Genomic DNA, 71480 nt, shown 5'->3' with positions numbered 1-71480 from the left:
AAATGACAGTTTTACGGCATTTTCCAACGAGATCATACTGAGAGCTGGGCAAGAAAGACAAACAGAAGATATTATCACAGTATGTAAGTCAAAACATTATGAGAATATTGGTATATGGTTCATTGGTAATTCATTTGGAATAGAATACAATGTCTTTAACTTACAACAACATACAGTGCAGTAGAGAAGAAAAATGAAAAAGAAATAAAGAAATAAAATCAACAATTTATAGAATAAGAAAGAAAGAAAAATTTGTTATTGTTACTGATTGCACCTGTTGTTGTACTGGCTCCTCCCACTCTGGAGCACCACCCAGTGGACTAACTGCTATCTCTTTTTGTACGTTAATTGATGCGTCTTTAACAAACAACTAAATGTAGTTGTCTTCTTGGGGTCCCTGGAGTGGCGATATGCGATCACCATTACTGACACTAGGTAACGTAGCTTTGAGGAGAATTCCAGACCACTTCTTTGCAGGCTACTTTGCTCCTATTGGTTGAGTGACACAGTGTTGGGTGGGGGTTTGATTGGAGCTACAGGAAGCCAAGAGGGCACTGTGACATCATGATGGAGCCTGTTTGCTGCAGAGTAAAGTTGTTTTTGTCCTGGATTTTAAGTTGTCAGTAGAATCAAGTAGATTTTAACTTGTATTTTACACATGGTCCTCTCTCTGTCTTCTAAATCTGTCGGACATCATGTGGTTTTTTTTTACGTTAAAAAAATAAAACTAAAAACTAAAAATCTCATCGTGGAGTAGGTCAGAAATAAAACTGTTAAAATAAATTGTTTCCGCTGAAGACTCACTGCTCAAGTTGACAACCTGACAGTTGTCTGATTCTGTTCCTCGAGAATTTATCCCACCTGCATCCAACCACAGAAAAACAATTGATGTGATGGATTGTTTTGAAACCCTGTCGAACTGATCAAATCAGGGAATCCCAAACAACAAGTCAGGAGCTTAAAGCGGGTTCCCACAGAATGCCACGCACATCCGAGGTTTCAATATTTGCATGTGCAGACAGCATCTAAGTGCATTCGGCTGGAGAAAGATTAATCCGAGCAGGTCAATATTATTTCCCGTGATTTACAGGGACTTTCTTTTTGACAAGAGTTGAAGAGACAGAAGGTCTAACAGGCAATTACTGCAGCCAGAGTCACCGCCTCATACTGGCCGGACAGCCGCTTCCGTTCTTCTCTGTCAAGACTCATAATTACAGCAGCAGGAAACCGTAGGGGCAGGGAGAGGCAACTGTGAACGTGTGACTCGTCCAATCCTTTGTCGTCGTGCAAATTGGAATTTTAAAAAAAAACGCACCTTGGCGGTTAGCTGTAAGCCCTCAGCAGGGTCAAGGGGCAAATCCGTCGAAGCTGAACAGGAAGCAGCAAGAGCCTGTCAAGAACTTTGTGTATCTGGGGTCCACAGAGTGACAGACAAGAGGGAGCTAAAATCAGAGTTAACGTGCAGGAGAGCCCTGGCAGCATCAGCGCTGCAGTCTCTCTGGAAACCACTCTGGCTCCCCTCTCCATCCTGCTTTATGGCACAGAAACATGGCCCTTAAACAAGACGCTGGCCACAGGAATAGATGACTTTGATAGCAGGGCTCTCAGGACCATTGAGAAGATCAGGCGGCCCCAGCGGGTTTCCAACAAAGTGCTTAGAGCCCGCACGCGGCAGCCCAGAGCATCTTGCTTGGCTGCGCAATGTCGAACCCGCTGGTTCGGTCACGTCCCCCCGCCTTCCTCCTGACCATCCAACGGGAACCATTCTCCAGTTTGACCCGAGGGCCGCAGGCTGAAGACGGCCACGAGCTCGGTGTCCAACAACACTGAGTTGCCATGGAGGATGCAGAGCAGCTGGCACAAGACCGCAAGCGCTGGAAAAAAACTGGTTCATCTGGTCGGCTCAACGCACGGGGAAGAGAAGAAGAAGATCTGTTGTTCTATAGAATCCAGTGGGAGCTAATGTTGCATTCACTGTCACTAACAATATATTTGCTAGAACCGCCGTAGCTAAGGTAACAGCACTGCACCTGGCTGCCACGTTGACCTGTCTGCCCTCAATATTCTCTCAAGAATCTGTAAAAAAAAACCCCAGATGAGTCGATCGCAGTAATTCACAGCGTCATTCTGAAACATCGCTGGGAGACAACACGCAGTGTCTTTGGTGATGTGTTTAGGTGGGAGAGTTTCAGAGTAAATTCTCGGAGCTTTGCCCGCTGCGGCTCGAGTGAGATTTCCGAGTCCGGAAGAAATGTGAGGTGCAATCTAAATCTGGTGGCTGACAGTGAGAGTGTGGAAGCAGGTGGGCGGTCTCTCTGCTGTGGAGCCGCGCTAGTTTCCTGACAGCTCCTGATAAAAATCAGCCTTGACATTTGGGTTTCTGTACCTGGAACGGCTCTCCATCCTCCTTCCTCCCCCCCCCTCCACTGTGACAGATGCTGCAATTAGCGATAGCGACGGCTGCCAAGTGCTGACACGGCTCTGAAGCCGGGCTTCGCCGTCGCTCCGAGCGTGTGCAGGCCAGAAAGGAAAAACATTAACCTGCTCGGACGCCTGGATGCTCCAGGCAGAGGACGGCCAATCAGAGAGGGAGAAAGGTCAGGCTGCACTCTGAGGGGCTCAAACACCAGAGACATCTGTTGTGGAATGGATGGCTTTTAAGAAAAAACAAAAAAAAACAAAAAAAAAATCAAGGTTCGTGCTCCTTGGTTTGGCTTCGAAAAAAAGAAAAGAAAAAAAGTCTCCGAGTGGAAGCGCTCGTCAGTCCGCAGCAGGATGGAAGAACAAGATGAATTAAAACACGTCAGTGAGGAGACAGGTGATCAATAGCTGCTTATTACCAGGCGTCCTGGACCAAACATACAGCAGCAGCAGCAGCAGCAGCCTGGGAGGAGGATCACATGACCACCAGCCAACCGCTGTGACGGCTTCTTGCTAGGCAACACTGATGCGCCTGCTGTTGGAGGTCGGCGAGAAAGACTTTCCGTGGATACGTCAGTACGTACACTGGTTACCGAGCTGCACGTAGCAGAGACGTGCACACGGCAACCGAGGTGGTTCCGATGGGACATAGAGTGGTCACCGATCCGCCGCCGACACAGAATTCCGCCGCAACACTTCAGTCGTTTCATTTGCTCTTCCTTTGACTGACTTTGGACAAATGCTCCGGCGCGTTGTGTCTCCAAGGGGGCAATTATTAGCGACGGACCCGCCTCCCCCACAAAATCCTGCTGCTCCGTGTGAGACACATTTAGTTTTTATATATCCCCCCAAAAAATCACCTAAAATACGAAATCCAGAGCCACACAGCGACTGCGTGGCAGAAAACCTAACTGCGTCGTATCCAAAGACCGCATGTAAAGACAAAAAGCAGCAGAAAAACGGTGCAGGGAGCGGCAGCGGCAGCTGCGCCAGGCTCATCTGAATATATTTCAATTGATCATTTTGGGCACAAAGTGTCTCTTCTATGCAAATACGCCTCATTATGCAAAGATCTACAAAGACTTTGCTCTTACTTTTCGCACAGAGTTTGACAGACTTAAACACCGGCGGCCGACTGACGAGGTGTGAATGATGCTAGATATAGAAGTATATGTGACGATGATGATGATGATGATGATGATGATGATGATGATGATGATGGTGATGATGACGAGTGTGGCGGTGACTGTTAAATATATAACAAAATATATATAGGACTGACGCGCCCTGACAGCCTTTTTCGTGGTCGCAGTGAGACGGAGGCATCATATCGCCTGGCAGCAGCACCAGAGAAATGGAAGTGAGAGGAAGGTCCACCACGTCGTCGGGATCCTTCTGGCCACACGACCAACTACACAGGTATTCATTTCCTTTTTTTCTTCTTCTTTCATACAGAGAAAGTGGTAATGATATTAGTTGAAATCAAAACAATAAAAATATGAAGGGGGGTGGGGGTGGGGGGGGGGGGGCAATAAGTAACGCATATTCATTTCTATCTTGGGTGCAAGTTGAGGCCAATTTGCACTCCTGACTCAACAGGTGCTGCGTTTCTGGCCGTTTTGGCTTCTTTGGCTTAAGGGGCAAAAAGTGCCATCATTTACCAGGCGTTCCTTCATTCTCTGCGGTTCTGGCTCTAAATCCTCAGAAATCTCTCCCGTTAAATCTGTTTTTCTCCCTCTTCTGATACACTGCGGCTAGAAAACAAACCACCATTTCACCCTGCAAAACAAAACAAAAAAAAAAAAAAGAGGAAAGAAAATAGCAGCGTTTCCAGCGACCGGTGCGGCACAAACACATTAAAGAGAACTTACACAGGCCATTTCACAACGGTGTAAATTGGCCTCCGACGTCACGGTGGCTGCGCAGGAAAAGTCAAGGAGACAGAGTCGCTATTGTTTCACCAGCAGGCTGCTGCCTCCAGCCTCAGCCGCCTTCCAGCAGAGAGAGAGAGAGAGAGAGAGAGAGGGAGAGAGAGAGAGAGAGAGAGAGAGAAATGACCTCACCGAAATGGCCTTGCTTGCGGTTGTCAATCCGCTAATGGTCAATTCAGCGGTTGCCAGCTCTGAAGCAAAAACCTGCAGCTGGATAACAGGCCGTGCGATCTGTCCTGACAACCCCCCCCCCCCCCCCCTGTACCCTCCCCACCCCCACCCCACACACATACCCACCCACGCGCACACCCCGCCCACTCTGCAGGTCAGCAGAGAGTTCGAGGGCTGGTGTGTCGCAGCGTCCATCATCGAGGGAACAAACACAAAGAAGCAGAAGAGGAGAGAGGGAAACGTCGAGTTTGTCCCCCACTCCTCTTTTTCATCACAGTGGAAGAGGATGACGGGATGAAGGGAGTTTAGATCTTTCACAAATGCAAATGCCGGCCTTTCGCTCGTCTTGTCAGGCCGGCAGTGACTCCAGTTGAAATCGATGCTTATCGCCTCATCTTGTCTTGTTCCAGAAGGGACAGAGAGAAGAAATACAGGCTCTGGTCAGGTGAAGCAGGGAAGAAAAGGAAGCAGTGTTTTCCAGTGTAACATCCATTTACCACAGAGAGACCCCCCCCCCCACTCCTCTCCCCAACCCCCACCACTCCACTCCTAACCCCGCCCCCAGCAGCAGCAGCAGCAGCAGCAGCAGCAGCACCAGCCTCTGTCAGCCTGCGTGTTGAAGATGGACAATGGGTCGCCGGGCCGCCGCTGCTTCTGTTTGGCTGCCAGAGCTGCTGAGAATCTCCCAGAGGCCGATCGTCTCCTTCACTTGTTCCCTCTTCTCTCCAACTAGCTCCTCCTCTTCCTCTTTCAAATAATCACCTTTCACAGCCATCATTCCTTTCCCGTCCTCCCCCGACCCATGCCGACACCTTGCAGTGATCAAAGCGGCCGATAAAAAATAATAACAACAATAACATTAGTGTTGCATCTGTGTGTCTCCGCCTGGTGGCTCTTGCGGCTCCCACTCGTGTCAATATTATGATGCCTGCCGTGACAACACTTTACGACAGGCTTTTAAAGTTATTGGGCACGCTTCAAGAGAAGCATGGTTTTGATCAACACACCTGGATCTGGATAACTGCTTCACATGAGTGAAGACGGAAATTCATCAGTTTGTATATTCAAAACAACTAGCTACCTAGCTAACATTAAATTCACTAGCATTGTGGTAGCTAACGTTACGTTCACTAGCACTGCGGTAGCTAACGTTATATTCACTAGCACTGCGGTAGCTAGCGTTATATTCACTAGCACTGCGGTAGCTAACGTTATATTCACTAGCACTGCGGTAGCTAGCGTTATAGTCACTAGCACTGCGGTAGATAACGTTACGTTCACTAGCACTGCGGTAACTAACGTGATGTTCACTAGCACTGCGGTAGCTAGCGTTATAGTCACTAGCACTGCGGTAGCTAACGTTATATTCACTAGCACTGCGGTAGCTAGCGTTATAGTCACTAGCACTGCGGTAGATAACGTTACGTTCACTAGCACTGCGGTAGCTAACGTTATAGTCACTAGCACTGCGGTAGATAACGTTACGTTCACTAGCACTGCGGTAGCTAACGTTATAGTCACTAGCACTGCGGTAGCTAACGTTATATTCACTAGCACTGCGGTAGCTAACGTTATAGTCACTAGCACTGCGGTAGCTAACGTTCTATTCACTAGCACTGCGGTAGCTAACGTTATATTCACTAGCACTGCGGTAGATAACGTTACGTTCACTAGCACCGCACTAACTAACATGATGTTCACTAGCACTGCGGTAGCTAGCGTTATATTCACTAGCTCTGCGGTAGCTATTGTTGCATAAAACTTGCACTGCGATAGTTTCACCAACACTGCACCTGGTTCTCATGTCTCACACATAACAAGGTTCAACAAGTTCATGCATCACAATTTATCAGCCCATGCCAAGTGCAGGTGTGACACTTACAACTGCCTCATTCTGGCCGCAACCACAGCACTTCATCAAGTCCTAGAAGAAAATCCAGTCATCCTGTGAATCAGGGCTGGTGTCACTGGTGTCACCGGACAACATGAAGTCCTCGCCAGCAGCCTTTGAAGGGAGAGGATACTTTGTTACTAAACAAAGCTGAGCTGGGGGAGAGATTGGGAGGGAGGGGGTGTGCAACTTTTCTGTCTTCATTCAGGAAACTCTGAAGAACATCAAGTCGGGCATTCAGCAAAGTGCCAAGTGTGAACGGCTCTGCAAGAAGTGAGTGAAAGACGTCCAAGAAGTGTGAAAAACAAGAGGACGAGCTGGAGAAGGGCATTTGTGTGTGTGCGCGTGTCTGTGAGCGTGTTGTCTCTCTCTCTCTCTCTCTCCCTCTCTCTCTCTCTCTCTCTCTCTCTCTCTAAAAGGAAAATGTGCCAGATTTAATTGAGTTTGTAATTGAATGCTGAAGCACATTTAATTTATTCAGCTGTACTTGGAGACTTGGGGATGTTTAATTACGTTCCACAAAACAATATAAGAAAAGGAAGAAAGAAGAAGACAAACGGTGCCGATCGTCAAGCGACGGATCACGAGTCGTCGAGCGTCATTTAGCGGCGCCGTGGGCGAGACAGAGGAGCAGAACGAGGCCTCGCAGACGAGGCCGTGCACGTCTGAGGCGGCTCGATGCTGCAGTTCTGCCTCTTTATTTATTTATTTATTTATTTATTTATTTTCTCCTTCTATTTTTACTCTGCCCTGCAGAAAGGTGGCTGAGCCGCTTCGGGATATGAACGTTGCATGTTAGGCCAAAACACCTCAAAACACATTGTTTATGAAGGTAATAGCCATCTTCATCATCATCATCATCATCATCATCATCATCATCGTCATCATCATGTGAGCCCGCTGACCTCTGATGACCTGCTGCTGTTTCAACACTGGGACTGACTTGCTGCAGGGCATCTGCCATTCGTTCAGGCAATCTGTGGAAAAAACTGTACAAATTGATCTAATTGCGTCCTTGTGTTAAATGATCTTTGCAAGATGTACATTTTCTCATTATCTCTCGCTGCGCTGTGATGCAGCACGAGGAGCCTCTCTGCACCCCCCCCCCCCCCCCCACTCCTAATATCCCAGAATACCTCTCCGTGTTTTGCGACGTGCGAGGCTGCCGGTGGAGATCAGCCGCTCTCACCTCCACAAGTTCAGCGACAAAGTTTCACTTTCCTCTAAATGACAAGCAAAACTAAATAGAGTGAAGAAAGAAACAAATGAAATACACAGAAGACCGCAATGAGCAAAACGCACAGCAAAGGCAAAGCAGATAAATAAAGAAACTAATTAGTCTGAAGGCTTTGACTTGAAACAACATGGACACATTTTGCATCAAACAGAAGAGAAACAACCGTCCTGCCAACGAGCCAAATTATGACGCATCAATAAACATTCCTGTGAAGAAAAAAAAAATAAAAAAAAAATCACCTTTTAACTTTTGCATCTTTTCATGTTTCATTCAGCCACAATGACAAACTACACTCGTGCTGTATTTTTGCTGTTTCCAATTTTCCCTATTACAGACGCGTCGGCAATAAACCGTGAATGGGATTCGTGACGGAGGAAACGGGGATTTTACGCAGCAATGTGACGACAGTTTGAACGCATCCCCGATGTAAAATCTGCTAAACTATGATTTGATGTGAGTCCAATGACGGGTTGCTTGTTCCACACCGGGTGATGAAAGCCCAGTTTGTTCTCACTCAGAAAGTGAAAAGTAAAACACACAGCGACATCCGGAAGCCTCCGCCGTCCTGCATACATGCCTCGGGATCACACGTGATGTGTTGGAGTTGTGGAGCCGCAGCGATGGAGGTAAAAAAAAAAAGAAAAGAAAGAAAAACAACCCAAAAAACGTCACGGTTACCAAATTCTTGTTGTACGGCCGTAAAGTAGGTCAGGGGAAATGAGAAGCGCTGCTGGGGAGGGAAGAGAGGGACGAGAGGGAGAGGGTGGGTGGCACCAAGTGATGAATGGAGGAAAGTGTGAGTCATCACGGGTGGCCAGGAAGAACTTCCTGTGTGTCAATAGCGGCGGGGGACGGGGTGGGGGGGGGGGGGGGGGGCAGCAGTGATGAGGCGGAGACCCCTCCCACCTGTAAAGGTATAGGAGGTAAAGGCAAGCTCCATTTCCACAGGATGACATCCTCACACACACACACACACACACACACACACACACACACACACACACACACACACACACACACACACACACAGACTGCAGGTTGTTAGGCTGCCGGGGGCCGAGCAGCTTCTTCCTAATGATGGCCGACGTTGTGATGCATTATTCTGTTCAAGTGAGAAACAACAACAAACAAGAGAGAGGTGAGGAATATGGGGAGGGGGCGGGGGGGGTGGGGGGGAAGCAACGCAACACAACGGCAGCGACAACAGTGCGGGAAAACACGCAACAATACAGCGCCTGAATAAAAGATGAGGGAGATTTTACACGTTGGGAAAAAAAAAAAATCTCCCTGGACTTTTTAACGTAAACACACGGAGGGAACATCAAGCAGGCGGAGGACGAGGAGGCACCATTGGAGGCGCGCCCGTCCCTTTTTGTGTATGTGTGTTTGTGTGTGACTTTCTTTGCTGCGCGTGCACAAAAGTTTTGAGGGGGCTAAATTTGGAGTGCGACTGTTTGCCGTCTCCTGTGGATGCTGTTGGCCCAGTAAATGAGCAAAAAAATAAATAAAAAGGGAGAAGAAGGAGAAGAAGAAGGCGGAGGAGGAGGAGGTGGAGGATAAGCTTCGCAAAACTCACAGCAGGCTGGTTATTTAACAGATATGTTATTTTTGTGTGTCTTAAATAATGTACCAAACTGTGAAATCTTAGATTATTTAAAGGTCACATGCTCGACTGATTCTGGGATTTTTATTTTTGCCTCCTAGCTTCCAGTGGAGAAGCTTCACACCAGAAGTTACTTCCCCCCCCCGCCCCAAAGATTTCCAGGAAGCAGAATTTTTAGCCCTCTGTTTGCAGCCTCCTGCTGTAAGAAAACGAAAACAACAAAAAACAACAACGCTTCACTCGAACCTCTCACATGTTTGGAAGGAAATTAAAAAAACTAGGCAGTCTCTGAGGGGCCCAGCCAGCATGAGTGCGTCAATGGTCGCGATGACATCACAAAGGGCTGATTTCCAGAGCAGCGTATTTGAACTTGTGAAAAAGACAAGTGAGACGTCAGTTCTTTTCCAAGGCAACGGGCCATGGCAGCAGCAGCAGCAGCAGCAGCAGCAGCAGCAGCAGCAGCAGCAGCAGCAGGTTTGTGACAGACGACCGGCAGCCAGCAGGCAACAGGCAAAAACAATAACACATTAAAATACGCATCACCACCATCGCAAACACAGATAAATCAGGCAGGATAAATCTGCAGCCAAGACGGTCCTTCCTTCCTTCCTTCCTTCCTTCCTTCCTTCCTCTTTTAAACACATCCAGCAGGAGCAGCTCGTTAAGTTTGACGACTTGGAAACATTTTTTTTGAAGTGCAGCAGAAAGCTTGGCTCTGAATTCTGTGAAGAACAGCATGAGAAAAGCCAAAGGGTGTCAAAGACTGTTTGACCTCTTCAGGATTTATTTCGCCTCTTCAATTCGATGCTTCTGGCAAAAACATTCAACACAAACCTCAAAACGGTGGCAACCACGATGAAATGTGAAAGTGGAGTTGCTCACAGGCCCCTCGTCCTCCTCCTCCTCACAGGCTCCTCCTCTTTCTCAAAGGCCCCTCCTCCTCCTCCCAGGCTCCTCCTCCATCTCATCGGCTCCTCCCCCTCCTTACAGGCTCTCCCCAGGTTTGCTTTTACGCTCTGTTCTCCCTCCTCACCTCGGTGACGGGCTGATCTGGAGTTTACCTCCACCGGTGGGGCAGTCTCCCCCCCCCCCACCCCCCGCAATATTACAGCATGTGAAATTCCTGCAGCCTCAGTGCACAGTGGCCGGACTGTTCGGAGCACCGTTCACCGGGCTCTAGAGGGGCCTATATTTAGCCGTATTTACGGCCAACGTTGGAAATTGCTTAAAATAGTCAGAGAGGAGACACTTGACGTACGATGTGGCCCCCCCCAGGGTTCCTTCATCCAGCAGGATGTTGAACACAGCCCTCACTGTAGCTGCCGGCAGGGCTCAAATACCAGCGGCGGCCCGGCTGTTTATCCAGAGTCTGTGGCAGATGCAAGAGAGTCAAGCGGTTTTCTTTTGCTGAACACCGTTTTTTGGACTCGTTAACCCTCAAAGTTTGCCGAAGCCTGAAAGCTGCAGGGCTCGAGTCCAGCTGAAGAATTCTCCAGGACCTCTGAAGTAGCAGCTCCTTCAGCAGGTCCACCAACAGGTCAGTACTCAGGGAGACCTTTGGCTCGTGAAAAAAAAAAAAAAGGACATCGAAAACTACAGGATTTCCATCCAGCAAACGATGAAGAAAGAGATGATGACAATGATGATGAAGATGATGAAGATGATGATGATGACAGTTTGGACAAAAGGAAGGAACGCTCCAGGAGATCCTTCCTACCAAGAGCCATAACTCTCTGTAATCAGGGTTATCATCATCATCATCATCATCATCATCATCATCATCATCAGCAGCAGCAGCAGCAGCAGCATCCGCAGACCCTGGGGCTGCAGAAACACCTGCGCCCTGCTGTAACCTTGAACTAGCTGCAAAACCCACAACCAGTAAACACCCAAACACAGTGGGAAAACAGCATTTTTCACCTCTGGTGGCCGCAGGGAGATTCAGACACGCACGGACACTGGGAGCAGACTATGTCTCATGGTGTTCCCTGTTTGGAAATTTGCCTCCCTGCCTTTCTCCCGGTGCCTCTCTGGAGCAGCAGCAAGGGAATAATTCTGAATAAAAATAGAACAACTATAATAACGTTCAAGCATGACCAATACAGAAAAAGGTCTTCAAATTCCAGTCCTCAAGTGTTTCTAATGTATTCTGGATTCAAAATAAAGGATTTTGTAAAAAAAGAAAAGAAAAAAAAAAGAGGCAAAGTAGCAAATAAAGAAAATAATATCAATGATAATAATAATAGTATTGCAGGCACTGACTTTATTATTTTCCGTTGTGCTGCACAACATTAAAAATCCCATGTTGCTTTGAATAATAACCTTTGTCTCTATCGTGAAAGTCCTTCCTTTACTTCTGCTGGCTCCACTTTTTCGAATGTTCCCGTCATTTTCCCTCTGTGATGTCACCAAGAGCCAAGAGGACACTTCTCCCCGGTACCTCTTCCGATTTCACGCCCTCATCCAGCTGTTGGCTCTGCCCCCTGAAACCTGTTTTAGGTCTGACTTGACATTGTTTATAGCAGGAGGCCACAAACAGCGGGCTAAATACTCCACTGCTCTCAGGAACTACCGAGGGTACTGAGTGAAGCTGCTCCACCAGAGACAGTGAGAGTTTCTGTTGTAAATAATCGTGCGAGACAGTTTCCACCGCAGTGCTGCTGCATGAAAAATACATTTTCTGGAAAAAAAAAAAAAAAAAAAAAAAAGACGAGTGGAACGCAGGACCTTTAAAGACTGAGGTCAGAATTTGAATTTCCACAAGAGTTTAGACAAGTTCGAGGCGGTCAACACTCTCCTGCCATGCAACCAACTCACCCAACCGTCGGACAAACCTGTTTGGAGAGTTTTTAAAGCCTCTGCCCGCCACAGCGTGACCCCGCAAGCTTAGCTTAGCACGTTAGCTCCCCCGGGGGCAGAGCAGTGGAAGACCAAACCAAACAACAACAACTGCACTGTTCGCAGTTGGCATCCGGCAATCCTGCCCCAACCAGCAGGATTATTTTTACACATGGAGCTGCTATCACGCATTCCGCTCGCCAGCCGCCGGCCAGTAGATGCTTTTGGTTTGCTGCGAGTGCAGACGGCGGTAAATAGATGAGCCGCCACGGCCTCCACCTCACCTCTTCTCGACCTCGGAGACCCTCCACACCATTAATAGCCTGACTGGCACTGAACTGATACTGCTTCTCTCTCTCTGTCTGTCTGTCACACACACACACACACACACACACTCACACCTATTCTTGTCTATAGCTCATGGTGGGAACATATCACCAGGACATGCAATCCGTGAGTCACCCTTACACACACACACACACACACACACACACACACACACACACACACACACACACACACACACACACACACACACACACCTATTCTTGTCTATAGCTCATGGTGGGAACATATCATCATGCAATCCGTGAGTCACCCTTACACACAGACACAGACATTCTCTCTCTCTCTCTCTCTCTCTAAGTGAGAGGAAGAAGAGCGAAAAAATGCAAAAGGAAGAAAACTTGGCTGCGTGCATTCAGAGGAAACTGTGCTGTCACTTCCTGCGGCTAAACCACAGGATTCAGTTTTTTGCTCCTCAAATCATTTTGTATCCGTTCCAGCAGCAGCAGCAGCAGCAGCAGCAGCAGCAACACTGTAATGCTTTTATGCAGCATCATGCATTGAACATATGTAATTACAAGGGCTGAATGTAAAAGAGTCGGTCCGACAGCATTTTCTTCCTGTTTTTCCCCCCCTCCGTCTCACATCACAAGTTAGCGCTGACTCACTCCATTTACGCTCCAATTTGTTAGAGAGCGACGAGCGGCGCCCGGCTACTCTTAGCACCAGATGGATTTTCCATTACAATGAATGGCTCCAAAAACTGGTCATTTCACGTATCTGATAACATCTCCGCTGGCAATTCATCTCAGAGATTGATTTGGAACGGCCGCCGCCGGCTCTTCGCTTCGAGTCGGATAGACGTGTTTGTGGGCCGGTGAATCGCGGCCGCTGCTCTGGCTTCAGGTTTTTTGGGTCAGGAAGATTGTGATTTGCTTCAGCGGTTGCTACGGGGGGGGAGGGGGGAGGGGTGGGTGCAGGGGGAAAAAAATAAATAAATAATATCCGACAAATCGAATGCCCTAGGCGGGCCGCCGTAAGGCTGAGTGGCTCTTCCCCAGAGAGACGCAGCTCATAATGCTGCTGTCTGACCTCCGATGGTGGCACCCGTCTGCCTCGTCGCCCGGAGTTCCTGCACAAGCCTGAGCAGAGCACGAGCCGGATTTCACAAAAAAACAAAAAACATTCTAATCATGCGCCAGAAAGTAGCATTGTTGTGTAGATGTCCGTCACATTTCTGAAACCCAGAACTTGGAAAAAAATAAAAATAAATGCTTATTTGAAAACGGACCCGCAAAGTTTTGCAGGAAAAATAACTTTATTTTTCCCTCTCATGTTGAGTCATCCGAAGAGTGTTTTTATGTGTAGGCAGGTTTATTTTAACTGCAGCGGCTGAACTCGCCGTCGTCTGACTGTTTACAGAGGTTTTCTGTTCTTTAGCTTCAGAGTTTTCCATCAAGTCCGGCCTGATATTTGCCTTTTTGCCTTCTGGAGGCTCGACTTCTGCTCAGTGTTGTTGGTGTGAAGCTGCATTTCGCTGCTACTTCCAAATTTAATCTGGCAATTATGATTTTAAAAATTCTTAAAAGAAAAATTCTGTCTGCGAATTCTTCGCCATGGTTTCTACAAGTGCAATACCGGCACATAAATCACTGCAAATGATGAGGTGGCAACCAAGTATACATTTGAAAATACTCCCTGCCCTTCTTATGTGCATTCTGTAAATTAAAAAAACATTTTTTTTTATTTTTTAGAATTGCTTTTAATTATTAATTTAACCATTTATGTTACTGTCATGTATTGATTAGACACATGTAGACATGAGGTTGTCTTTTTATTCTGCCATTCATCACATTGAACGATGCCCATGTACAATGTAGATGCTAATGGGCTTAGCTGAACACAGTTGGCATTCAACAGTACGTGTGTAATCAATACAACACAGTGACACAAGGCCTTCAGTCTTTCAATGTTACCTTGTGGACAGTTTAAGAGCTTTCTAACACACCCAATTTTGTTGGATCAATAAATGCTGTTCTGGTTCTGATGTCAGGTGACTCTTTCTGTGCCCCCCTCCACCCCCACACCCCCCCGCCCTTCACCTCCACTCAATTTGTTATGTATCTTTTGCAAGTTCTGGGAGTTCTGGGGTTAATCTGGAAGTGCCGGGCCGAAGTTTCACGGCTCCGTCTGCACCTTCTGTGGACTTTTGCTCCCCTGGTGAGCAGCAAAGTATCTTTTCAAAACTTTGCCTGCAGAGGAACAAAAAAAAAAAAAAAAAAGCACAGGCAAGAGACCGAAACACTGAGATGCACTTGAATCATCTTATCCATAAGCTGTATTGAATTTTTTTCTGCTTCAGAAGGTCAACTTTGCCACCTGCGGCTCCTTCCCCTCGAAGCTTCTCTTTACCGGCTTATTTTTTTTTCGATTGTTATTTTTTCTCCACAATTTCCATGTTATTGTGGCCAAATTGAATATTTGTATTGAATCTTGTGAAAGGAAATCAAACTTCCATCTTCTGCCTCAGACCTTTCGAAAGGAAAATATATCCAGGAAGATTTTTTTGTTTACCGATAGAATACCAAATGTGGAATAAAAACGAATCAGCTGAATTGTGACGCGAACGCAGCCAGAATTCAATGAGAAGTTCCACCTGCAGGTCACCGCCAGAGTGGAGGAGCTCCTCTCTTCCTCAGCGTTCCTTCAAGGCGTCGTTAATCAAGGAAATCGCTCTCGATTCGAAGGCTTCGCTGGCGAGCGCTGATGATCGATGGCGACTTTCAGGAAAAGACTCGGCGATCAGCCGTCCCGCGCGGGATATTTAGCAACAAACACAAGGAGCGAAGCACCAGGGGGGAGGAGCCTCAATTAGCACTGCGTCCTCATGAATATTCAGGACAACTTTATCGGCCACGAGCAGATCCTCACCTGAGGCCCTTTTAGGAACTTTGAAGTCTTTCTCTTCCATTCTACGGGCGTCTCCTCCTCCTCCTATGCGATCGCCCTCTGAGTGGATCCTCCACATCCAGATGTGGATGCGGAAAAAGAAAGCAATTTGTTCTCTTGCTTTTCTCTAGACAGGGAGAGTCACTGCCATGATGTTCTTTGTGCCTCACATTTGCAGCAACAGCAACACCACCAACAACACCACCACCACCACCACCACCACCACCAACAACAACAACAACACTCCACCTGCTTCGTTCCAACTTTGAACGAGCTGATTTTCTATAAAAGGAAGTAGAGAAAAAAGTTTTCCGACTCTGAGGTTTGACATAAACAAGATTCTTCTCCCCCTCAAACCACTTCCTCTGCCTGAGCCAACGGTTTCGTTTTTTTTTTTTTGACATTATACATAACAAAAAAAAAAAGTGGTGCTGTTTCTGCACCACATTTGAACCTTACTGGTATAAACAGCAAATCTCTGGGGCTGTTTCTCTGCTGACGTCTCAGAAACTCTGCGACCTGCGGGCAGGAGCATTTTTCCAGATCTCCGTGGTGGTGGCGAATGTCGGTGTCTGCGTCTTCAGCTGAAATTGCAGCAACGTTTTCATCGAAGCACCGGAACGACAGCGCGGCCGCGGCGCTCAGGGGCCCATCGATCTGCACTCCGATGCTCTCCATCAAACAGCACAGCGTGCGGTTACATAGAGCAGCTTCCATAGAAGCTCATGCATTTATAAACAATAGATGGAGGGAGGGAGAGAGAGAGAGAGAGAGAGAGAGAGAGAGAGAGAGAGAGAGAGAGAGAGAGAGATACTTATTGGACTGATACTCGTCATTTTGTTTGAAGTGTCAGAACTCGTTCTATGGACGGCTGAAGAAAAGGCCTCGCTGCCCCAAGCTGCTGCTGCTGCTGCTGCTGCCGCTGAGCTGTTCGAAGTCACTGAGATGAAATAAATCAGTTCATATCAACGGACCGCGGTTTGATGCCTTTTAGATTTATTCAAAAATGTCTGCGGCTTCAGTAGTTTTATGTTGTGTTTTTGCTGCACTCGACTGGCTGAGACGCTCCTCAGCTGCAAACGCGTGATCTTTCACTTTGTGACAAAAAAGCCTCAAGAAGTAAGAATAAAAAAGCACACGTGAAATCTTCTTTGCACATATGCACACGTGTCATCATGCTGAGAGGGTGGACTGGCTGTTCACTTTACAACATTAGCTATAATATGTCTTTATCGTTTATCGTCAGAGAAGCTCTAATTATTAGCATGTGAGTGTATGACAAAGTATGCGACGCAAATCAGCCATTTGTGGTGTCACAAAGGGGAACTGATAGCTCCCTTCCAGGTTAGTGACCACACCCCCAGCCATGTGTTGGCTCCTCCACCTGGTTTGCGCCCCCTTTTCCGAACAGTTGGAGGGTCCAACGAAGCATCAGTTTTAGCGTTTGGCTGTAAACAGAGGGCTAAATGTGTGTATTTTGTGAGTGTTTGTGTGTGTGTGTGTGTGTGTGTGTGTGTGTGTGTGTGTGTGTGTGTGTGTATCTGAAAAGGTTTTCTTTTCTGTTTTTGATATAATAGTATGAAAGTGATTTTGCGTGATGAAAGCTGGAGAGAGGCTCCCCAGGACCCACAGCACCCCAGGGACCCAGAGCGGAGGAGTGAAGTGAAGATGGATGGATGAGAAGTTTGAGTTGCAGCCATGAGATATTTATACAAAAATCAGTGTCTTTAATGATTGCAGTTTTGGTTGTGGGTTAATTTGCTTGCAGGTCAATAAAAACGACTTCATCACCAAGTGCAGCAGCAACAACCTCCCTGAAGGGACCAACAGGAAGGAACAATAGACAGAATTAAATAAAACAAAAAACAAAAAAAAACAAAACAAAAGCTAAAAATCTGGATTTCACCACATTTTCTTTAAGAGTCGTTTATTTCTTCTCACTGTGTTGAAATCAGACGCCGTGTGATGTGCACAGGCGGCCGGCGCTCCCACGGCATCCCATCCCTCTCGGCCCGCTTTGAACTTTCTGGTCCAGTTTCCCTCAGCCGGCCGTCGTCCCACGCGGCGCCTCGGACCGTCCGCCGTCCGCCAGCACGAGGCTTTGGCTTCGCTAAACGGTGGCCTTCCCTCGGGGAAGGGAGGGGGGGAAGGGACGGGAGGGGGGGCGAGGATAAGACGCGCGGGAGGATTTGGCTCACAAAGCCGTAAATCTTTTTTACATGCCCTCCTCCGGCTCGCGCTGCCGTCTGAGCTAATTGGTTGAAGAGACTCTGGGCTCAGAGCTACGAAAAGAAAAAAGGAGCGGCGGATTGCTCGGGCTTCGCCCACGCACACGGCCAGGCAGGAGGGAGACGAGAGCACGAATGTGGAACTGAGAAATGGTGTAATAACGCTAATAATGGTATAATTAAAAAAACAGGAAAATCAAGTCACTGCTTCAGTGCACTGGGAAAATACATGCTTGTATTTTCATTTTTTTTTTTTTTTTTCCGGAAGGTACCGCCAGTGTTTTACCTGCATGCTTTACACACACATACTAAAAAGACTTTCCAGTTTCAACAAAACCTAAACCCGGAGGTTTTGGTTTTGCCTTAAAACCTCCGCAGCCTTTCCGGTCCATTTTAAGAGTTTTTTTTTCCCATCCTGGAACACAGTCAAGCGGGCTCGCATTGACAATTGCATTGAAAAAAAGACAACCTTGTACCCCTTCAAAAAAACAGCATAGTTAGCCCTTTGTTTGCAACCTGCTCCTAAAACAAATGGTTTGTTGGACCTCTACGTGTTTGAAAGGGGACGAAAACAGGGTGGAGCCAACACCTTGCGAGTCGCGTGGTCACTAACCCACGAGCGGTGATTTGCCCTTTGTGATGTCACAGGGGGGATGGTGTTCCGTTTCATTGTACACTTTGAGAAAAGGAGAACGGCCTTATCTCGCTGAACAACACGACAGGGGACAACAGTTTTAAACATAAAAACGAACATTTTGTATCATACTGCACCTTTCAAATATTGAAAACTGGCCCTGCAAAGATCCTCCCGTTCTCAAACCGCAAGTGAGGACAGGAGCCAGAGAACATTGTTCCAGACTCTGTTCAGTTGGACTCACAGTCTGCGGCGAGTGGCTCGGAGTCAATAAAGCAGCCAGGTTGAAGAATAACAGAGTCGTGCAGTGCAGCGCAGGTCAAAGCCGGGATTTAAAACTCATTTTCAGGCATCGTCCATTTCTTCTCGCTTCCTTTCTTGTTGTTTTTTTGGCCCACGTAGGCAAATAAAAAATGCACATAAAATCTGCCCAGACGCCGTTATTCATCCATATTTTAGCATGAATAACAGAGAGGGTTGTGGGAGGAGGGGGGAAGGGTGTGTGGGGGTGTGTGCAGAATGTTTTGGGGGGGAAACAGCAGCTTTGAGAGGCTGCAGGACCTTGGACACCAGACGGCAGCTGCTTCAGTCAGCAGACTTTACGCTACTGAGGCGACTGGGGCCGAGCGAGTGAGCGAGTCGTGCTCCGGAGGGACGAGGCGAGGTGCGAGTGTGCACGTGCTAGCGTGCACACGGGTGTGTAAAACATTAATTTGAAGCTGGCAGCCCAGTTTGGGGGGTAGGAAGCAGGACTCTCTCACTCTCACTCTCACTCTCTCTCTCTCGTCGACTTAAAGATCAGCTTGCAGCAGCGTCAGGCTGAGCTGAGCGCCAGCCGCCGTGCGAGGGCCAGGAGTCTGTGTCAGCGCCCCCTGTGGCCATTTTCTAAATGGAGCAGCTTTTTAATTGTGGCTCCCGCAGGAGTCGCGTCGCCGGCAGCCCAGTGTAAACACAAGCAACACGAGCTCGCCAGCTCTTATTCTTTTTTTTTTCTCCGATCCAAGGATAATGAACTAAGCCGACACGCCACCGTGGATTTTTTTTCCTCCTTTGAACGATTTATTTTGGGCAAGTGAGTCAGTTAGTCAACCGAACCGCACAGGAGTCTCCATCACAATCCAGCGGTGTTGTCGTCGTAGCTGCTGCAGCAGCGGCGGCTTGTTGTGTGTTTTTAAGTGAACGCTGTTTCACAGTGCAGCTGTTTTGTGATAATTATTATCATGATTATCATTTCTTTCCATTCTTGATATTTCAGCCAATGGGGGAAAAAAAAGGGAGCAACTGGTTTCGGCTGCTTTTTCAGTCCTGCTTTACTCGTCTTTTCCATTTCCCTCCGAGGTCAAACAGTGTGCCAGGACATTCTGGGACGGGTCCTCCGCGTCCATACAGAACCTCCCTGCTGAAGCAGCTCTGCTAGCAGTGGATGAAACCCAGGCTTAAAGTCCCAGCAACAGTCTTGTCGGAGGAACACAGGTCGCCCCCTGCGTGCGACTGAGGTTCGTGGCTCCGGCAACTGGACGAGCATTTGAAAGACTCACAAACAAAAAAAAAAAGGAACGTCAGACAATAATTTTTTTTCCAAGGCACCGGCTGGAGTCCATTCACAACCATGTCTGAGTGTGATTAACAACTGATGGGCCGCCGTTCCAGCAACAATATATTTCTTTGGTAATTTGACACAAGTATCGCGGCTGATTTTGGCCTTTTCGCCTGAATTCCACTGACTGGACTTTTCTCAAACAAAGACACTCGAGTTAGTTAGTTTGTCCAGTTGAGGCCTTGGCTCATCATCTGAGTGTCGGAACTGCAGTTTGTGTTTCATTTTGGTATTTTGCCACTTTGTGATGCGTCACTGCAAAAGCAGCAAAAGGTTGTTTTATTTTTTTTAGTGTAGCAGAAATGATTGAAGTCATCTGAACAGTTCTGAAAACGACACCTGGAAACACAGGGGGGAGGGGCTACACCTGGCTCGTACAGGCAAATTAAAAAACAGAACTGAAAGTGATTCAGAGAGATGAAGGATTTTTAGGTTCACTGTGGCTTCAACCTTTGATTTACCGTCATCAAAGTTTTGGGGGCTTGGAGAAACTTTTGGTGATTTTGATTTATTTGCGTCGGTAAAGGGAGAAGTTCTTCCCTCCTGTCTGCTCGGCTGCCGTGTCCTTCTACGAAGGAGGCAACCTCGCTCAATTTTATGCTCGGCTGTGCACAATAGACCCGGCACCTGTTCTCACTTTGCTCGACGTTTAGAGACACAGCCGCGAGCGTGCGGTGTGCGATGAAAGCCACTTTCACTTCCCGACATGAATGTTTTATTTTCCTTAAGAATTGAACAAACAGTGTTTTTATGACCTCGCGCCATCACGGCACTAAAAAAAAAAAAATCCAATCTAGGTGCGCAGCGCAGGCCGGCAGGGTTTAATGACACTGTTGCTAGGAGGAAACCTGCGGCACGTGGCGCCGCCACGACGGTGATGCTAATTTGTCGGCGCTTAAGTGCGATGCGAGCGGTAATTGTGTTGCACCGTCAATTTCCCAGCGAACGTGAGGCTGCACTTGTTTGGCACAAATTACTTACATGTTGAGGGTGGGGGTGGGTAGGGCGCGGTGGCGGTGGTGGTGGTGGAGGAGGAGGTGGTGGTATTCATGTCTTTGTTGCTTTGTTTGACATTGTTCGGTTAATATTTTTTATATTTGCTTCACAGTTTCTTTTTTGTTATTTTGCACGAGTGACATTTTGGTAAAAAACAATTGTGTGTAGTAAAAAGCTAATTACTGTATCACTTTTACACTGTTACATTGTTTTGTAACGACACGTTTTTTTGCTTAAAATCCATGTCCTGTGTCTTATCACGATAATCAACTAAGTATGGGGAAAAAAAAATTGTGACATCTGAATTGAAGTATCTGCGTCGGTATCGACGATACCAGCCCTGTATTGACTCGGTTATTGAATCGATAGTCAGAATCCCCGTTATCGGAATCGACCTTAATCTCACCCTATTTGCATGGAAATGGATATTGATTGGCAGGTCCAGCCGTGCAGCTGTAAGCCAATGAGGACATTCGTTCATTTGCTCCTCACTCAGGGAGGACAAGAGTCACGGGGCAGAAAAAAGTCATTTCTGAAGCAAATGTTGTGCCATCCATCAACAAAACATAACAAATTGAAACAGAACGGTGGGCAAATCAAACCCGGATACACCATCAGTCATGCGCTGCGGGTCGCTGTGCCATGAGACATGAAGGGGGGCTGAATGAAAAAAAATCAACGTGCAACACGCGCAACATGAAGCATCGGCAGCCGAGAAAAGTCCCCCAACGCGAGCGAGCCGACGGCGGAGAGGCCGCTGGTGACAGGAAGCCGGATGACAGGACGAGGCTGGAAAACATGCGTCTGATGTCTGATTGGTTAAACACACACACACACACACACACACACACACATCTTAATTTAGAGAGCCGAGCAGTAAGAAAAATCTAATTAAATCTGCACAAATTGGAAATGAAATGTGAGCCTCTGTTCACCCGCAGCCATCATCCAGTTTGAGTTGATTCCCACTTTTTATAGAGATTACTTTCCTTGAGAAGCTTCATTCGGAAAATGGTGGGATTCCAGAGCGCGTTAATAATGTTCCTCAGAGCAGCCGCGCAATTCATCGTAGCATTTATATTCCAATATTTTTCTGCCGGCTAAAAAAAAAAAAAGAAAAAAAAAAACGTTTTCCCCGATACTCGAAAGCAATTACCTACCTGCACAAACGAATTCCAGCGAGCCGTTTCACAGAAGGTGTTACGACGCTGTGGGGAAGCCGAAAAATCGGCAGCGGTTTATTAACGCGAGAGAAACTGAAATATTAGCTGGCATAAGTTGGACTGAGCCTCCTCTGCTGTGGCTCCAGAAGAAACGCTGAGTAACAGCCAAGGTCAGGACGGCCACAATCGCCTCCTTTCACTCCACATTGTGCCGCATATTAAAAACGCAGCAGGCAGTTCTGACGACAAAAACCAACGCCTTGACTTCCTGGATCACGGCTTCGTTGAAGGCCGAAACCTCTCGTAGCGAGCTGAAGAGTCTGTCCTCCAAACAGCGATGAAAAAAAAAGAGAAGAAAATCTGTTCGCATTTCTAAAAGATGTTCGTCCTTCGTCTTGGTCTTTTTTTCTCTCCACCCGCCATTCTAATCATTCTCCGTCAAACTTCTGAGTGGCCGTGAGAAACGATTTACAGAACGTAAACGCCACACTTCACAAAAGTCTTTTCAAACAAACTGACAGTCTTCAACCAATCTCTGTGTTATCTGCCTCCATCAGTGCAACGTATGTTTATGGAAACGAAGAAGTAGCATTATTATTATTATCATTATTATTATTATTATTATTATTTTAGAAAACTTCCTCTAATAAGGCCAATAATTGTTTGACAACCGAGATGCCAGCGTAGTTTCATCTGAAACCTTTTGTCTGTGAAGCCCCTCCAAAAATTCCCTTGTCCCATTAAAACTGTATCATTGATTTTCTTTTTGCATTAGAGCTTCAACCAGATTAAAGAGTTCTGATCCGAATGTTTCACATCTGGTGGTGGAAAGAAAATCGTATTTTTTTTTCCACACTTGCAGTAACGCAAGAAGACACATTAAAGTGCTATGGCTGTGGCATCTTATGGTGTATGTGTGTGTGTGTGTGTGCCTCACTGAGAGATGTCTTCTGCTGTGAAGGTCTGGGGGCGGAGCCTTCCTGCCTGGGCCTTTGATTCATGATCTTCTCTCCGCCACTGCAGGATTTGGCTCATTTGGCCTTCATGAGCCTTTCACGGACAGACAATAATATTGTGAGGAAGAAAATCTACATTTTACAAAATTTCAACCATAGATCAAATTGAAAAAGACAAAAAACAAAAAAGAGACCGTCCTGGTTCCCCTCCAAGGACTGTTTGTGCTTGGTTTATTCAACCCATAAATTGGCTTTTTATTTTTATTTTCCAGCCTGCGCTTCTGATTTGAAAACAGCAGCCTCCTAAAACACAGACGGCCATGACGAGGATAATGGAGTGCGGCGGCTCGGATCGAAGCTCCCGGGTTGCCAAAGTGCTGACACGGTGCCGCCTCCACCCCCAGCCCTCTCCAGCCCTCCTCGGCCCTCCGCACCCGTGCAGCATCCAGGTACCGACGGCTCCGTCTGAGTGTGAAGTCAATTTGTTCCATCACCGGCATCAACATGGACAACAGTGCCTTTCAGCCTCTGGAGTGCATCGAGGGAGCACATCGGCTGCAGCCCTCTGAACTGGTAGGAACCCCTGAAGCAGTGACTGTGATACATTTACAGTCTCCCTCCCAAGCCATAGGGGGACGTGCATTATTTATTCAAACCATGTTCATCCATATCAAATCAGGGAAAAAGGTGGAAAAATACATAGTGACTTCATTCAAGGATGTCTGTGTGGCTGCCTCATTCGGCGGAATACACACACACACACACACACACACACACACACACACACACACACACACACACGCAGAGTGGTTGTATAATGTGTTTATATGTGGCATGTGTTGTGTAGCCCTTTGGTTTAGCTCTGCTGAGTTAGAACGTCCTTTCCATAACAGGAGGACACATCAGGCTCACAGCGCCGACGCCGAGAGCACAAACTAACACAACAACAACACCAGGAATTACACAGCGCACAGCTCCTGCTGCCCGTATTCCCCATAATGTGGATGACCAGATTTTATTTGTCCAGGACTGCAAACTCTCTAGACAGCCTAGAAAACAGTCTAATTTAGCCCTGTGTTTACAGCCTTCTGCTATTTTGGACCATCCGCGCATTTGGAAGACTGACAGGTGACCACATTATATCTACATTATATCGCCAACATTTCATAGTCGCACATGAATACAGGGAGTCACTGAGCTGAAGGGAGAAAAATCTGGACACTTGGCCTGCGACTGTAAATGTTCGGCAAACAAACTTTGCCTCAGTTTTTTTCACCACCCCAATCATTAAAAAAAAACAAAAAACTAGAAGATGGATAAAGTTCAGCAATCAATGCCTCCCTACTGGTTTCCAGCGAAACTAAAGTATTGTTTTTCTGTCTGTGTTTGTTTTGTTCAGCAGCTCGTTTCTATCCAAACCTGATTTCAGTCTCGGGGAAGAGAACTGGCCACGTTCCCGGCTGGGAGGGTCAGGAGAGGGTCAGGAGAGGGTCAGGAGGAGGGTCAGGGGGAGGGTCAGGACACTGATCATTACAGGAACTGGATAGTCCGTCCCTTTAACTCTTGAAGATGAAAACAGTTCTATCTATCTATCTATCTATCTATCTATCTATAGATGTACATACATTTTTATACATATATCATATGTATTACAAAATGTATGTTTTTTTTATATTCTTAGGTTGCCAATTGCTCTACCCAGCTGTAGTTATGTAGGGTTATGTAGGGTCAGGATGGAATCACCGTTCAACCTTGGCAACATGGGGGTGGGGGGGAAACAACAGGGCCGACATGAGAGATGAGTAATCCTCCAGCTGGTGTGAAGCCGAAGTTGCCCGGCCATCAGGGAGTCAAATCAGCACTTAGCAACAACAGCGTTCATACGGCCGAGGACAAACCTGCAGGGCTTTGTTTTATGCCCTGAAATGCTGGAAACTCGCTGTGTTTGAAGGAAAGACTGAATGACTCGAACATGAGGTCAGTGTCTCCTTCTCCCTGGAATCCCCCAAGAGCAGAGTGATTTTTCTATCAGACGTCTTTCCCACCCCGTCTCACTCACAGACGCATGTTCGAGCCATTATTTCTAATCTCATTTTTTGGGGATTTTTTTTCCTCCCTCTCCCCCCTTGTGGGCCCCTTTGCAGCCGCTTAAACTCAGGCCATTATGCAAAATCTGCAAAAGAAAAGCGACGGCGCACAGCGAGTGGAAGAGTGCGTGCCGTTCATCAGAACAACGGCGGAACCTCGGGGGGTCTCGGAGAGCCTGGGCAGAATTCCTCTCTCATGACTTCATCATGAAGGGGGATCAGGCCGATATCACAGAATCACACACTGAGCCGGACGAGGCAATCCGAGCTTTTCGCTTCAAACCCTCTCAATCCAGCGGCAGGAACATTGAGCGGGGACTGTAAAAGAAAAATAAAACTTTGCCAGATTGTTTTTTTTCCAGTCCTGCCAACCTGGCGAGACCCTGCAACGCTGCCGCAAAGTAACTCTCACCAGCGATTACAAAGGTCCATAAATCAAGATTACAGCAGAGGCTGAAATGTTCTGCTGCCTGGTGCCAAATTTTGATGTGGACCTCTGACGACTGAATGTGCGTTAGGGCCACAAAGTCGGCTGGAGCGCTGAATTCATGTAGGTCCGTCCTGAAAACCTCCACTCTGACCCATGCCAAAGGTCTTGGGTTCAGTTCCTGAGTGGGCGGGGCCTTTCTGTGTGCAGATGGCATGGATTGGTTACTGGACGACTCACTGCTCGCCGTGAGAAGATGGGCAACAATTTAGAGAAAAAATTGCTCTATCTGACCATTAAAGAATCTTCTTCTTTCTTTTTGCAGATATTCTGAGAGATTAAATGTTGTGTTTATTTATTTTTTAGTTATTAATTCTGCATATGTAATAAGCGCGTATGTGTATATATTTTTTAATCTGTGTGGTTCTATATATTTACAAATCTTTATTTTCTTGTAAAAAAAAAAAAAAAAATCAGCACCTTGTCTTTGTCTTGGCTACTAAACTGCATCCACACTCACAATTGTATGGCAATTTTCACTCAAGATTAGACCAAATCAGACAAAATTGACTTTGCTAAATTGTTAAAAAAAAAAAAAAAAACTTTTTGTATCGGTGGGAATTTAGAGTTCCTTTCTGTATTGACAGTCATTTTTAGTCGCTTTGCAACCAACTTTGGTGGCCCCTGCTGGCCAAACAATAGAATGCAGGTTTTTGGCGCTTGCTCTTTGGAATCCTTTTTGAAGCTGAAAGCTCAAACCGTTGTGTTATACAGTTAGCGTATTTTGAAAAGGCTGTGGAGCAAACCGACGCAGGATCCCTCCCAATGTTTGCAGCGACAGGCTCGAAAAATCCAATGCGAACTTGACATTTTTCGATGCGCTGCAGCGCACACGCACGCACGGAGGGATGAAAGTGAACGCGCACCAGCTCATTTTTTTTATTTTTCTGAGGGTATTTGTTGCCTTCTCATTTATTTCCAGCGAGGCTGAGACGCTGCTGGAGGGGGCGAGCGGTGGACTGTTGATGAGGAGGCCTCGCTGCAGGCGGAGACACACCAGCGCTCGCCGTGTGCTTGACTCCGAGGGAGGCCAGACGGGCCGCTATTATGCAATTAACACCAATGCCACCAATTAGATTACATTTATTCCTTCTGAACGATAAGAAACAGAGACGGACCGTCATGGACGTTGAAGTCCTTCTTTCTTTCATTCTGTCTCTCTTTCTTTCGTTCCTTTGAAACATGTACATGAGAAGAACCAGCAGCTGAAGGCTTCATGCTGACAGTTCCCTGAAGCGACGACTGACTCAGCAGCCAAACATCAGGCCGGGGCAGCACGCCCGCCTGCTGAGTGTGTATTTGTGTGTACACCCACACACACAAGGGGTCAACATGCAAGGGGGGTGGGAGGCGGCGGACGATGTGTCAGACAGTGACAGAAAAGACACACACGCTGAGACACACACACACACACACACACACACACACACACCCAAAAGCTCTCCAGAGAAATTACCAGGCTTTTTCTCTGCCGGGTAATTGCGACTGCTCTCTGTTTTATCCCTTTATTCTAGACGGCGGCAAACGGCGGCTGATATTGAACCCGGCCAATATTGCGACGGCGGCACAAGGTTAAAGCCGAGCGAATCACAACACAGAGACTTTGTGTTGCCTCCAATAAATCCGTCTCTCCGCCTTAATGGCCGGGAGCAAGCAGCCGGTGGGAAGCGACAGCAGCTGTCTCAGAGCGCCCCCTCCAACCCCCTCCAACCCCCAACCACCCCGCCGACACACACACACACACACACACACAGACACACCTCCCCCGTGCACGTCACCCTTTAATCAACCCCCCATATCCCCCAAAAAATATCTACTCGAGGAAAGAGCAGCACAATAACACATAATGGGTCAATGGGGGATTTTTTGTTGTCGTGGGGGTGGGGTGGGGAGGGTGGAGGGGGTTTGTTCTAAATGATGCCTTCAATTATTTTGCTGAATGGCTGAAGATGCAGCAATTTATTTTAATTAGATTCATAAAAATGTACATTTCCACCTGTAAAGAGTGAGATGAGCTGCCTGAATGGATGGATTTTGGACCTGTATTTGTTTGAAGGCACTGCTCTCTAAAACCCCAGTAGTGGACACGAATGGAATGTTTATGTTGCATCGAAACGTGACGTTCAAAGAGGGGGGGAAAAAAAGGGCACCGTTATTGTCTCATAGGCAAACAAAATAATCCGTGTGACTCCAGCAGCGCTGTTATCTCCACTGCCAGCCTCTTTTCTCTGTGTTCTATATGTCTGTTTTACACTTTCCGCCATGATAAGTTTGTTGTTGTTTGTTTTTTTTTGGTTGGAAACCGCACAGTTGGATTGCACCGTCTCTCTTTTTGTTGTTATTGTTGTTGTAGCTTCAAAAATATTTACATCCACGGCATGAATCATCCACGAATTTCGAAGAAGCGGAGCCTGATGCAGCCTGACAACCTCGGAGCCTGACTGGGGTCGTTCAGCCTTGTTTGCTGCCACAATACTAATGAATTAACCGTCCTCCTCAAAAACACGTTGGCAGCTCTTGGTAACCCCCACAGTGAAAAGTCTTCGCTAGATAAAAGCCGTCTTTAAAGCCATTTATTATTTATTGGCCGAATTAACTTTTCCCTCTAATCTTTTTTTTTCCTTCTTCTTTTCACCGAGGGGTTTCATCGGTTGGCGATGCCGCGACGCCCGCGTGAGCTTGAAGAATTCGTAGAAAAACACTTTGATCGCGGTTTGCGGGGAACAAAAGGACACGCGGGCAGTGATGGACGCCGTTTTTAAGCGGGCGAGTCAGAGGGGAGGAGGAAGAGAAACGAAGGCCGACGGTAGCCATTACCGTGATGATGATGATGATGATTAGATGATGATGCGAGGACATCTATATACCCAACCCCGTGGTGGAGACAGAAGATGAGGCAGAGGTTTTTTTTTTTTGTTGTTGCCAACACTTGCGGAGAGAATTGCTGCCTGATGTTGCTCGGTTTGAGGCCGATGCTTCAAATAGCGAAGGTGGTCGAGTGAGAAGGCCAAAGAAAATGATCACCGCTAAGATCCGGTACGTTGCACTGATAGTATTATTATTTAGGAGCAATGGGTTGTTGTTTGGCCCTTCGATGAACTGGCAACTTTTCCAGGGCGTACCCTGCCTTCGCCCCCTATGACAGCTGAGATAGACTCCAGCAGAGCCCTGCGACCATAAGCAGGTATTGAAAATGGATGGATGGATGGGTAGTCATTCAGCCAGCGACAGGCACACACCAGGCAGGGCCCTGAGCTGGAATCCAATCAGGACCACCGGCAGGTCCGTACCACTCTGGGAAATCCTTTGAATTATTTAAATGTACTCTTTAAATAGGCATTCTGCACAAGGTATGTAAATATTCCATATGAATAAATAAACACAGCCAATAAAGTTTGGGCACATTGAGTAGTGTGAAGTGTGAAGAAAAGCTCATTAGCCCCCCCCCCCCCGTCCTGTTTGAAAGATCCAATGTTGTCGGAATTTCTCCTTCCTCAGCCAGTCATCGGCGACACTGCCTCAGATTATGAATCATACATGCATGTAAGAGCAGCGACTTCAGGCAAGTCATGCCCTCAATACCAAGACTTTCCGTCAGACTGTGGACAGCCTGCGGTACCAGCAGTGAGCACGCTGCATCGTGACCATCTGGATCATTATGGTTATAATGACAAGTACAGTTTGTCAGCAGAATGTAGTTTCTATGTTGACAGCTGTTTGGGGAGATATTGCTACTACTTTTAGCCTTTGGGAGGTCGTCCGGTTCATTTTTTTTTTTTTTTTTTTTAGGTTTGAGTATTTCATTGACATTAACCTTTGTGTATGAGAGAGCAGAAGCAGCAAAGGATGAACTTTTCTGGTTTCTGGAGAGCTCATTTAAGGAAAGATAACACAGTTACCGCTGGAGTTTTCACATCAGCATCCGTGAATTTCATGGAAGGAAAGAAAACCAAAAGTTTTGTGGCCGTGTGCTAATACACAAGGATGAAGAATGAAAGCAATCATACGTCCAAGTAGCTGCTTGTGTGGTGACATTCCAATGGCTCAGGAACTGTTTACATCACTTCTTGCCAAAATATCCTCAGGAGCCTTTTCAAAGCCTGCCGAGTTAGCTCCCATGCTACCCGAGCTTTAGGCTAAGTGAAGCTAAGTGGCAGCAGCTCCTGTCCAGAATATTGTTGAGGCGGTTTGCAATTCCAACTTGCTAGTGAATCAAACTACGGCTCATTTAAAAGTCTTTATATGAATACTGGACCCATCTCATAAAAATGTTAAATCCTCTTGAATTTTAATTTTCAGAATTTCTTAACCAAACATGGCCCAGACTAAAGACACAAACAGTCTTTGTCCAGACGGGATTTATTGTCCTTCTTTGAATATTGTAATATGCCCAAAAAAGTTTGCCAATGTCTCCAGTCGTGAATGGAAGAAGGAAATGTTGGATAATGTCACTTTATGCATGATTACTGAAGATGAATGTTCGGAGACCCTTTTGTACAGGGAGTTTACCGCCCCCACCCCCCAGTACCCCAACACCCCTCAATGTACTGTAGAGTGAGAACCGAGGCAGGGAGAGAGAGAGAGAGAGAGAGAGAGAGAGAGAGAGAGAGAGAGAGAGAGAGGCTGTCAGAGCTCAGAGAGCGGGACTCGCTCACATGGAACCGGCGGAGGACGGAAGCGGACAAACGGGAGAGATTACGACGCGGATTATTTTGACGGCTGTCGGAATGGGGACGCACGCGGCGACAGACACTTTGTTCCGGCTGCTTGTGTGAGCACGCGGCGCGCACTCGGAGAGGAAACTCATGGTAGGTTCCTGTGTTCTCACGCCGCGCGCGCGGCGCGGGGAGGCTCCCTATATACGTTTTTATGTCTTGGCATGAATCACGTCAGTGCTGTCTGTGTGATGCGCTGCACGCGCCGAGCTGACGTCCTTTGTTTTTTTTGCGGACGGCTCCTCTGCAGGAGGTGAAGCATTTTGAAAATAAAAGAAAGAAAGAAAGAAATGTGCAACTTTTTCCTCTGAGGCTGCTGCTGCTGCTGCTGCTGCTGCTGCTGCTGCTGGTTCGGCTGCGCGGAGACGTCGCCAACATAACGGGCTCCTTTGAGCGGAGAGAATGAATGGCTCACTATGTGTCTCATCTATCTGGAAGAGTTGCCTCAGTTTGTCTCACCTCCTCCGCTTCTCACGCGCACAACAACAATGATTAAACACACCGAAACAGCAGAATGCGCGCAGGAGAGGGAGAACACGCGACTCCGGTCCGGGCGTGTTTTTTTGTTTTTATTTTCACGAGGAAATTCCGGAGTCTTTTACTTTTTTCCCTTTCTTTCCTCTTCTCCTCCTCCTCCTCCTCTTCCTGTGTTGGAGGATGTTCGGCTTCCATTCACGATGAGATGCGTCGCTCAACCGTGAGAGCCAAAACAAAAGGGTTCGGCCGCTGACCAATGGGAGGAGGCGGGGAGGTGTGTGTGTGTGTGTGTGTGTGTGGGGGGGGTGGGGGGTGGTAGTGCTGTTTCTCTCTCCTCTTTTGTCCCATCCTGAAGCGCCGCAGATCGGCCGACAGGCGGCGATAGAGAGGCCGAAACAAACCGCGGCAGGGTGTTGACGAGCCTTCGCCCTTCCCAAAGTGACCGCGCACGTCACGCCACGTCACAGGTTTCCCCAGCACGACTTTGGCTGCTTTAGTAAAAGGTGTGGCAGGATCTGAGCACGCACGGGGCGGCCTACGTGAATTAGTGTGTGTGTGTGTGTGTGTGGGGGGGTTATCATTAGTCTCATTAGCCTCTAGGTATTTGTGAGTGTGTTTGTTTGTCACAGAGAGAGAGAAGGAGGCGGGGGGGGTCGTGCATGTGCGTGTGCACAACAACATGAAAACGAGTCTGTTTTTGGAACTTGTGCAGACACGGGCACAGTTCTGGTGTTCAGAGTGAAACTGACGCAGCTGTTCATTAAGCAGCCAAACTGAATCAAAATTGAACACAAGTAAAACCCCCAAAAAAGAATTTATTCACATAAAAGAATAAATGGAACATTTTTTCGAAGACAGATTTTTTCCGTCCTGCACTTCGTCGCTGTCTTTCGTCTCAAGTGACCTCCAGATGTGAAATACACTTGTATGCCGCCTAATTTAGCCTTCTGTTAACAGCCTCCTGCTCAAACTGACGGTTTGCACGTTCTTGGCAACACAAGGGGCTGAAGGAGTGTGTGGGATTAGCTTTGAAGGAGCAGAATCACCGCACTTTGTGACATCACAAAGGGTTGCCAAGCTCTCTGAAAAGCAATGAGAAGCAAAGCGAGTGAAGGGTGGACTTTTCTCACTCCTGTGGGGTTTGCTGGTAGGAAAGAGACGTGGATCTGGGAGAGATCTTCCAGGTCAGATCAGAGCTTGCAGAGAGGCGGGTCCAGTGGATCCCGCAGGGAGTCGTCTTACTCGCTGTCAGATGTTCACGCCAGTTTGCAGCGTGCGTAATTCGGCTGACTGGAATGATTTGAGAGCCTCGGCTCGCGTGTCGCACTCGTGGCCTCTCGCGGACACAGTTTTCTTTTCCAGCTTCGCCGCCTGCTGCCGCCGGGAGCTGGTTTCATCTCCGCCTGCTGCTGCCGAGTCTCGGTGGCGGCGGCCGAGATGAATTGCTTTGTCCCCGGACAAGTTGGGCCGTGATATTTCTGGCTGATCGTTGTTGATTTAGCTGCCGCATTAACTTCTGTCTGTGGCGCGGCGGCGAGGCTGATGAAGTGGCCGTTTGCAAAAAGGACTTGAGCCTGAAATTAACGACCAATCACGGCCGAGCGGCGCCTCATCTGCATGTGAAGCGGGGTGTCTGTGTGTGTGTGTGTGTGTGTGTGGGGGGGGGGTGGGCACCGCGTACGAGTGAGCAATATTCACAACCGTAACTGATCAGGGCGGCCGGGGGGGGATGCGCGCTTGATGCCGCGTAATTGTGATCCGAGGGGCGGAATTGAAATTCCATTACGGGGTTCGGACTCGGGCAGATAGCGGCGCTTTAATTTATAGATCGGCTGCGTGCGGCGGTAAACACGGCGAGTCGGCGTCCTTGTTATTGAAATGTGCGGCGTCTCTCTCGGGGGAGGGCGACTCCAGTGGAGCGGCTGAGAGCTTCCCGGAAACTCAATTTGCGCTGCCTTTTTCTTTTCTTTTTTTCTTCCAGGGGCCACTTCATCATGAAAAAGCGAGAGGGGTGGAGGGGTGAGGGGGTGGGGGGCAGTGAGGCGTTGTTTTGGGGCCCCTTTTCAAAAATGCACGGGGTTGAAGTTCACTAGATTGTGACAGCGATAAAAAAAAACAAAAAAACAAATGCACTCTTTTGGAGAGACGCAACAACCGCCAGACGGGATTAGCGGCAGCACGAGTCAAGACATGAAACAGAGATTCCTTCAAAGGATGTTTTATCTCTCTTTTTTTTTTTTTGAAAAAAAAACCCAAACATTTGCACAAACACGGTACGTGCTCGGTGTGTTGTGTGCGGTGGAGCGGCTTTGATGAGCTCCAAAAAAACCCAAAAAAACAAGAAGGGAAAAAGAAAATCGAGACCTTCGTGCAAACAGTTGCTACCATCCTGCCTTTAATTGCACGCAGCGCCGGAGCTCCCGAGTCTCGCTCCGACTGTTTGGAGTTCAAGAGACGGCGCACTTTTCAAAACTTCACTGCCAGTAAATTGCAAGGGAAAAAAAAAAAGACGTGCGTGGATCCTCTGACGGGATTCGGCGGAGCTGCAGAGACTGCGATGTTTTGCACCGAACGCTCTGTTTTTGCTGCCAATGTTGTCTTGTTTTTTTGGCCCACTTTGTTTTTTTTTGGCCTGCCTGTCTGGGACGTCGGCCCTCGCAGAGTCCCGGTGCAACGCTGTCTCATCCTGAAAAACTTCTCCCCGCACCTTCAGCCCAGTGAAAATGGAACATTCCCTCCTTTTCCCAGTGAGTCACACATTCTGGCCTCGCTCTGATAACTCCAAGGTCTTCGCCCTTCTTGGGGTTGATCTCATCTCATCCAGTTTTTTTTCTCTCCGCCCCCCCCCCCTTCCGATGCAGAGATCCTGCGGCAGCCCTCTGTGTTTTTCAAACCCAAGCATTTGACCTTTCTCCTCGGGGTCTTTTATTTCAGTCCCCGCTACAGGAAGCTCAGTGTCAAGTGTGCATCAGGGGAGGCTGTGTGTCCAGCCTGACAGGGCTCCTCTGGAGAGGGGCCAAAGACTGTCCATGCATTAAAACAGCTGCTTGTTTCACGGTGGGCTGTGGCATAAAAATGGACAGTCGGAGGCATGAGACAGAATGTTTTTCCACTCGTCAGATGGGAAAATGAACGCTTAGATGAATGAAATGAATTGTTCAAAGACATGGAATCTGCGTGGATCTGGACAGAATGGAATTCGTAATTAAAAAATTTAAGATATTGTTCAGAGATTTGTTTTTGGTTTCCACCCTTAAACGGTCTTTTTATGTAAAGATCAAATGTTCGATTTTTCATAGGTATATTTCAAAAATGATTTTAAAGGCCCCATGCCCAAGCTGAATCTGCTTTTGGTTAACATTGCTCACAATATGCTTTCTGATCACTAGATATTGCTGAATATTACACATCGGGCCTTTAAGAGACTTTGCGAGCTCGTCTGCTACTACACAGTGAATCCTGGAAATTAGGGGAGTGAGCTTCACATCCTTCTGTTGCCTCCGCTCCTTGTTAGTGATCCTGCTGATATCCCCGCAACAGCTTCCTCCGCCGTCCATAAACTTACGTCACAGAAAAAAAAAACAGCGCAAAGAAGATGGGCTGTGATGGATGGATCCTCCGCTGAAGTTAGGTTCCGCCTCTCCAGCGGATCTCCAGGCAGGATTTATGCCGCCAGCCACTCGGAAAAGATGCTGAGGGTCTAAGGGAGGGGGGCGGGGGCTGGCGGGGTGGGGGTGGTGGGGGAGCTGTTTGTTATTGTGATTGATGGACCTTCAGTGATTAAGCCAACACGCCGGCTCACATTAATCTGCTTTATCTCTTGCAGTGACTTGCATAGAGTGATTCCTCCTGCCGCTCTCCGCTGTTATTGGCTTCAGTAAACAACAGAGGTTTCCTTCTCTTTACCTGCTTGTGCTCCATCTTCTCGCACTGAATTTCGCACAACACACCGTTGTACTTTTCACCCCCTCTGCAAGTTTTTTTAGTCCCTCCCCCTCTCCCTCCCGAAGCTGTCGCTGCCCACACTTGTTACTTTTTATCAACAACAACTGGCTTGTTTTAGCTGAAACACGGCGGTGTGTTTGTGCATCAGTGTCGTGACCAGACTGAGTTTCATATTTCAGGCCCTGAATTAACCCTGGAACCGGGCCGGGGCCACACACTGATATCCAGACTAAGCACAATCTGGGACGGGCTGTTCTTGAGCTCTCCTGCTATTTGTCTTACGCCGCCCTGTTTTTTTTGTGTTTCCTCCCCCCATGTGTTGTTGCAATGTGGTGCAGATAAGAAGTGAAACATTTCCCTCGGTCGTGCACGCTGAGCTATTTGGTCACTCGCCCGTCGGGAATCAGCGCCAACTCTCACTTGTGCACGAACAAGTTTTCGCCTCCTTCCAGTTTTGTTGTGTCAGTTGCATGCAGACTGCATCTCCGAGCAGGTCTGGCTCTTATGTTGCACAGGACTCCTCTGTGAGTCTGTGAGCCGCCGCATTCATTAGGTGGATTTAGGGAGAGTTCTAAGGTTCCGCCGGCGCGCTGCGAAAAGGTTAGAGCGACGCTGAAAAATGCATTTTTGAATCCCTGAGTTGCATCGACACTCTGGTGTTTTAACAACTGCAGCCACATTCAGACAGAGCAACTGTGGAGCAACGTTTGACGATTGAAAAATATCACACACACACACACACACACACACACACACACACACACACACACACACACAAGACAGTATGGTTTTTAACCAATAAAAAATGCGTGCCATGCAATTTAAATATTTAACATTCAGGTGCAGAGTCAGGAGGAAAATCTGGCTCCGCCCACTTGCTGCACCCAGCCGGTGATCGTCGCTGGTATCAATGGTGCACGGGAACCTAAAGTGGCATTTAGTTCCCCGCCGTCTGTTCCCGCTCGTGCTGTGTGGATGGAGTTTGGCAAACGATTTCCTGCGGGGCGCTTGACTGATGAGATTGCGCCGCCTCTGCTGTGTGGACAATATTTCTCGCTCAAACTAAGTAAATGTTGCCATTTTTGATAACAAACAGATCAATCAGCGCATTGCCAGATGTCTCCAAAGCCTGGCAAATTGCGGCGTGGAAACGCTTGGAAGTAATTTATATTCTCGCTAAATACCGTCTCTCAAAGGCGACCCTCAACACTACCCAGAAGGCCTTATTGTGGCTGGTCAACAACACCATTATGTGCCGTGTTTGTTTAGTTTCTAAGCCACTTAACACGGCTAATCTTTTTGAACCCTGCAGGTATGATGATGGTGCAAAACCAGGGTCAGGGATGTGGGGAAACGTGGCAGAGAGAGGAGTGATGCTTCGTGCCGCTCATTTCTGCACAATCCTGCACTCCAGTCCACTTTATAAAGATTTTGCACATTGATTGATTCATTATTATTAACATTTTTCCTTTTGTTCTGGCGGAGCGACAGTTTCGCGATAGATTAGTTTGCCCAGACAGAAAAATACGAAATGTGGCTGTTACCTTTTCAGGGAGAAAAAAAAAATAAAAATCTTACACACGTTTGTAACCCTGAGCCTCAGGCAGCCACTGGGTCTCAGTTGCTCTTCTGTGTTGCCATGGAGTCCCTTAGACTATATGAAAGACTCATTATTGTGGCTGGTGTGTGTGTGTGTGCATGTGTGTGTTGTCGAGATGCCACTCTAATGGGCCTCAGCATTCCAACAGGGACGGTGCGCTGGGTGATGGTGTGTCCATTTTCCAATCACCTCCAGCTCCTCCTGGTAAACCAACAACTTTATTTGTCTCCGCGCTCGCCACAGCCCGGCAAACAAACAGAAAACACTCTTGTGTACTCGCCACCCCGACTTGCACGTCTGCTCAAAAGGAGCAAAGGTCAGCGTTGAGGTCCGTGTTAGCAGACAACCGCCAAATGTTCAGCCTGCGGAGCCATTGTGCGGAAACACACGCTCCGTGAGAAGGTTGATTGGGAGACGTAAATGTGCAAAAGCGCCACATGTTCTTGTGTGATTGTCCGCCATTATTCAGGAGAGGAGAGGAGAGAATTTCAGGCTGATCATCTTTTGTAGCAGCAACACAAATCTTTTGCATACCATTGTTGTTGTTTTTGTTGTTGTTGTGAGTAGTTGCCTGCGTCTCACGGCCGGCTGAGGTTGTGAGGCGAATTTCAATTTTACAGTTTTCAGCAAAACCAGTCTTCAAGTGCCCAGGGATATTTTACGCTCCCGCCAGTATGGATGTGTTTTCATAATCTTCCACTTCCCTCCATCTATCAGGACGTGACCGAGCAGGTGGAGCCGTGATTAAAGCGATTCCTTTCGCTGGGATCCTCCTCGGAGCGAGCCGAGTGGGACGGACGTGTCGGGTTGATTTATGCTAAACCTGCAACCACCGCTGATCTTTTCTGGGCAGAGAGGAGCAACTGACTGCCACCCTTTCAAAATGAAGAAAGCGTTCAATAAATCCGTTACGTATGTGAGGGACCTCTAATTCCAGACTTGACCCCCCCACCAGTCCCGGATATCTCTTCAAGCCTGCAGAATTTGGCCGCGCCTTCATTATTTTTGGAGCTAATGCATAATGTAGCAGCGAGCAGAGGTGAAAGCACGGAGTCTTATAAGTTGAGGATCCACAGGCCAAGTTAATATCATGGATCCACCGGGATACCCCGCAGTGGTCGCATACATTCCAAACACTCTTTGCATCAGACCTCCACCACTAGAGAGGCAAAGCCAGGCCTGCGGCCCACATTTCTGCAATTCACACTTTATTTTTCACTTGGCAGTCATAGAGTCGACGATCAGCCCTCACGTGCTATATCCCATATCTGGCAACGGGCTGGGCGCACTATGTGATAAAACTCAGCCTGTTAACTAGGTGTGAAAGGCTGCTGCTGAGAATTACTACACGTCTCTGTGAGGACCTTGTGGAAAGTATAGGACTTAAGGTCCAGTGTGTAATATATGGCTTGATATATGATTTTTTATATTGGTGAAAGCTTAATATAGCGGCCATAAAAACATTAGTAAAAGTGTATGATCGCAGTGCAATAAAAGTCATTTGGTTTTCCTACCATCACAATGGTTCTCATGTTTACAGTATGTAAGAATATACATACAGCAAGGATCTTGCTCCCAGTTAGCTGCCATTTTGCACAACCATATACAGCGTGTTTTGTAATTTGTAAAATAAACCAACAAAGAAGAAGGTGGACGAGGTATCCAGGTTTAGGGTGTGCAGGCCACCGCAGCTCACTGGCAAGCTTGGGAGACGGAGGGGGAGATTGAAAGACGCTGCAATCTAAAATGTGGCCACTTGATGTTTCTTCCTCAAAATCTCCAAATATTACACGCTTTGCCTTTAAGGTGGAAGCAGGAGGAGATGTCATGCTAGCGCTTCCGGAAAGGCTGCAGCCTCAACAGCTACACCGCCCCGTCCGAGTTCACCCAGTTCACCCAGTGGCTGAGGTGTGCAGATCGTACCCGTCCACTAGATTTGCGTATTCCTGTGGCGTCCACCGGAGTGGAGGGGACAGTTCCTCTAAAGGCTATTGTGACTGGATCAGGAGCTGCTGCTCCTCACTTGGCTCATACATCAGTTCTCAGAATCCATGAGGGTCCACCGTGCCGCCGCCACCGTCACCACCATCACAAACTCATCTATCCACTGAAAGGGGCAGGGGGGTGGAAAACATGTAGGTCCACCGAGAACAATGAATTAAAAGCAGGGATGAAACCTCTCAAGCGTCCCTCCCATGTCTCTGTGTAGTGTAACCTCAGCACACGTTAAATATTCACCACCACATCGCTGCCGATGTTCAAGCTCGCGGATTGAAGGGGGAAAACAAAAATGGCTTTTGACAAGAACAAAGGAAGTGGCTTCACGTATAGAAAGACACCTGTGCTGTTCTCCCAGCGTATTAACATCCCTCCATGTTCTGCGGTCCTTATATATCTATAGATATGCTAAATTTATGTATGTATACACACATATATGTAGGCAATGTAGATAACGGAAGGACGTCCACATGCATCATATCAAAACATTCAATTTTCTTTTAACAAAAAAAAACAAAACCTCTGTGGTGTCCCTTTGTCTCTTAGAAAGTAGCTAATACCTAATGTTGCAAATGTTGCAGTATCTGAAACTGCAGAGGCAGCACTGAGCAGCGTTGAGTCACCGGCAGGTGCCATCTCATTTAGAGACCGGCCGGAGGCCGACCACGCTCCTTTCCCGCAGGTCTGTCTGCCTCTTGTGAGAAACGAAGATTAACAGTAGAATGAACTTTGGTCCACAAGTCGAGCGCCGCCGGCCTGTCAGCTCCCATAAAGGCTGTCGGGCCAGTGAACAAGCGTTTTCAGAGTGTCAGACACGTGAAAGTGGGACTCGCTGAGGAATTGAGGTCAGATTTGGAAAGGAGGTGGGGGCGGGCAAGGACTCCTGTGAGTTCACCATTGTAGCAAGGTCAACCTCACTGGCAGTTTTTAAACTGTGTTTTGAGTCATAATGTAAAGAAACAGTAACAGTAAAAATGATTTGCTTCTTTGTTTTTGCTATTGAATAATACTTTAAAGACTATAAGCAGTATGAAGATTATAAGGAAATAAAAAAAAATGTTATGAGTCAGAGAAGTAAAAACCTAAAACCTCCATTGATCTCCAGAAAGCGGCAACATTTAGGTCCTGTCCACACGGGAACGTTACCGCTTTTCTTCTTTGCCGGGGTCGAAAAAAAAGTCGCGTCCACACGCTGGCAGATGGAAACGGAACGGTGGGTGAAAACGATGTAATGCGTACGCCACACGTGAAACAGACGCTGACACAGCCAACGGACCCGGAGTATAAAAATAAGCCCATTTCCGCTACACGCCAAACACGAAAAAGAAAAAGAGTCTCTTGTGTGGACCGACAACGAGGTGGAATTACTACTACGCCAACAGACCTTGAAGCGCCTGCAACACAAAGACAACTCCGCTCGCCGCCATCGTTGTTGTTTGAGCCGCTGCATTGCACGCCTTGTTTTTTCCGGTCGCATGACAGTGACGGTGCGGTGACGACATGGTTTTACAAGGAAAAGCCATTTTCGCCGTCCAGACGGCAACGACGTGACGACGACGAAACGGCGTTGTCGGATTTTCTCACTCCAGGACCCGTTGTCAAAAAATACCCTTTCGGGGGACCCAAAACACCGTTGCCGTATGGACGAAAGGCCATAACGGTTAAATACTTTACCACCAAAAAACATTCCAGTGTGGACAGGACCTTAGCCTTCTGTTTACAGCCTGTTACTTTCCTGAAACTGAGTGTGTTGTTGCACACCTTCGGAAAAGTGAAGCCAGCAGCAGAAGTTTCGTATTCATTATTCAAGACAAAAGAAATGACAACTTCATCCCCCTTTTCTTCAAACCCTGATAGTCAAAGCCCAGGCCACATCTCATATGACCACCAAATCTATTGCAAAAATCAATAATTCACATCGCTGCCATTGTTTTGTCACCCTTTAAATTTTTTCTTAATTTAAATTATGCTGTTAAAACACTTTAGACGGAGCACCGGCTGTGCAGCAGTTTGCCAGCAAAATTAAAATAATGAATAATAAATGAGACGAAAAAGAAGTGCTGAGGCGGGACTCTGCGCCCACATGGGCGGCTCTGATGCTTTCTGGGGCAGAGGCCACATTCTTGGCCCGGCTGGCTCAGCCTGATCATTCTGGGCCAGTCTGGCTCCGGTCACGGTCCGGTCTCTGGGTCTCCGCTGGGGAAAGAGTGCTGGAGGCTGGAGGTGCACGGAGGGGGTGGCGGGCGGTGTACTTCCTGTGGGATTAGGTTCAGATCTTTGGTCAACAGTGTGTGTAATCTGCGGGAATGTGACAGATGACTGGCCCCCCTGTGGTGATCCGCTGCAAGATGATGAGTAATTCCACAGCCAGGATTCACTTTCTGCTCCTCTGGTGTTGCACGTTTATGGGATTGATGGTCAGATGGTCGGGGGGAAAGGGGGGTTTGAAATAAAAAAATAAAATAAAATAAAAAAAGCCGTGCAGTCACAGGTCACGAGGCGTCTACACCCTCCATTATTGGTGGATTGCAGAGATGCGCTTCAAAGCAATCCAATGATAATAACCCCCCCCCCCCTCAACCCACCCCCACTACCACAGTCTGGAGACGTCGTTAGAATTAATTTCATGCATCACTTCTCAGCACTGACTTTCACTTCATTTACGAGATCATGCGGTTTTTTTCCCCCTCCTCCCCGCATTTATTTATTTCAGTCTAAGTGGTTATTTCACATAAAAAAGGGTTAAGCTCACATATATCCAACTTATTGCTACTTACACATTTAATGGCTTTTGCCATTGATCAATTGCAGTCACCCATCAAAGTTTTTTTTTTTTTACTTTTCTCGTTGCCTTTTAGAGCGGCGCTGTCGTCTGGATCGCTCCGAATCAATCAAGAAAATAAAGCGTAATGACACCAAAAAATGACCTCCGTTCGCACATTGAGGGGAGGGCTACTCAAAGAGAGCCATTGCCAAATCTAAATAGCCTTGAGGCGGCACCGGGCGCCATCAGCGGCCATTTGTCACCGCTTCTTCGGCCAATCGCAAGGTGACACTCATCGCTGTACCCTTGAAGTGGCCTCGTGATGAACTTTAATTATTGTGAGTGGCCTGGTTGTGGGAGGGGGGGGCATACATTTTTCCAACTGACAGCCAGCCATGTATGTATTATAAGATCTGGATACCAGACTGGAAATACGGGGGTGCAGCGACTTTTTTCCTAGTGGCCACTTGAGGTACTGCAGTCCGCGAACCCCGTGTAGCCCCATGTTTTTCCAATAGACCACAATAAAAAAATAGAAAGACCAGCAAAACGGTTGACAGGATGGCCTCAAACAAGATTCATAGTGAATCTTCATGCGCTATGAATCGTGGGAGTTGCGGAGGCATGATGGGAAGAGACACTACTGCTACATGGCTTATTGCCATTTTTCATATTTCATATTTCCTCTCTTCATTAATGGTTTAAATGCCTCATGCCAGTGATACTGATGTACTGTCAGTTCTGACGCAGCGCCGACTAGTGTTCTATCGGGAAACCGGTCCGAGTGTCCCGATAGAATGTGTGCATCAAAGGCCCATATTGTTTTCTACCAAGTTACAATTTCTTTAAAGGCAACACTATTTGCACTTCACTTCACGGCAGCTATGGATTCTGGAGGTGTGTGGGGAGGGTGTTTGTCCCTGGAAAAGCTCTTTAGGCCGAGCGCCAGGGTTGGAATGGGATGGAGCTTCTTCTTCTTCTACTTCTCAGTCTGTCACTTGCGAAACACCAGTATGTCTGTTAGCTCCCCTGGGCGGCTTCACACCAGGACCGTGTGGAAAACAACACGCCGCTCCACACTGAAGGCCCCCCCCCCCCAACCAACACAAGTCCTTTTCCCTTCACACCCCCGACATTGGGGGGGAAAGCTACAGAGCTGCCTGCTTTGTCTCATCCCGCCGGCTTCCGTGAACCTTTTAAGGTCAAACCAACGGGAGATTATTGTTTATGCCGTGCACGTTTTTTTTTTTTTCCATTCCTCGTCTTTCTTCACCACTCCTGTCAATGATAAGGCGGCGTCATAAAATACGGCGTCTGCTCACAGCGAGCGACCGTGGCTGCATTCAAAGGCGTCTATATTACTTTTCCACACCTGCGCAGCCGAAGCTGCGATAATCGCTTGTTTACACCGCAGCCTTTTGTCACTCGGCAATATGCAGCGCGTGTGGCGCATATCAATCTGAGAGAAGAATAATATGTTTGTTCCGCTTCCCGACTCTTTCCATCATCCCCATGTATCCGACTGAAGCCATAAATCCTCACGTCCGCTGATGACCGAGGTGGCTTCCTCCCACTCAACACGGCAAAAATAAATTAGCATCGCCGGGCCTGATTGATTCACTTTCTCTCAAAATCCGCACCTCCAACGGTACCTGCTTGTTTTTCTCGATGATAAGTAAAAAAAAAAAGGAAAAAAGCCTAAAAAGATGTCCTGCTATGCAGACAGCATAAATAATAAAATATCCTTCTGACAGGTAGGTCAACCTCTCCAGTCCTCTGAAGACCAACAGCATTTGAGGCAGGCCGAGTCCTAAAATGTTCCCAGAATTATTTCAGAAATTAAAAGCAACAACAACAACAAAACATTGTGGTTGCATTTATTTTAGTACCGTCAAGTCTATCACAATCAAATTTGTTCTGATTAAGCAAGATCAATCAGAATTTTAATGCAGTATCCTTTGAAAAACTGTTGTGGTGCTATTTGCCCCGTGTGAATCACTGGTTTGATCATTCAGTTCTGTCAAAACATCAGCGCTCCAACACGTTTGGCACAAAGGAATGCAACGCACCGACAAAGTGACAAATGCTGCGACTTAATTCAAGTGACAAAATGCAAATATTTTCACTGCTAGAGAGTAAAACCAAAACCAAGGAGTCCTCGCCGCTCAGGTAGGCGGAGCAACAAACTCCCTCGCCAAATGACAATGGGGGGGGGATCATCTGCAATTTTCTCCTGGTTATCGTGTTCTTGCTGTTTAGCAACAGTTGGCAACCAGTTTGCACCGGCAGGCGCCAGTGTGTGTGTGTGTGTGTGTGTGTGTGTGTTGAACATTTTTCATCCAAAAATAACAATGCATTAATTGTTTTACATTAACAAAATGTGTTAACGCTTTAACATTGACAGTACGAATACATTTTTAATAAAACAAATAATAAGTGACAATCAATTTTAATGACTACAAGAATGCACCGCGGGTCCGTGGATGTCCGCCGGGACGGAACCTGAAGTGAGGGAGCAGCGAGTTCATCCACCGCTTCCGGCTCTACCAGGAATGAAAACAAAGGGGAGAGGATGGAGAGAGTGAAGGAGGGGACGGGGGGCAGCAGGGGCAATTCAGGAGATCATCAGCCTGCTTTGCAATTAAATTCCACAATTTAAAATACCAGAGGAGCAGAAGAAAGTAGGACAGAGTGTTCTCTGCTCTCTGCAGGAGCCCGCTGACCCGTTCAGGTGAAACCATTCAGGATGGAACGATTGTGCCGCTTTTTTTTTCTTTGTCCATCTTTGTTGTCTGCAAGTGTGGCGCTGCGCAGCGCGACCTCGGCTCACGGCCGCTGCGGTACAACGCGGAAACACGTTGAGAGCCAGCGGGTCAAGTTTACGGAGGGTTTTTCAACTCCTCCTCTCGCCATCAACTCCCAACACAAGATGTGAATGGAAAGCAAACAGCCGTCAGTGACAATAAATGGATGAATAAACAAATAATGGAAGAATCAGTCCGTCCGGCCTCTGGCTTGCCTCATAAATAAGCCATTAGCTGGCAGGGAACGGTGACAAACACGGCGGCGGCGGGGAGGAGAGAAGAGACGGGACGCAGGAGAACAGCAATTAGCTGCCGGTGTTTGAATCCCGTCGCTGGAGAGGAGATGGACGGTCGGGAGCTGAGAGGACGGCGGACTTTTAAACAAATGCGCCTGATTGCCTGCCAGGTTGACGTGCCGCTGAATGACAAGCCAGACGGCGCGCTGAGGTCTCGCTGCCGCTGATGAGTTATGAGGGCTGCGGGTCGTTAGTGCTTTGAAGTTAATCACCGTCGCTATGAGCCGCAGCCATCAGAGGAGTTTAACGGCTTTGGCGCTTCGAGTCAGATGACAAGTTAAACTTTCTGAACCCCACCTCCAAACCACAACAAACAAAGTTTTGGTTTTTTTTGGTTTGCTCTTGCGGTATAACTTTTGCTTAAACCTTTGGGGTTGATCTCACTGATTTAAAGAGCCCATGGAAAAGTGTTTAGAACAAGTGAAAGTTCATTTTGTTGGTTTCATTCAAGTGGAACAATCAGATTTGTCTCACCTTGCTTGCTATTGGTGGAAGGTGAGACATTATTGGCAACACGCCATAAACTCAAACAAAATACCACGTTGACCGTGTGACCTGCTTGTTTTCAGAGACGAGTCTAACGTAGGTGCAGTTCCTGCTAAAGTCGCCATCGGAAAACCCGTTGCTGGCCCAGAAAAAACTCTTTTGTGCTGTCTGTCGTTGTCGTTCCTTTGACTTCCGCTCATCCCTTCAGCCAAAGTCTGGTTTGATTCTTCTTCTGTGGGTTTCTGGAACAACCGCCCCTCTGAAACCTCACCTTTTTGTGCAAGGAAGCAGACTAGTTTACGGAACCCGATGCAGCGTCTGTCGAACATTGGTGTTTTCCTGTTTGTCAAATAGGTATTTGTAAAGTAACAAAATACTGCAAGTGAATAAGAATACATTAGAGGAAATGAAAATTAAGTTAATAACGTCATTGTATTGAGTCATTGTACTGAGAGAACCACAGCATCGTTTGAAGACTTCAGCAGAATTATGAACTCTCCTTGGGACCTGGAACACCGGTGCCCTTTGATCCATTTTCAACAATCGATCCAGAAATCCTGTCAACAGTGACGCCAGAATTCTACAATTTTAAACTTGTAAAGAATTTCACAAAACTTCAGGTTCAAACCTCAGTTTGCAACATTGCGGCTAACGGGCCTCAACCAGCTTACTGACTATGCATCACGTTAAGATGCAAAGGTAAAATTGTTTGTTTTTTTGGAGGGAAGAAATTTGAAAATCCATTTTTTGTGGTGGTGGAAGATTTTCTGGGTAGCGAAGGCAGCTGATGCAACCCTGCTGCCCACTGTGTCCATTTCCCCTCTGGCTGCGTTTCAGCTTTGACTTAAACTGTTTCATCATGCTGGACGGACAGGATGGGCATCTTTTCCTTCATGTGGAAAAGCAGATCCGTTAGGATGCCAGTTGCCAAATTGAGATTGATCAGATTCCTCAGACAGTGACACACACACACACACACACACACACACACACGGTCGTCGTTTTTATCTTGTACCTTGCAGCCTCTTCTCACTTCAGCTCGAGAGCATCATCACCCCCATTGACTGCAGCCTCGCTGAAGGTTGCAGACTGTCGAGTGCTAATGGAATGACGACATAAGGAGCATCGAGTGAGCTCGGCAAGTCAACTTGCTGCAGGATCAGTACAGCGTTCTGTTGGTACTTTTCGTCCGTTAGGAAGAAACTGCAGCTCTTTGTGTGAAGAAAATTTGCTCACAAAAAAACAGTTGTGGGTTGTCATTTTCTTTTCTCCGTTTTCTGTTGCTTCTTCAAACGTCTTATTCAGACTGTGATGCTGTTGATGTGTGTGTGTGTGCGTGTGTGTGGGTGGGCGAGGGGTCGGGGTGGGGGAGGGTGAATGAGTGTCTCAAGCAGATGATCTCCAGCCCAGCCTTATCAGCTCGGCTGCAATCTCCACAAATAGAAGGTCTGTGGCTGCTGCTGTGTGCTTGTGTGAGAAGCAGTGATGACTCACTTTCAAAGAGCTTCTTCTTATCTCACCGCGCATCCAGGGAGCTGTAGCATCAAGTCTGCGGTGCATCGCACCTCAAGGTGTGGAACATCACGGCAAGCTTCATCTCCGGCTCATCTTTATTTATTTATCTGTTTAAAAAGTGACCTGGACCCTGGGCTTTGCCGGCTGAACTCCAGACATACAGAAACCTCAGCCATGAAAATCAGATGTTGCTGCTGCTCCAGAATCGTTCTCCCTGTAGACTTTACTCCTCCGTTTTCCATCCGTCGGTAGCTGTCAATCCATGTGACCAGGCACTTTGTAATGATAGGACCCTCCAGCTCCGTCCAGGCTGCTCTTACATCCCCAGAGGAGTCTGATTCTGCCTCCTTCCTTCTTCCCTTCACGGGCCTTGTCCAGACCTGTCACCAGAGCACAGTGATTTGTTCCGCTCTTCCCCTTCTATCAATTGACCTTATTCCCCCTCTCGTCTGCTAAACAGCAATGGTGAAAAAGACACTGAAATTGAAACTGACGCATATGTGCGTGAGCGAGTGGCGAGTCAGCAGTTCAACAGGATGTAGCGGTGACACAAGAGTCTTACAGGACCAGCAGTGTGGAGGAGTGTGTGTGTGTGTGGGGGGGGGGGTGTCACTATGAACATTTCAGCGGTTTTGAGTTGAGACTCAGAGGAAATGTCGTCTCCCTGTCGTTCCTCCAGGGAAACCTAGCGGGGTGACGCTGACCGTCGGCCCCGCCCACCGCCCACCGGACCATGGACGCCGCCGGCTCCTGCTCCATGACGCCTCACCGAGTGGCCGACACCATGGACTGCAGATACAGCCTGCTGGGCTCCTCGGCCGACGACTACGGCCGGCAGCGGCCGCTGCTGTTGCAGGTAGACGAGGCGCCCGTCGGCCTCTTCGCCATCCTGGAGGTGAAGCGCGAGGCCCCGCGGCGCCGCGGCGGCCTGAGCTGCTTCAGCAAGCTCCGCCTCCACGGCGTCCTGTTCGGCGTGGCCGTCATCTTCTTCATCATGGCCTCCTACATCCTGACGGGGGACAAGAAGGGCCTGCTGCTCACGCCGTCGCCGTACCACTTCGGCACGCTGGTCAGCCCGGGACCCTTGACCTTTAACCTCTCCTCGGTCAAGGACCAGGCACACGTCAAGCTGGTCGTCAAGTCCATCGCGTCCAAGGTGGAGTTTGACAGCAGCCGGCAGCTTCCGGAGCTCAAGGCTCTGGTCAACAGCGAACCGCACGTGAGTGGACAAACGCTAATCGTCATGTGTGATGACTCTTTGATACAAAAATATTCATCTTTGTTTTCCTTCAGTCAGATCACTGTTAAAAAAAAGACTGAAAACTAAAAGATTCAACCTCTTCAAATTTGCCAACATTAGCAATATTATGTTTGAAATTAAAATTACTGCTGATGTGAGGACTCAAATCTTAATTAAAAGATAGATACATATACAGAAATTAGCTCAATAAGGCCAAGTAGTTGGAATTCCCCTCTGGTTGCAGCTTTTAATTTAATTCCTAGAGATAAAACTGCTCCGAGAACCTTGTGTTACACACGGCGTCGCGGTAGATAATTGCGTACGTCTCTGCATTCTCCCCCCCGGCGCCGCTCCACCAGGGATTTGAGTCTCAAAGTCACGGCGCAGTGTCTTCGGCGCGACTGCGGCGGCCTGACGGCTTTCGAGCGGGCGTCGGCCTCACCTCGAGGAGCCTCGTTCAATTAGCGGTTAATCCTAAACGATAATGGCCTGTGCCGAGGCTGCGTGCAACATAACTAATTTCGTATCCAGGGGAGCTAATGAATTGGGGAGCGCGGCCGCAGGACAATCAATGCGGACGTCTGCGGATGGATCCGGCATTAATTATCTCCAAAGTAGCCGCGTCGTACCAGATAAGAGCCGGTCGCTCTGACACAAGTACCTCGTTGTGTTTGATGGACCCAATAGGACAGCGCAAGATACAGGAGTCATTTCCAGGTAAACGCAATGGATTGCGTCTGAACACTAAATATGCAGTAAATACGATGCGGCTTCAGTGAAGAAACCCAACAGTGGTTTGTCCAGTTCACTCCATCCAAGCATTCAGTTATATTGACTAGAAAGTTTTTTTTTTTGTCTTTGTCACGTTCTGCAACACATATCTTAAAAAGGTCCCAGGTTACGAACACTTTATTTTACCAGTAGTTTCCCCATAATCTTTTACTTTTGCATGTCTGAACTTCTCAGACAATTCCTCACTTTCTTTGCTTTTTGGGAAAAGTGTGTAAAAAAAGGCTGCAAACAGAGGGCTAAATATACATATATTTTTCTACATTTTCTTTTTTTTTCTCGATTTTCTGCATTTATAAATGTTGTGAAGCTACTCCATTGGATTCCACGCTCGATCGTAAAGGTTTATAAAAACGAGCACTGACGTGAGACATTTAAATTTCCACTCGGTGTGAGTCACGTTAGACACATCCGATATTTTCCACTGATGCAACCATTTCTCACGCTTCCACTGTTACACACATGCTGACTGTCTTCTCATTTTTGATGTCAAACTGAAGCCCCAACCAATCAGATCAAAATTTTTTTATAGAAATGAGTCTGAGTTGCGCACTCTGATGTCTTGCAGTAAACGGAGAGCTAAATATGCTGTGTTCTCAAAGTCCGTAGAGTTTGCAAACATCTCGTTTGTAGAGCCAAATCTTTTGGCTGATCGTCCTGAACCAAATCCCTTCCTGAAACAATTAATTCATTCCTCAGTTCAGTTAAGCACCTAAATTTTGTGAGATTTTTTTATTTTTTTATTTCGTCATCTTTCGTGGTTTTTAAAGTATGGTGTAAGCTGGACAAACAGCCGACTGAGACGGTCAGGTAAAGGCACAACTGCGTGTTTAGCGACTCGTGAGCGAGTTGAACTCACTGTCATCACAAAGAGTCAACTAAAAGTGATCCCTCACATTATCAAGCACATTAAGCAGAAGTATCATGCCGCACTGTAGGACTGAACCTAACAGCGTGATAAAAATAAGTAGACATGTTTTTTAAACATAATAACGCTGATAAACGTTATAACATCAACATATAACAGAACCACTGTGCTGGAGAACTGATTTGAACTACGGTAATCGCTTCATTGTACCGATTCCAGTGATTTGGTACGTCCGAAAGAACCGCTCGTTCCATCGCTACGAACTGCCGAGTTTCATCAGTTTATCCCTAACTAGATTTCTCCCTTCACCTTTTCAGATGTTCTCCGTCATCCCTCGTAAATTCCTGCCCGGTGTCAAGAGCCCCTGCTGGTACGAGGAATACGCCGGGAACACCACCTCGGACCCGTACAGGACAAACTCCTACGCTCGCTACTCCTGGCGCTTCCGCACCATGTTCCAGCACTTGAGGAGCACTTTCCGGGAACACTTGATTCGCCGCGGCGGCAAGCTCTACCGCATGCGGTGCCTTCCGTATTTCTATATCATCGGTCAGCCAAAGTGCGGCACCACAGACCTGTATGACAGACTGAGGCTGCACCCTGACGTCAAGTTCACCACTTTCAAGGAGCCTCACTGGTGGACACGCAAGCGCTTCGGTGAGTAGATGTGCCTGCCGGTGGGGCCACGGTGAGACCCCGGGAGAAAACGCAGGGCTCAGGGTTGGTTTGAAGGGATTTTTATTGTTGTGATAGTGATTGGAGCAGTGCAGCGTCTGAGGTCTTTAACTCTTCTCGACACTAATAACAAGAATGGAAGTAAAAGTGTATGAGGATGTATTAGGTCCTATCACACCGTTGCGGATCAGCCTTGCACAATTTATTGAAAAAAACACTGTATGTCCAGACATAAGCATAATTTAGCCCTCTGTTTACAGCCCATTATTAAAACGGATGGTCTATCAGACATTACTCAAACAGGGGCAACAATAATTTTGCATCAGTGGGTGGAGATAACGCACATCAGGATTGAAGACACTAGATGTTTGCACGTAAAACAAACAACAACAAAAAAACAACAACTTTCTGATTGTTCACAAAGATTTTCCCACAAAATGTTTACCACTAATATTTTTATGTTTTGGTCTGTGGTTGATTTTTTTTAAACTTTTTGGTTGATTCCATATTTGGGTGTGTGTGTGGCACTGGAATGATGAGTGCAGTGAGGGCGGTGAGGGCCCACCTGCTGGTAAACTAGTTGGCTACTAAACTTTAGTCACAACTTGGTAATTTTTTTAAAGGAAATTAGACAAAATGGACATTAGAACAGCGACACGGTGGCGCAGTGGTTAGCGCTGCCGCCTCACAGCAAGAAGGTTGTGGGACCTTTCTGTGTGGAGCTTGCATGTTCTCCCTGTGTCTGTGTGGGTTCTCTCCGGGTTCTCCGGCTTCCTCCCACCGTCCAAAAACATGCATGTGAGGTCAATTGAACACTCTAGATTGTCTGTAGGTGTGCATGTGAGTGTGAATGGTTGTCTGTCTCTATGTGGCCCTGCGATGAACTGGCGACTTGTCCAGGGTGTCACCCTGCCTTCGCCCTAAGACAGCTGGGATAGGCTCCAGCAGACCCCCGTGACCCTGAATAGGAATAAGCGGGTATAGAAGATGAATGAATGAATGGACATTAGAACCTATTGGGTGTTATTTTATTAGCAACTTAGAACAAAGGAAAAAAATTACCAGTTTGTAATGGCATTATGGCATATCTTTTTGCAACCAATTTTGGTGATCCCTTCTGGCCAAATGATAGAATGCAGGTTTTTGTTGCTTGCGTTGGCCTCCTTTTTGAACCCACACGCTCCGCCCATCTTTTTATACAGTCGATGGTCTAAATATTTAGACCTTTTGAGTTAATCTATTGGTTTGCTTATCCAATGTGTCCAGGTCTTACGTTAGTCAGTGAAGGCTGGGGGAAAGAAATGATAGCAGAGTGAGTTTTGCCAAATATGGAACTTCAGCTGCCTCCAGATCTCCTGCTCTTCCACCCTGGTTCTCAGGCTCCTAATTAGTGGTGGTTTGTAAAGCGCCAACTGTTGCTGCCTGAGTTCCCGGCCACCTACAGCCTCCCACCAGTGGAACCTCTCCATCTCTATCTCCTTCGCCGTGCCGACGGTTGAGCTCACGCGGTGACGCTGCTCGTTATGAGCGAGGATTTGGATCCAGACAGCAGACCTCCTCTGGCATCATCTGACACAGATTTGCCTCCGCGGCGCCGACCGCTTGAAAAGAACACGTGAGGAATGGGCGTCTGCAGCCTCCCGGAGCCCTTTGAACCCACCTGTGTGGGTGCACGCCGCTTCCTCTTCCTGTTTGACGGGAAAGCGGCGATGTCTTGCTTCTCCCCTTCGTCTTCTCGCTGCTTCTGAATCTTGTCGTGCTCGCAGGCTCTTTGAACGCTGCGTTTCCAGGCTTCCAATCAAAGAGCAAGAACAGAGCGCTCCTACATGTGTTCAATTAGAGGTTTTAAACAAGTCGCACAAGAGGTTTTTCAACAATTGTTCAAAAGTCTTGAGGGGATTTTTTTTTTTTTATATATGTCCAATTCAAATGGTGGATTGTAGCCTTTTACACAAGGACTGGCTTATTTTAGTTCAGCATTTCAGAGATGTGCACAAACCCTAGCGCTTCAAGCCTTCAAGCTTTGAAATGTTTCACATACACACAGAATTTCACGCATAGATATATTTCATTTTTATTCCTCCAAACAGAGAGATTCGGGAAAAAATGGGCATGTTTCAGTTCCACTGTGAGAGCGCCCGTGATATCTAAAGAGCAAACACGGCAACACGGTTGGGATTCAAATCCAACATGAGATCTTGAAGGTAAACTCTGATCTCTTTGTCACACGAGTGTGATGCGCCTGTTTCTGCGAAGGAAAAAAAACCCCAAAAAGGATTCCAATCTTCATTTCATCCGTGATGATTAACCTCCAAGCTTAGAAGGTCTGAATTAATGAAGGACATTTTTCTGTTTTTTTCCCGGTTGTTTTTTTACGCGTTCCACAGAGATGGTGAATCAACATTTTTTCCAGTTCCTACGTGCTTTTTGTTTTTTGTTTTCTCAAGAACTGAAGCAGCCATTAAGATTCATGAATAATGGAAAAACCCTCAGCGGCCCGAGAGGCATGCAGCGAGTGCACGAGTCAATGTGTGTGTGTGTGTGTGTGTGTCGCCGCAGAGCGTACGAGAGCGGGGGTGAGGAAGTGCTGTTTAAAGGCACAGATCTGCAGAGTCGGCTGTGATTACACAAACAAGAGAGCAGATTAGATGATGATATTAGAGTTGAAAGAAGGCGCGGCGTGCAGCCAGAAGATAATCTCATAATTCTCCCTTAAAGAGCCGAAGCTTGACTATCTCATCAGTGTGGACTTTTTCTTTTTTTAAGTCGGTGTGCTGAATGAAGGCCATTCTTGGGCGGCAACGACTAACGCGTTTTGTTTTTCCGCCCCGAGCTGCTGCTTCCAAAAACAACTCGACGCTTTTGGTCCTTTGCAGTTTTGAACAAAAGTTTTTGCCGTTGCTTGTCGAGGGATCGGGATGCAACGCCACCACCAAGCACCAGAGGGGGCAGACGGGGCCGCAGCCAAAAAGCAGCTCCTTCTGAAGCTCCTCCAGTCGCTCCCGATGCCCCTAATCCCTTCGAGACTCCCACTCACAGACTGCTGGAGTCAAGCAACGCTGCCAAACACTGATATTTAATGTCTTCAGTTTCGCTCTCTAATTATTGGAGCCTCATAAAACGGCAGTGACGCCTCGTTTGTAAAAAGTTTATGCGACTAAAAGGAAAAGGAAGTTGTATCAGTACTCAAATGTGAGACGTCGGCTGACTTATAGAACTCCTGTATTGTTTTTTGTTTTGTTTGGTCCTGTGTCCCATCTATATTTTTTAAATGTCAGAAACCACAGATCCCTCACTGCTGCTCCACAGTCGCCTCCAACTCTGGAATTATGCTGCAGACCGCAGCAGCCAAAATGGAAACCACATATGCTAGTTATTGGGATTTTAAGCTTCACCCTGGAAGCACTAAAAAAAAATAATAAGGCTGGCACAAAATTCACATTTGACTTTTGATTGGCTCTGTGCTTGGATTTTTTTATTTATTTATTTTTTAGGTCAGGCAGCAGTCAGGGCAACACTGGGCCCTCACATTAGCATAACACAATGATTTTGAGGTTGCATGTTTTACTCATATTCAGATCTCAGTTTTAAATTTATGGTCTTCAGAAAAGCAGCTTAATGTTTTCTCTAAAGCCAAAGATTTAGCCCTCTGTTTACAGCCTGTGGCTAAAATGTTGGGTTTTAGCTGCAGGCTCAGTGTTAAGAAGAGAACAGCAATAACACAGTGGTCCCAGAGGGTGGAGTCAACCTTGTGACAGGGGTGTGGTCACTATCCAGGGAGAGGCATCAGTCCCCTTTGTGACATCACAAAGAGCTTGTTCTGGTTCGTTCTGAGAGACGTAAAGAATGGACTTTTAAACATTCACTGACAGTTAGGTTTGAGGGACATCAAGTCTTTGTTGCCTCACAATGATGAAAAAAAACAAAAAAAAAACACCATCAGCTAAATGATCTTCCTCCCCTCCAGGTATCATCCGTCTAAACGAGGGCTTCCACGACCGCTACCCGGTGGAGGACTTCCTGGACCTGTTCGATCATGCCGCCTACCAGATCCAGGGAAACCCGGCCGCCAATGCCAACGGGAGCCCCCGCCAAGCCAACATCATCATAGGTGAGACAGAAGGTTCTTGCTCATCATGATCATCACGTCAGAGGAACGCAAAAATCAAATTGCTGGACGAAGGAGCTGATTTCACTGTATAGCCAGTCTGTATCAAGACTGAGAACAAAAGTCACGCAGTCCCTCATCTTAGCCACCTGAAGCGCTATGATAGTGCAATTCCAAACCCGTTTACGGCCCAGTGTGGAACATTTAAAGGGCGCAAAATGCCCTAAAAATGTGTGTTACGCGAAGACAAACACAGCATAACCCATCACATTGTCACTTTCAGACACAATACGGGCAAGATAATGGACCTCGTTCGGGTTCTGGCGGTTTACCCCTAAAGTCGCACAACAAAGCCATCACAAGGTGGGCGGGGCAACACTCGGAAAAACACAGTCAACATCGGGAAAACTTTCCCATGCGGAAATCGCTGACGCGGTGAATGTGATGGATAATATTGATTGGCTCGCATTATGCTTTCTTAGCACCCAATGCTATTAAATCCAACACACCGGACCATCAAGTTTGATTAAGCGCTTTGTGAAGGGAAAGAGGGAGAAGCTGTTTTCCTACGACTGGCCCTCGGCAGAGTGCAAGGCTACCATTGGTTGCGTACATAAGACATTCAGGTGCTCTCACTGCAAAGAGAAAAAAAGAATAATATCAATAAATTCCTATAAAGAATGAGCGCTTTGATTGGTCATTAGACTAAAAGCACTGTATAAAATATCACCTCGTGTTACGTTTTGTTTTTGCACCTCAACCTTCTTTAGCTAATTTGGACGCAAAGTCTTCAGTGTTTGTTCTGTTCAACACTTTCATTCATTTCACACGCACACACAAAAAAAAAGTAATTTCTGCAGCAGTGTTAAATTAAACTCAGCAGCTGGCAGAAAACCAATAACAAAGGAATTGGATGGAGGCCAGTGTCCACAAGTTGAACATACACCCCTGCTGCTGCTGCTGCTGCTGCTGCTGCTGCTGCCAGGGCTGCAGACGTGCAGACGAGGCGCTCCTTGTAAAACAAACACTGACCTTTGACCTTGTTGAAAACCCTTGGTCGTTTCATTTTTCCTTCCAGATATGAGGTCGGGGGCAGGAGAAGGGGGGGGGGGGGCGTTGTTTGGCAGCAGCGATCCCTCAAACTTGTCTTTTTGTGAATGAGTCAGAGCATGAGTGGCGCGCCAGCAGGGGGCGCCGCTAATCATCACATTTTTATTCAAACACGAGAGCCTCTTATCTTTGATGGAATCCGAGTGAAGACACGGGACGAGAACAAGACTGAGAGGAGGATTTCTATCTGACTCAGCAGATTTTATATCTAAGATCTCCTGTCGGCTCTAATCGCCAACTTCCTGAGACGCATCACGGCTGCAGCTGCGTCCCGTTAGTGAGTCGATCCGCTCGTGCAGCGTCGGCGGCGCCGTTGAGGTGAATGCCACTGTGGACGTGGCAGGTACGGAGGCGCAGAGCTGCTCTCACTCCCACCGTGAGAGTGAGATTTGGGAGAGCCGACAGCGACTCAGTCCGAAAATAGTTGCTTGCTGGATTTTCAACCTCCCAGTTTTTCCATACACGTTTATTTTGTGTGCAGCTTTTGGACAAAAAAAAGGTGATGAAACCTGATTTGTTGTTGGTGTGTTTTTTGTTTTGTTTTCACACCTGCTTGAGGTGATTTAGGTATTTTCTAAAAGAGCAGCCTATTCCCATTCTGCAGCTTTACCCCCGGCGTAGGGTAGTTACTGGACCCTCAAAGCTCAGCACAGTCCCAGGAAGACGTCATCAGCATCCTGAACTTTCGCCAGAGATTCAACATCCTGAGCCTGGCTGTCATTATGAAGCTTGACGTGTGGTCAAATGTCATGAATTGAAAAAAATCAGAAAAATACAGAAAAATAGCAGCAAAAGCGCTACATAGTGATGGTTAGCTAGTTTTTCCTGTGTGTTTTCTGAGAAGTAAAAGGATTGCACTCAACTGCAAAGACATCAAAACTGAGAAGTCATCCAGAAATAGTAATCCTGAAAATATTACACTGCCCTTTTGATTGAAACGTGACTATGGGATATCTTTGTCTCAGCAAAGCCTAACTCAAACCCAACACTTGATCCCGACAAGAGTCGGGACAAAAAGACTGTGGAGAACACCAAAAGTCATGTAATGCTTAATAACAACACCAGATGACTTGTGGACCAATGAGGAGGCCAGAATTTCCCTCATCAATGACTTAAAAGATTACAAACGCCGAAATCAACAAACTCTTAGCAAATGCCATCTTCAAGCAGAATTGTGCGTTTCCAACTTATTTTCTTTCCGATCTTTGGCTTCTCGTGCAGTTTACGTTGCCTGCACTGTCATCTGCCACTCCATGTGCAGCCACTCCATGGGAAAAACACCTCGTTGACCTTTTCGCCCCCCCCCCACAACCCTCTTTTTTATTTTTTATATGCCAAACTCTCATGAGAGTTTCTCCGGGAAGCAGGCGGCTCTCGGCTTCATGACACCGGACCCGCTTCTCTTGGCCGAGCCTCGGCCGCGGAGAAAAGAACCGTTGTTCTCCGGGTATCGGGACACCGACCCAGGCCGAAGGCGATCCGCAATATCCTGCTGCTCCACGCCGCTTCCGTCTCCCTCCTGTCCAGCAAAATACCATCTTGTGTTCGACTTTTCACCAACAATGGCCTTTTCACGGCGGACTGCGGCGCTGCGTTCAGCCGGCTTAGCGTGCCGCCCTGTTTTGTTTCCCCTCTTTAAATAAATAATCCTCGTAAGAGCGCAGCGGCGTGCCAAAGCCCCTCTTCAGTATTCCAGCCGTGGCCTGGAGGGGGCAGCGAGGCGCAGGCCTGCAGCCAGGATCCGGGCTTTCTGCTCGGCCTCGTCCCCATTTTCTGCTTCCACCCCTCTTTTTAAAAAGGCCCTTTAAATGGAAATCGAACCCCCGGTGACATTAGCAGCCGTCCTGTCAGACTGTTTTGGTTGCCGAGACGAGACGAGACGAGACGGGACGGGACGAGTCGCTCGTTATCATCTCCTTTGGAGGGAAGGAAGTGCGATAAGAGCCTGCGGGGGTGCGTGCTTCCCCCGCCAGCACGTCGCAGCCTCACGGTATCACAGATAAGATAATGAAGGCACAGGCAGCCTAATGAATCCCAGGGTGTCATTTCTCAGTTTCCCCTCAGCTCCTTTCAGGTTGTTTGAGGGACGAGACTGATTTGCTTTCATCCGCCGCTGCCGTCATTCACAAAATTATCCCCCCCCCTCCCCTCACCGGACGTGTAATTACTGCGCCGGTTGTTTGTGGCTCACTTTGCTCTAAAAGTCTCTCATCAGTTGCTCGCTGCGTGGCATTTAGAGGGGCGCGCTGACGCAAGAGCCCGCTTCGCTTCAGATTTGTGCGGATGCCGTGAACGAAAGTTGGGAAATTTGTGACGAGTGCACTTGAACGGAGCACAGCTAAAATAGGCAGACAGTCGTGAGGAGGCTTGCTAAATGCTAACATGTGGTTAGCACTTATTCTGTATAGATACAGTCATCTGCAAATGACAATAGTCAGTGGCCAACATCACTCATGGGTTCCTCGAGTGAGGGTGTGGTTTCCTCTCAGATTACAGGATTTTGTTTTAAAAACAAGCTATGCTAATTCTTCAACAACTTGCTAGCAACTAGCAACTATTTCCCACAGTGAGGTTGCAGAAGCATTTTGACACTTTTTTTGTTTGTTTTAATGTGTGCATGTGATCTGTGATTTTTTTTTTCCCGTAGGTGAAGCCAGTGCGTCCACCATGTGGGACAACAACGCCTGGGTGTACTTCTACGACAACACCACCGGGGGCGAGCCGCCCTGCCTCATCCAGGACTTCGTCCACGCCCTGCAGCCCGACGCTCGCTTCATCGTCATGCTCAGGGACCCGGTGGAGAGGTTAGAAGTGGCCGGCGCCGCATGCGTGGCCTCCTCCTGCATATTTTTTTATCAGTTAGGTGGCGCTAGCGAGCCACCCCCCAAAATAAATAAGTAAATAAATAAAAATAAAACAAAGAAAATAAGAGCATGGATAACGTTGTTAACTCTCACTCAACGTTTTTTCTCTGATTTGCGGTTCAACAAACTGCACAAATCATCAGTCATCAATCAAGCACGTATCAACACTATACAACAAACGGCCGTCCAATAGTTCCAATTTTCTTTCACAATTTCTAAAATTCTTCCAATTTCTGCCTCGGCTCGTTTCCCCATTTTTTTCAGTACCAGGGCCGCAGTCACTCTGATCACTCTGAACAGCTCAAGCACTCCTGAACCCTTGTCGCCCCCTGCAGGCTCTACTCCGACTACCTTTACTTTGGCATCGCCAACAAGTCTGCGGAGGATTTCCACGAGAAGGTGTCGGAGTCGCTGCAGCTGTTTGAGGGCTGCCTGGCTGAGTTCACCATGCGCTCCTGCGTCTACAACACCACCGTCAACAACGCCATGCCGGTGAGCGGACGGATCCTCGACCAGCAGGATTTAAAGGATCGTGCTGTTGAAAGAAACATGACATTGGAGTTGTCTGCATGTCTGTGACTTGCCGTGTTTTGAAGTTTGGTTCAGACACGATCGCTGCCGTTGCCGGTGTCAAAGGGTCGATTTGGTTTTAAAGCTTAACAAGACAAATGCGACAATGCATTCTTGAACCACTTGTGTACTTATGCCGTTAAAATTTGTAGCTGTGTGCAATTCAGGCGTGCATGATCTAGCTGGGTCACAAGCGGGTCAGAAACCGATGAACAGATGTTCAGGTTGTTAGAGCGTGTTGTGATGCTAGATCTCCCATCCATCCTCCTCCTCTTGCTCTGTATCGACAGGTGCGGCTGCAGGTGGGCGTCTACATCGTCTTCCTGATGGACTGGCTGAGCGTCTTCGGCCACGAGCAGCTGCTGGTCCTCAGGCTGGAGGACCACGCCTCCAATAGGAAATACACCATGCACAAAGTCTTTGATTTTCTCCACCTGGGTGAGCGAGGCCTCCTAACACACGACCTCGTCTGTAATTGCTCCCCGTGATCGATGCAAAACACATCAGAGGAGACAATTAGGCCGCTTTCATGGTAAACGCCTGTCGCCGACCGCCATTATTAGCAGGGAGCGAAGCGGATGACGGCCGAGCAAAAATCAATATCAGCCAGTGTGGAGGTGAAAACAAGCGTGACAACGTAATGGAATCTGCTCGTCTGGACGTTTTCTGTAGCTCTCCTCTAAACACTGGCTGGTTAACCCCCAAACAGGCAAAAACATAGAAGAAGACCAAACACATCTATCGCTGCTGGTTCATTGGCTGCTAGTCTTACACGAGTCCAACTCTGATAAAACTGACCTAGCAGCCGTAGTCATGCAGAAGCAGCAGCCTGGTTGAAAAGACTTAGACTGAAAAACGTATCCGTTCACGTAACGAGAAGAACGTTTTCTTGCGCGACTCCCACATTTTCTGGGTGAAATATTATTCTAGAGATCCTTAGAGGACATTATGGAACAACAAAGATCTCACAAGGTGCAAAAATAGCAATTCGGGGGGAAAATCTGACCAATTAAAAACATTCTAGTGGAGGCTGGCTGGAGATGAAGGAGCTGGAATTTCGAGTTGAACTCTGAGTGGCTGAGCAAGCTCGTCTGTTGGATAGACATGAAAAAATGCATAAAATAAATTTGAATTTAGATTTTTTTTTTTTTTTAAGTCATTTGCCAGTTTAACATGCTGTAGAAATAAAACGTTCGAGGAGAATATTAAAATGTTCCCACTGCAAGGCAAATATTTAGACACCAATTTCTCTCGACTTCAGACTCAGACCTCAGCAGTTCTACACAAAGCCACTAACGGCTGCAAAGGTGTTGGAAATTATCCAACATGTCTTTAAATCTCTTAACAGTGTCTTGCTTTGTACATCCAGAGTGGCGCTAATATCCAACTCTTTGCCAAACAGGGCCCCTGACTAAAGAAATAGAAGCAGAGATCACCAGAAGTCCCGCCTCCAACGCCAGGAGGCCTGCAGACAAGAACCTGGGACCCATGCTGCCCATCACCAAGGAAATCCTGAGAGATTTCTACAAGCCATTCAACGAGAAACTGGCCAAAGTGCTGCGGAACGACTCCTTCCTGTGGGAGAACGACTCCAAGCTCTGAAGGAACGACTCACCTCCTGCTTTTTACTTCAGCTTCAAGTGAAAAACCACTGACGAGCCAGCCAGCCAGCCAGCCAGCCGCAACCTCTTTCAAGTGCCCAAGACAAAGAGAGTAAAATAATCCATGATTTTTATTTAAATTATTTTTAAGTTATAAAAAAAACACAAAATAAAATAAAGAGCTGCAATGAATCAAAGATAGGAAATAGCACAACAGGACGAGGTGTTTTCGTTGGTGTGTGTGTGTGTGTGTGTGTGTGTGTGTGTGTGTGTGTGTGTGTGTGTGTGTGTGTGTGTGTGTGTGTGAACAGGTGAGAGAAAGAATGTCAGCAGGTCTTCCTGTATTATTATTTTTCTTTTTGTGACCAGGTGTACAAAATTAAATAGTGACTTCTAAGATATGAAAGCCGAGTCCTGTGTCGTGTTTTTATAGCTGGTCTGACTCTCAGACTGATTGTGCCTTTTTGTGTTTGACACGACCCGACTCAACGGCCGTGCCAAAAAGGGGGAAGCCCACGGTTTAAAAGTTTACAAAAAGAAATATGTGATTTCTTGACGTGATCAAATTAAAACTGAACTAAATGCGCGACCAAACAACAAATGTAACGTGTCCAAGATGCATTCAGAGAGAAATTGAGAGGAGGCTTTAATCACTTTAATCACCTCACAGAACACTGGCCAGGTGTTGTGTGTTACACTATTCAGAGCCCTATGCTCCAATTAGCTCAGGATCTGACGAGGGAGACAGGGGGAGAGAGAGAGAAAGGGAGAGAGAGGGAGAGAGAGGGGGGGGGCGGCCAGACAGGCCCAGCACAAACCCGAACACTAGACACCAGAGAGGCTGTGACATGTTGGACACAGCTGGAGCGTCACCACCGCGGAGACCGCAGGTAACGCCAGGTAACTGCTGATAAAATGTTTCGTTTGTTGAAAAGAAGTCAAACGAGAACATAGGGCACCACAATAGAAACAACACCTCCATCTAGTGGATACCACGTGAAGTCGCACCCATTAAAACACAAACAAACGCTTCGCAACTGAAGAACGACTGGTCAGCGGGTGTTGACGGTGGATACAAAATAGCTCTTTTAAAACACGTGATGAATCAGAATGAATTGTAACTGTCACGCAGGCGCGGATTTCCTTTAAAAAAAAAATTCCAATCACTGAAAAATCTTTCTTCTGCAGTTTTTTTCTCTCATTCATTAATAAATTGTTTGACTTACCGATGGAAAAAAAATAATATATATTTAAAAAAAAAAAAAAACCTTGTGTGTCGCCTGATCCACATGAGTGAGTTTAACAGGAACTAAGAAGACAAAGTAGGCTACTTGCTAGTTGGTTAATTTTACATTTCGTCGTGAGCACCAACAACAGACAGTAATCACTGTGACAACGTTTTTCCCGTCAAGTTTGTTGATCAGTTGCAGAGCAGTTTCTAGCTTTGTGGGGCCCCTCGGCAAGATGCTGTTTGGGGGTCTCTAGTTTGTCAAACGGCGATGAAGAGATTCTTAACCCTTTAGATGGTCTACTAAGATGCCACAATCTATTATACTTCATGAGCAAAACAGGCCTCACACTTATCAGCATAAAACCTAATAATAACACACATCACTCACCTGGACAGAAGGAGGTTCTGAGGAACGTGATGGTCCTGGAGCTTCCTGGTCAGGATGTTCGGGAGATCCCTCTGGCTCAATGTCTGGAGGTCCAAAATATTTTAGAATTGTTCCTGCAAAGACAAAGCTCATTAGATCATGAGTGCATATACATATATATTCTATATGCATATAGAATTCATTTGTTTTTATATTAAACATTATGATTGCAGTGTCCCTTTAAAGCATTTACCCAATTGCAAAAATGTTTCACTTTTAAGAGTTTTATGCATTAGCTTACACACTGTACTAGTTATGTAGTAAAGTTAAGTAATAAAACTAAAATAAATGATTCAATGCCACAATAGTCTAAAATAGTCAACACCATGCCTAATAAAATATTTCCATAAAATATTTCTTTGAATGATAAAACACGAGCACACTTCTAATTAGGGGCCTATAAAATACACACCAAGCTTAGTAAATTAATCCTAAGTAAGGCTAAAATAACATTTAGCGTCAAATATGTGAGAGACAACTTCCACGGAACAATGACAGAGCATTGACTACAACAACATGACCTCCCTCCCTGTTAGAATCTGAATAAACGGGTCTGGAGTCAATCAGTCATTACAGGACATAGCCAACTTTCATCAAACAAACAAAAAAGCTGAGTTCATGACAAAACATATTAGCCAGCCAGCTAACATTTATCCGACGCTAGCTAGCTAGACAAATAAACGTTTCACCTCCACCTCTCCAGCCCACATCACCAACAAATAACTTACCTTAATCCTTTGCCCGTTTTTCTTCATCAGTTTTCTTTTTCTTCCGTGTTTCCGCACCGCTGGGATAACTCCTTTTTGATGCCATTATGGTGTTTGTTGTTTTTGTTGTTTTTTAAATCCTCTTGCTAGCAGGAATGAATGGTAGCTGTCAATCATTCCCATCATACCTGTCGGCGTCGCCGGCCAGCTACGTCACTAACTGCGTGACAGTGCGGTCCAACGACCTAATAATGCCATTGTTTGTTTGTTTGTTTGTTTGTTTGTTTGTTTGTTTTTTACGCATATAAGGGGTGTAATAAACACATGAGATAGCTACAGATAAAGACACACATTTTAATTTTCCTCAGAAGACGGTGAACATGCAGCCTTGGGGCCACCAGGGGGATTTGGGGCCCCCTAGTGGCTTGGGGCGGCCCTCGGCATTTGCCTAGTTCGCCTATAGCAGTGGTTCTCAAACTTTCTCTGTCAAAAGTCCCAATGGGAAAACATTAGTTCCCCCGGGCGCCCCGTCTCCCTCCCGCCCGGCTTTTCGCCCCCCCCCCCAGACGTGACTCTGCGCCACCCACTTGGAGCAACACTAGCATATAGCAAGAAACTGCTCTGATCCGTTTCTCCCCCGTTCGATGCATTAACCACGCTTTCATACCGTCATTACCTAAGTGTAGCCCTTCTCTCCACCAGAGGGCAGACGCCACTTAGATACACACAGCTACAAACTGGGGGAACTGATTGAAAGTTTCCAGGCAAAGCATTTCCCCCCTCCAAGCAGCAGCAGCAGCAGGAGGACAGCATAGAACCAGAGAAGAAAAAGATGTCAGAGTGACAAATCAGAGCAGTGAACAGATGAAGATTCTTTCTGGCTGCAGGATCTGAGGCCTCCCTCGTCCTCAGCGTTGATGAGACAAACTGCCCTACAGTGGCCATTCAGCAGCACCAGGAGCACCAGTCTCACTTGACGATAGCAATACAATGCCACACTTCACACTAGAATCCAGAGAAATGGAGCAGGAGCGAGAGGAAGCGGCTGCAGAACCGTTGCCTGTTTGGTTTGGAGTCGGCTCCTCCTGAGAAAGAGCAGCCAACATACTTCAGCTTCCTCCGCCTCTCGAGTGCTTCTCACAAAAGAACCACATACTATGGTGTGTTAAAATGCAAGTTTTGGTATTGATCCGATACCAAATAAATACAGAGCCGGGATTTCCAATACCGATACTATACCAATTCTTTTTAAGTAAGGTGAATATACCATCAAACTGCCAAATCACACAAGGATTTTCATGACCTTTCAAGTGATTATTGGATTGGAGTTAAAATAGAAAATATTTGTCCAAACCATTCAGTGCCTTTCGCAACCTTAGAGAAGAAGTCTTCATAAAGAGATGCTTTGTTTGACCTCCTTCCTGCTTGGAATAATTGTCACAATCGTTTCATGAGCTGGGGTAAAATAACAACAACAACAACAAACCTTTTATTCCAACTAAATGTGCAATCCAGAGGTTATTCTAAACAAAGTAATCAATTTGTACTGATGCAATATCTAGATACAAAACTAAAGTATTGATCTCATTAGCCTAAAATTGATCAATACAATTATCACCGCTACCGCACGCTTGCAGACTCAAAGCTGCTGCCTTTTCAAACACTGACCTTTGCACCCCAAACATTCACTGCCAGGATCCGAGCTGCCGAAACGCCGAAACATCCACGGACTCAGGCGGACACGGTTTATTTATAGCAAAGCCGACTTGATGTTTTGGCGGGTGGACAGAGGGAGGATCCAGGCTCAGCCTCGGCTCGCACGCACCACAAGTGGCTTCAGCACGGACTCCTGCGGGCAGGCTGAGAGCCGAGCCGAGTCGAGCCGAGCCGAGCCGAACCAAGCCGAGCTAGCGTATGAAATAAATATGAGAATCTGTTTCAGAAAATCAAGATTTCAAATCACCACCCACAAGGTGGGTGGCGAAAAAATATGTCGGCAACTACTCACACCTTTGAGTAAATGATAATTTATACTGAATATATCATTACATAAGCTTGTGGATGTTGAAAAAGAAAAAAAAATAATAAAGAAAAGAGCCGAGAGCCTTCAGGGACATAAAAGCACTTTTCAGTGCCCGAAAGAAACCACACGCAACATCCCCCCCTTTCATCTCAATGACACATTGAACGCGCCTGTGTGTTGTAAACAAACCAGCGGTGAAAGCTGGCTGAGTGTGTCATAATTAAAAAGCGTGTCAAAGTGCTTCATATGGCAGCAGCAGCATTAAAGGCAAACGTTAGAATGCACTATGTCCCTTTTGTCCCTTTGGCAGAGCAGCATTAATTAGCAGCAACAGTGAGAGAAAACTGCAGCACCAAGCGTCTCCCACACAGCAGAAGAGCTTCAGCAGGCGTCCAGCGTTTGCACCGGCTGGAAAAGACTCGAGGAGAAAAGAAGGAAAAAGAAAAAAGAAGGTTTACTGTGAACAGAACAAGCGGCGGCCTGTAGAGAGCAGAGAGTGACACCACACGTCCGAAGCCATGACCCCCCCCTTGTAGAAAACAAACACACACACACACACACACACACACACACACAGGTGTGATTCAGTTCAGGTGCAGCTGATGTGCTTGTTGCTCGGCTGCAGAGCTCTTCTGCACTAAACATGCTGAAAAAACACTTACTATGTTGACTTTTTGAACTGTTAGTTCTTGTTAATTCAAAAATCTCCAGGAAACAGCATATTTAGCCCTCTGTTGACTGCCTCCTGAAAAATAAACACAAAAAAAGCTGAAGCTTTGTTGAACCTACCGCATATTTGGAATGAGACAAAAAGCAAGGCAGTCTCAGAAGGTGGAGCCGACACCTGGCTGCTGGCATGGTAATAAACCTGGGAGATTTTGTCTCACCCCTTGTGACATCACAAAGGGCTAGTTTTCCAGTACACACTTTGTGAAAAGTGTGTACCAAACAAAAGTGCTGAAGGATGGACTTGTCTCCTTTAATGGCATACAGACGGACATTATTTGTTAGAAAACATTTGCAACCAGAACTTTTAAAAAAAAATAATATCGGACCTTTGCATTTTCCAGGAGGGACCACTTCAACATTAACAAGAAAGTTTCTGAAGAAGGAAAACCAAATCATTTCTGATGCAAGAGGTGCAATCTAGTCCCGTCAGCTGTAAAAACAGTTTATCCTTCCTGATCCATATTGACGACACGGGGCCGCTGTCGCCCACTTTCCCCATCACCACCAGTTTCCTCTGTCATCCTTGTTACCGTGTGCATGAAACCAGAGGCCTGGACCTGCAGGCAGGATGGGTACCTCGGGTCACCGTGGTGGGAGTCACAACAGGAAGTGAGATCTGGGTCGCTTTGGCCTCTGGGCTCAGAACTCTCCAGCAACTTCCCCCACAAGTCGTCACGTCCGCCTCGACTCCCCCGCGGCTTCCTCTCATCTGACTCCGCCCCATTTCTGACCGACTGAACTCTGAGAGCTCAGCCATTGTGGTACGGGACCCCTCACTGTCACTGCTGTTTGACTCTAGACTCTCTAATTACATCCCCGATGTTGAGACCAGGTGCCATTACCACTGTCTGGTCGGGCCTGGAAAATGTTTTCTGGACCACCAACAAAGTGTCGCCCACCACGTTTCCCTTCCCTCCCGAACTGGCTGAGTGAGAATCAGTAGAAGTTCTCTGTGGTGCTGCCGTTCCATCTGCCATTGATGAAACTTTTATATATATATTTTTTATGCTGTCACTTTAGTGTACATACATACATCACCTAAGAACATTTTCAGTGTGGCTTTCACACACTGTCTCATCCAGTAAACTTTCTAAAAAGCAAACTTTTTCACTGGGTTTGATTTTTTTTTGGTTCAGTACTTAAAATGAACACAAATCAATGGTGGCCAAACGAGGGATCGGAAAATAGGAAATAACCCAAATGTTGTTTTTTTTAAAAAAGCAAATAAACGCAAAATACAAGTGGGGGCAGTGTGTTGTTTCCATGCTCATTATTTCGTGCAGATTGTGTTTTCATTTCCAATTTGTTTATTTCCTGCAAACAAACTCATTTGATGACAAATGCAACATCCAACAAAACCTTCAGATTTTGGAAAGCAGAATTGATGGCTTCAACTTCCTGCTGAGCTACGTTTCATGTACACAGCAAACATGTCATTATGCTAGCCAGCAGATTTTGAAATGCTACCTGGCAACAAAAAAAAAGAGAGTAAATTTATTTTCTCTTGCCAAAAAAATGACGCCTTTTTCTGTTTCTGATGTGATTATTTATCTTTTGCTAAGTGAAAACAGGGTTTAAGACAATTGGAAGTTAAACTAACAAAAAAAAAAAAAAAAAAAAGATTTACAGAAGAAACATTTGCTGTTCATTGTGCTCTGATAGTCTGCCAGTTCTGTCTGCAGGGGTTGTTTGTGCATCACGTGTGAGAGCGACACAAGAGTCCAGGAAACAGAGCGCATCGTTGCGAGGAACTCCGACAGAGCGAGTCTTCTCGGACGGCGAGCTCAGTGATCCAGGGGTGAGCAGAGTAAATTAAACGGGGAGCCTGCCGGCTCCTGCTCGCTCTCCTCCCGCCTGCAACAGTCACGGGCTACAAAGGCCTCAAACATCTGTTTGTGATATTTGCTGCTATGCGGCTGTGGCTCATCTGGACAAACGCTGGAGAAACAATAATGCTCGATGGTGACTCTGCTGCTTGTTTCTTCACCTGGGCTGAGCTACAACCAGAGTTCAAGAGGCCCAGTGAGAACAAGATTTAGAAGAACTCACTTAGAAGGCTCATGTGTCCTCAGAAAATGTACCCATTCTTTGGTGCTTCACACTTAATTCATGTACGTTTTCTCTTGCACTTTATACTTTTGCTCAACACAAAATAGACACAAAAAAATCAGTCATCTGACGGACCCCAGTCAGGAAGTGTTGGCTTTTTCGCCAATCAACAGCACCTGCCATCAACCTCAAGACAATCTGCAGTCTGACTTGACCTAGTCACATGCCACCTAGTGCTCGGAGGACTACATTACATTGACACAAACATAAACCAAAGACTGTTGTAGTCTTTCTCCAGAATCAGCGCATGGAGATTTTAGCTGTACGTAAGTAATGCATTTCGTTTTCCATAGTTAATTATGCTTTCAGCCAGCAGGTGGCTGTGAAAGTCACACATCGGGTCTTTGAATAGGAGGAAATGGAAGAAAATCAGTCATTGATAATTATTTTCTTTTTTTGCATTGAAAATCTCCCCACCGGAATCCAGTCACCTTGCAGCTGTGTCAGCAGACAACTTCCTGTTTTGACTTTTGTTTCCTCACACTCGCGATGCCCTTGTCATTGTGCCGTTGTTCTACAAGGTTTAGTGGATTGCGGCTTGTTGCAGTGCATTAGCTCTCGTCCTAAACTCCTGCCAAGCGCTTCCCAGCAGGCCCGTCTCGGAATTTTAATCGGGTTGCATCTGTGTGCGTGTGTGTGCCTCTGTGTGTGTGTGTCTGTGTGTGTGCGGTGTGTAGCTGCACCACAGCGTCACATCTCAGCTGTCCTGGCGGTGGACGCAGGCCTGCTGTAAACGTCCTGAATCCTAAAGGAACTCAGCAACGACCTCAATAGCGGGGTTGTGTTTTGCATTTCTACCGCTCTTGCTGCTATTACATGAAAACATCTGGGTTTTTTTTATTTCTTCTTCTTTTTTTTTTTTAACAGTGTCTTCTCTTCCAGCTGGCTGTCGTCTCGGCTGATGCAGAACTGGAAACACAGGCTCTGCAGGAAGGGAGCGTTTCAGGAATCAGGCCGCCGGGCGATAAAACTGACGTCGTTGCTGCGGGGCTGGAAGCTCTAAGTGTGTGATGAGTAGGTTAAGAGCTTTTTCATCACTCAAAGGGACTTTTTTTATTCTTTATTTCCAAAGCGGAGGGGACCCACGGCAACCACGGCGAACCACACGCAGCAGTAAATTGTCCAAAATTGTCCGACTTGACGCGGACAGTGAAAGGTTCCCCGGGGAGCCCGTGAAACTCTGACAGAGGAAAGTTGAAAAACCCAACTTCAAAGAAGCAGCCAGAGCGGAAAACAAGGCTTTCTTTCTCCCCTCCTGGCCTGGACAAACTGTCTCTGTTGACAAGATAGCATTGTATCACGTTAGAGACATTTGCAGTCACTTAACAAAGTATCAGCGTCTCCTTCACTGTTTCATCATACAGTTAGAGACAATTTATAGATGCATGTACAATTGCAACTGCAGAATGTGATGAATATTTTCTGAAATCAGACCAAAAAATCCCAAACATTTGGACTGTCTGCCTCCGGCTGTAAGGAACTGATTTTCCTCCTGTCCGAATCGTCGATCTTCTCCCTCTGCTGTCCAAGACTCCCGGCTGCGGTCGACTACTGCTTTTTTTTTTTTCTTTTTTTTCCGTAGGAATGCTTCCAAAACTTTAAATTGATGGAATATCAGTCGCATAGACAGCACATTGATTCTGATTTACAGCTGGAGGGGCTGCCGTGCTCCAACAGGCAGGCTCGGGTGTAAAGTTGCAATGCAAACTGGGACTAAATCAAAAAAAGAGAGAGAGAGAGAGAGAGAGAGAGAGCTCAGATTTACTCTGGCCTTTATCGTGATTTGTGCGGTGCCAGAGCCCTGAAGGAGTTTTACACACTCCAGATATCAGGACTTTTCGGGTGAGATCGCTGCCTGACACAATAGGCTGATTTCTGACCGTCTCTGATGAAAGACGACCATCGTGGTGAAATCTTTAGTCGTGGCTCAGAAAGGGGTCATCTCGAGTCGCACCGTGAGACAGGTTCAAGGACAGCCGTCGTCACAGCCTTGTGACCAAAGACGGCCTGCGATAAAATTCTGACAGTCAGAAATTCCTTGATGAATCGGGTCGACAGTCTCACAGTGTGATGGCTTTCCAACCGACAACTGCGAATAACCAATCGAAATATAGCAGGAGATGACGCAAAAATGAAGATAGATAGATAGATAGGTAGATAGATAGAAAGCTGGATTCTATAGTTTGGCCAGCAGGGACCGCCAAAGTTGGTTGCAAAAATGACTGGCTGTCAATACTGACAGAAGCAAAAAACAGCCAAGAGGCTGTACATTCTGTCTGGTTTTGATGAATTTTGCATAAAAATGGGCAAATTACTGCGGGGTGTGGTTGAAGTTTAGTCAAAAATTGCAGTTGCCGTTGCCTCATGCTCCAATCACGCTCCAAACAATCGCTGGTCGTCTCTGACACCACTGACACATTCATTTCTCTTTTTCTGTTGAATATAACAGACCTTTCATCAGACCTCAACAACCCGGTTGACGAAAACAAAAGAAGCAAAAGAAGTGAAGAACTCATCGGCAAAAGAAAAAACAAGAGACTTTCAGAACACTGAAGGTGTTGTTACTCCTCACGCCTCATTGCTGGCAGAACTCATGGATTTCCCGCCTCCAGGTGGCCACCCACCTCCATGTCCGCCATGTTCGGCCTGCAGCAGGAGCGGGAACAGCATCAGCAGGAGCAGGAGCAGGAGCAGGAGTAGGAGCCACCAGCCACCAGCAGCAGGAGCCCATTCTCAGGTGCAAAGTCTTTCATCTAAGCGTGAAACGTCAGTGTGGGTTATGTGTAATGAAGCGGTGCGTCAGGATAAAGTGCAGGGCCGAGTGATAATTGCCTCTGGCTCGGCTCGACGGACTGCAAGCTGCGCAGGTGAAGAACCCTTCAAACCAAATCACTGCAGGTTGCCACCAGGAATCTTTCTCTCTTTACTTTTCCTCTCTTTTCTGTTTTTTACAATAAGAATTTTATTATGAGTGAGTTGGTTTTACTGGTGCAGAACAGGAGCAGGAGGAGGAGGGAGGGAAGGGGAGGATGGAGGCGAGGCAGTACTGATGTGATGAGCCGTGACATGCGAGGCGTCGCTGGGTCCCAGTGTTGGAACGCGGCCGCCAGTCTCGCCGCCGTTTTAGCCGCCTGCTAATGTGCGAAGCGCCGCCGAACCAGAACTGTTCTTGGCTGGGAACAACCAACCAACCAACCAACCAACCAACCAACTAACCAACCAACCAGGCGGCCCTGAAGAGCAGCAACAAGCTCATTAAATCCTCCCCCTCCCTCCCTTCTCGTCATGCCGAGCTGGCTGTGTCTGTCTGCACGCTGCCTCTGATTAACTGCAGCCGCTCTGTAATATTTTCTGCCAGTTTTGAGTTGGAAACGCAGCATCAATCACTCGTCAGATATTTGCTGTCTAACTGTTCAAGTCAGATCTACTTGAGTTGCTCCAGTTGCCATCTCGTGTTTCTTTTCCTGCACACAGCTGCATGTGCCTGTTCCCACAAGGAGGAGGTGAAGATGATGATAAAAAAAAACAAATCGTAAATGAGTCAATTTCCCAGAGGGATCTTCTTCTTCTTCTTCTTCTTCTTCTTCTTCTTCTTCTTCTTCTTCTTCTTCTTCTTCTTTTCTGCAGCTGGACTCGGGACTGTGTCACCCGCCCAGACGGCTTCAAATCAGACGGGGGAGCAGCAGCAGCTCCTGCCATCTCCTCTCCTCTCCTCTCTTCTCCTCTCTTCTCTCTCATCTCCTGCTCCGTCTGCCTGCACCCTCCCTCACTGCAATTTTTTTTTTCTCTAAGGCTGAGGCGTCCGTGGACCCTCTGGCTCCACCGCCTCCGTCAGTGACTCGGAGCTCCCCGAGAACTTTTTGTGTGAGGGAGAGGAAGGGCGAGCAGTTGGATGGGACGCAGCAGCAGCAGCAGCAGCAGCAGCAGCAGCAGCAGCAGCAGCAGGCGGCTCCCCTGGAGGCACTGTCAGGACTCTCAGCCGGAGATAACACCCTCCCCTCCCTCAACTTCTCCACCTAGGGGTCATGGCCAGACACCTCCTCACCCCCCTGGCTCTGCTGGGACTGTTGGTGGTGCTGGTCAACCTCGGCGCCGACTCTGCTGACCAGTATGAGGATTATTACATGCAGGAGCTGCTGACCAGGGAGCAGCACATGCTGGAGAAGCCCGTGGCCTCCACACCGGACAGGCAGGATCCAGCCAAGAGGCTTCCCGCCAGGCGGGCCCATAAAGGAGCAGTCGACGCAAAACCAGGTATCAAAACTCACTACACAGTTTCCATACTCTGCGCGACTCTCGTGTGCACAGCTGTGAAACCCGGCAGTGCAAAAGTTAATAAAAGTCCGAAAAAGTCA

General features: G+C 47.1%; 2 protein-coding genes across 3 annotated transcripts in view; both read left to right on the top strand.

The window, feature by feature from the left end:
• Window positions 1-30082: 30082 nt before the first annotated feature.
• On the top strand, window positions 30083-60305 carry chst15 (carbohydrate sulfotransferase 15). 2 transcript variants are annotated; one of them, XM_076033425.1, is made up of 9 exons: window positions 30083-30282; window positions 46754-47293; window positions 48002-48031; window positions 49289-49628; window positions 53614-53757; window positions 57512-57668; window positions 58064-58220; window positions 58589-58736; window positions 59701-60305. In XM_076033425.1, exons 2-9 carry the CDS (start codon window positions 46808-46810, stop codon window positions 59898-59900), a joined length of 1662 nt encoding a protein of 553 aa, XP_075889540.1. In that variant the 5' UTR covers window positions 30083-30282; window positions 46754-46807; the 3' UTR covers window positions 59901-60305. The 2 variants fall into 2 exon arrangements, with proteins under 2 accessions (XP_075889540.1, XP_075889541.1); XM_076033426.1 differs by lacking the exon at window positions 48002-48031 and having other exon boundaries at window positions 30084-30282.
• Window positions 60306-70751: 10446 nt separating this feature from the next.
• cpxm2 (carboxypeptidase X (M14 family), member 2) overlaps window positions 70752-71480 on the top strand; it is a 24687-nt gene continuing 23958 nt past the window's right edge. The window contains exon 1 of the mRNA XM_076033424.1: window positions 70752-71379. Within this exon, the coding sequence (XP_075889539.1) occupies window positions 71151-71379 (229 nt within the window). The 5' untranslated portion in view covers window positions 70752-71150. The remainder of the gene's footprint in view (window positions 71380-71480) is intronic.

This window comes from Nelusetta ayraudi, unplaced genomic scaffold (genome assembly GCF_046127955.1).
Source record: "Nelusetta ayraudi isolate G7.1 ecotype Tasmania unplaced genomic scaffold, CSIRO-AGI_Nayr_v1 ptg000042l, whole genome shotgun sequence".
Classification (NCBI taxonomy): Eukaryota; Metazoa; Chordata; class Actinopteri; order Tetraodontiformes; family Monacanthidae; genus Nelusetta; species Nelusetta ayraudi.
This window is presented reverse-complemented; position numbering and strand designations above follow the sequence as displayed.

What these genes read in the sequence shown, in the direction of transcription:
- chst15 (XM_076033425.1), top strand. Translation starts at nt 46,808, where the DNA reads ATGGACGCCGCCGGCTCCTGCTCCATGACGCCTCACCGAGTGGCCGAC. An exon ending in CCAAGCCAACATCATCATAG is followed by an intron (nt 53,758 to 57,511) that starts GTGAGACAGAAG and finishes TTTTTCCCGTAG; the next exon opens with GTGAAGCCAGTGCGTCCACC. An exon ending in CTCAGGGACCCGGTGGAGAG is followed by an intron (nt 57,669 to 58,063) that starts GTTAGAAGTGGC and finishes CGCCCCCTGCAG; the next exon opens with GCTCTACTCCGACTACCTTT.